Source organism: Ahaetulla prasina, chromosome 6 (assembly GCF_028640845.1).
Source record: "Ahaetulla prasina isolate Xishuangbanna chromosome 6, ASM2864084v1, whole genome shotgun sequence".
NCBI classification, from domain to species: Eukaryota; Metazoa; Chordata; class Lepidosauria; order Squamata; family Colubridae; genus Ahaetulla; species Ahaetulla prasina.
Window position 1 is genome coordinate 45,444,306 of NC_080544.1, and position 72,089 is coordinate 45,516,394.

Sequence of the window (72,089 nt, forward strand, 5' to 3'; positions counted from 1 at the left end):
ACTGTTGCCATTCCCTATATCTGTTGGAGAATTTCTCATTGCCTTGTATACATGTAGCCATACTTTCCATTCCCCTCAAATACAGTGTTTTTATTTTTACCTCAGAGACCATTTACTTGCAATTAAAATTCTAAGATCCAACTATTTCCTCCCTTCCAAACCCAATTATCAATGCACCAAAAAAAAAAAAAAACCCCTCTCATCTCTTAAAATAAAAATTACATATTCTTATGTAATTCTTAATCTGCTAGTTTTAAATACAGTTGTACAGAGTAGTGAAAAGGGGTCTTTTTTAGGTGTGGCAATTTTATTTCATAAATTTGTGCAAAAAAAACCAAAAAAAAAGAATGAACTTGTCCAGCCTTTTTGATGTGGCTCAATGGGCACAAACAGCACACCAGGTACAAATGGAATACCAGCAAGTGAAGGGGATTCAGCATCAGTAGAATTCCACTCTCAAGCCCATTCGAACATAACTCACAAAAGAGGAAAGAAAAGAATCAATAGAAGTCTGAATAATATAACCTTTCATTTTACATTACTCAGTCTGAATGTTATTCTCAAAATTTAGTATTAATAAATTCCGAATGTTTTTTCCGGTTTAAGCATTCCAGTTACTGGAAAGAAATGTCTAACATTGTTCAGGTACACTTGATGGTAGTTTCAGACTTAAACGCTTCTTTTTTCATACATTGTTTTTAACATAAATACTTTCATCCCCAAACACAATGAACGCATAGAACTGTCTGTGTGGAATCTGTGCAAACGTTTTGATCCAGTTCTGAGCGCTGACAAAGAAGTCCTGTATAACATTTCTGTATACACCTCTTGAAGCTGTCGGTCAGGGCTTCAGGACCAGACAGAACACAATGTTCACAATGACTCTTATTGTGAATAAGATTACATTCTAGACCGCCAGCAGTCTGTAGTTAGCCAGTGTACTTACAGACTCACATTAATGCAAAACACTTTAGGTATTTTTTTTCACAGTCAGAAAACCACAGAAATATGGAAACAATTTAGGTGAAATGTGACACAGCTTCCTCTCTTGTGGGAGGTCAGTGTATCACACAATTGAGAAAGACCAGAAGGAAAGACTATACCTGTCCACCAATAGACACATGCAGATTGCAGAATATATTATCTCATATAATGGTGGTGGTTCTCAACCACTGAGATGGTGGGCCATGAAAGCTTCTATAGCTTTGACTGAAAATAGTGAAGCAGTGTAGTTAATACTTGAAATCTGCATAATATCCCATTTTGATATGTGAAAATGTTTTAGTGTGTAAGGGGCATGAGCATCACTTTAAAGATATGAACAGAGTCCTGGTCCAATAATAATACCTTTCTTGTATTTGCACATAACGAAAGCAATACCTCAAACTAAGAATTTATAGATGAGATACCCTAATTCTCACCCAACAGGTTTATGTGCAATTAAGTATGACCTCATATGGCCATATCTTAGGAAGAATAGTTATGTCTGTATTGAATAGATCATGTAGTTTATGTAATCACATTTTAGCAGGTGTCAATTTGCTGTCATATATCAAAAGTGTCACAAGGTTGTCCAGTGTTTTGATGCTTCAAAGGGATGGTAGGTACGTAAGCACCATCCTTTACTATAATCCATACCAAATCCATGTTTAAATAAAGACAAGATTATGTCTTTGTGGATATGGATGGACATACTTCATGAAGCTGAAGGAGATCTGAATAGGCTATATTGTATATCAGAATTAAAAGGCATCCAACTTTGATTTAAAATTAATTACCTAAATTGCTGAACACTTAACAGGCAGGCTTTCCAAAACATTGTCAGCTGATGATCCCAGAGATGCCCACCTATCATTCCTCAGCTTTTGTCCATCAGCATTATGCTACATTTCCAAAATAGTTCTTGCTTCTTCATTCGTTCCCTTGCAAAAAATTTCGACTTTGTGATTCACTTGTGAGACCTGATGAATTTATTGAGCCTCTTTTCAGCATCTTATTTATTATGTCTTTCCATGTTTTCTTGTACTGGTGTCGTAACAAAGAATACACAAAAGGATCTGAAACAGCTTTACTATAGGCCAGACACTTGGAAATAACTCCCCAGTGAGCATTGATGGGAACTATTGATGACAATTCTACTAATCTGCCAAAAAAAAACAGAGAGAAAGAAAAATTAGTGCCATATAAACATCAAGCGTTTGAATGATCTATATTAAAATATCATTCAATATTCAATCTTTGCCAAATTTATAATCTCTGGGAAATTAATATGCATAACAAAGAAAGAAACTATTACTGGAAATAAATAAAACTTGGTTTATGCGTGTTCTCCAGCAATATGCATACATCTCTAAGAAATACACCACATGTTTTATATCAAAATGAGGTGGGTACCTCATTCTTGAAACTATATTAAATCCATTGAATTTACGCAATTAGTGGAGACAGTTTCAACTGATCTGCAGAGAACTGGTTTGATTGCAGACTTTTTTTCCCAACCGACATTTTTTAATAGCCATAATTTTTTTTTTTTTGTCAACATTGTTGGGCAAAGAAGCAGGCTATATCTCCCTACTGTAACCTTCTTAGTGCTAACTGGGTGATCAGCAAGAGAATGAAAAGGCCACAAGTACCTCTTTTTTTTTCATTGAATAAATGATGAGGTCTGAGGACAATAGACAAACATAAACATAGATTTCTCAGCATAAATCAAGACAAAAAAACCCAAGGTGATTTTTTTTGTGGTGACCATCAGACCGATTGTAGAATATCTACACTGCGGATAGAATTATAGTAGAGAAATAAAGGCTTGTTAAAGATTGTGCAGGGAGTGTGTGTGTGTGTGTGTGTATAGGAGGTTAGGGCAGTGATCAATGAATGATCAATTAATTATTCCAGTAATATTCCAGAATTTTAAGCTTTATTATTATCTTAAGCAAACAGGTTTAAAAGCATAGCATAAAAAGCATACATACCAAGCAATATAATACCCATATCTCTTACAAGCTGCCAGGAGCTCCTTAATAAAAACAGCAGAGATACCCCAAGGGTAGCCACTTTCTACAGTACCTCTCCTAGGTTCTTTGCAGAAGCTCTGCACAAACAACCCAAGATTTTTATTAAAACCTGGCACCATGATCCCATGGCCCTGTTATGTTCATGAGGTTGCAAGACCTGACCTTGATTGATTTGCACATGATTCTGGAATGGGAGTTGAAAGTCTGAGACCTTTTTTTTTTAGTAAGAAAAGCTTTGTAGCAATGAGAAGATCCCTGATTCCTGACTCCGTTATTCAGTAAAGAAGAATGAAAAACAAGCTAGTTAACTCAGAATTAGGTCTAAACTTCTAGACTTTTCTTAATATGAAGCAGAAATCAAAACTATGTCACTAAACTCCTTGAAATAACAAGAATCTTCTGCGTTTCTACTATAAGTCCCACAGAATCTTCTGTGGGAAATTATACTGATCAGAAAATATGTTGAATTCTCCAGTTGTGGACAGATTATTTGCACAATTTCAATTAGCAATGACGAATGCGCACAATGCTGCATATTATCTGTACTAATAAATGCTAAATTTTGTTAGATTTGGCCAAATGTTTTCCAGCATAAATTCTTTAATATATATACCTTTTAGGTACTGTACTGTCCTGGTGCATTTCCTGAGTATAATTTCGAATGAAAATGGATGTGAGGGGAAGAGAGATCAAACAGGACCCTGAGTTCACCAAAATCTTTTTTTGCCTTACTCACAGACTATACCATGTGCTAAGGATATGTCTGCATCAACATAGCATCCATCTTGCTACTGGACCATTCATGAGGCAGGTTGAAGCCAAGCCAAGTGGATCTAATATGAAACTGGTATATTTCATCACAAAATGCAAACATTCTATGCAAACATTCCATGTTGCACACAGACAAAATCTGTGGAAGGTCAATGATCTGTGCCTCTCCTACCCACAGAGCACTGTTTTGGCTAACAGAATGAACATAAACTTGTTAAACAACTGTTCCCTTTTGAGAGGGGCAGGAAGAAAAATATTGATCTCCTAGCGACCTTTCATTTAAATTTTAATATGAGCTCTCTCCTTCTCTTTCTCCTCTAGCTGAACTGAAGACATTGTCTCTAGCTTAATCCTAAGAGGAAATGCAGGAAAAAAATACAAGGAGCTAGTGGAAGAAAGTATGCTGGGAATGGTAAGCAAATTCCTCCCTACTCCATTTAGGCATTTGGTATGAGTTTCCATCCAGATGGAACCTCATTATTTCCTCTTTTTTGGTTGATGTTCACAAATGCACTTTCTGGTTTAATGTGCACAGTAAATTTATGAGTTGGGGAGTCTGGTTTTTGAAAGAGGAAAAGTTCTCAAGCTCCCATGCCTCACTCCCACTGCACTCTGTAATCAAAATTGAATGATACTATTAGCAGGAACAGAAATCTGTTGCCCTTAAGTCAGTGATGGGCTGCAACCAGTTTAACAACCAGTTCTGTGAGCGCACGCTTCGGACTTGCCTACGGGATGCGTGTGCACGCACACCTATCATGCTTGCGTGCAGTGTTCAAGATACACCAATTTGTTGCTCTGCTGGTTATCTTCTAAGGCAGCCCCAGTAAGTAGAACAGCGGAGGCGTGGAAATTAGCTGTGCTGTGTGAATCAGCTGAGCCAGAAAGAAGAAAATATAGGACAGGATAAAGCAGGGGCAAGTGGGCAAGGCCAGCTGATCATTGGAACTAGCGGTTCACCTGAACCAGTCCAAACCGGTAGGAGCCCACCACTGCCTTACCTGAAGATCATACTCTACTGGCCTCACACCCGAGATCAACATACTTTTTTCCCATCTCAAGTACCAAAATAAAGTGCATTGTTCTGTGTCTCTCTGTTTCTCTCCCCTTATTCTGTGTATGTCTAAGGAGATTCTCAGTCATCCAGGTCATGCTTTTTCAAGAGGCAACTGGACTTTCTGGTTTTTCTTTGAAAATGTTTCATTCTTCATCCAAGAAGCTTCTTCAGGTCTGACTGGAAGGTGGGAAAGGATTTATAGCTCTTTCAGACAGCTGGTCATTTGTATTCTTTTAGAGAGTCATTGAAGCCACCTGGAGGTTTATCTGTATGGCCTTTATCACTCTGCATTTAAAAGACAAAGGCCACTCTTTTGAAGACAGCAAAGTCCACATTTTGGACAGAGAGAACCCCTAGTTTGAAAGAGGGATCAAAAAGGCCATCTATGGCAAAACTGAAGAGCTCTCTCTCGACAGAGAGGGAGGGATGCAACATCATCTATCTCCAGTCTACAACACAGTCCTTTCAACAGTTCCAAAAAGGCTCTGCACCCATTTGCCAGAGGCAAATGACCCTGATGACACAGATAAATCTGCAGGTAGCCTCAGCAACTCTCTAAAAGAATGCAAATGACCAGCTATCTGCAAGAAGTATAAATCCTTCCATTCCCTACCATCTAGCCAGGGCTGAAGGAGTTTCTTGGATGAGAAGTGAAAAATCTACAAAGAAAAACCAGAAAGTCCAGTTGCCTCTTGAAAAAGCACCTTTGGGTGGGTGTGTAGGAGCTCATTAAGTCTTTTGGAAATTTACCTTCATAGATAACTTTACCTGTGCAGTCAAGAATATGCTCACAATTGCATCAGCAGAAGTAAATTATAATGAACCAATACACCAAGAATATTTATGAGTAGTACAATATAATGCTAGCACTGGAAAGCTGTAGCATATATTACTTTCAAGTGAGCAATTAGTTCTACTTTCTTATAATTAATTTCTGTCAAACTGTCAGTTTTAGGATTTTCTATCATATGTAGTAAGTCCAACTCTTATCTGTAAGATCTCCATTAAAAATATTTAAATGTACCATTTTGGATTTCCCAGTATTCTGAAGGCTTTACAGTATTGTTGTCAAAGAGAAGAAACAAGAGAATTTAGAGTAAAAGCTAAAGTAGTTCACTATAGGAAAAATATAACTCATACACTAATGTCAATTGATTGATCTTTAAGTTGTCAATCTATATGTAGCTTTGAAAAAATAGATATGAGCCACTGGGATTCGTTCCATGCACACTGAAATAAATCTTTCAATGCATATTGAAAATAATGAATTATGACCTTTACACAGCTTGGCAATTTTTTCTGTTAGGAAATCAAGCAAGTGTTTTAGATGCAATTATGACTTGAACTTTAAAAGATTGGATGTAACTCCCTCCTCCTTTTTTGGGTAGGAGTAATAAAAGACTATTTTAACTACATCAAGAAGACCGCAAAAGATAACTTTATGCCATTATTCTAAGAGATAAATTATAGGCAGTAGCTATTATCATTTTGTGATTGCGCCTTTCCAAGTCTAGATCAGAGTGTCTCAACTTTAGCAATTTTAAGATGTGTGGACTTCAACTTTCCAGAATGCTGGGAGTTGAATCCAAGCATTCTAGGAATTCTTAAAGTTTTCAAAGTTGAGATACACTGGTCTAGATCATTTCTTGATCCAGGCATGGGATTACAAATTTGACTGGTTTCAGTATTTTCAAAAAAATCTTTGCATCTGGAATTCATCAGAGCCAGAGAAAAGCTTAATTCCTTCACATTCTTGATTTCTAAAAAAGAGAAAGTATTTTAGCAAATTTAGAAACTAGTAACCATAATTAGTTATATAGAGAGACAATCTGGTGGTCTCCCTCCCTCCCTCCCTCCCTCCCTCCCTCCCTCCCTCTCTCTCTTTTTATTTCATCCTTCCAACCATCCATCCATCCATCCATCTATCATCTACCTATCAATCAATCAATGAATCTATCTATCTGTCATCTAGCTCTATCTGTCTGTCTGTCTGTCTGTCTGTCTGTCTGTCTATCTATCTATCTATCTTGTCTGTCTGTCTGTCTGTCTGTCTGCCTGTCTGTCTATCATCTCCCTTCTTTATTATTTTCATAAATAACTAAAGGCAGAAAACATACTTAATACTTCTTCTTCCTCTTATTTTCCCCATAACAACCACCCTGTAAGCTGAATTGGGCTGAGAGAGTGTGACTGGCCCAAGGTCACCTAGCCTGCTTTCATGTCTAAAGTGGGATTAGACCAGTTTCCTGTTTCTAGCCCAGTGCCTAATCACTAGTCCAAACTGTAACTGTATTAATCATACTCTCATTTATCATATAAATATTAATATATTCATAGAACTGGTACAAAAAAGTCTATACCACATGAATTTGTAGAATATATTGTTTAAATCAATGAAAGACTCAAGCTTCATTATATCCTTCTTGTTGAGTCTTTAAAAGAACAAATCAATGTTTACCACTATGACATTAAAAAACTATAAAAAAATTTTTTTGCAATACTTGATCCAATTATTTTTCCAATTGTTTTTCTAATGATTTTTTGAAACCATAATCTGCTTTTTTGTTTGCTGAGTGTTTAAACTACTAAGCAATTTTGGATAAATTAGCCATTGATTTCTATGCTATGAAAAAGATGCCCTAATAAATCCTGCTTTTTTTCTTCTTTTTGCTACATTGTTAAGTACTAGATACTGGTGTGGGGCAATATTGAAGAAAATATTCTCAGTGGTCTTCTAAGTGGGTCCATGTCTTTTTTTTTTCTTTGTTTGAGCATCAGAAGAAGACAGAGTGGTAGATCTGTTCCACCTTTGGCCATGTTTATCTTATTTAGAGAGGAGCAATAATTAGGAATCATCTCCAAGAAAGGAAAGAGAAGCATCTGTAGAAGCTCTGCTGCTATGTAAACTTGACACATGCTTGATGTTGCTGTTGATTTTCTCTATGACAGTGCTACATCGTTTTTATCCTTAAGAAACATCAATTCTAATCTGTCAGTTCTGCTGTGCATTCCAAAATAAGATCATTCAAATGTACTCTCCTCCTCCTCCTCCTCCTCCTCCTCCTCCTCCTCCTCCTCCTCCTCCTCCTCCTCCTCCTCCTCCTCCTCCTCCTCCTCCTCCTCCTCCTCCTCCTCTTCTTCTTCTTCTTCTTCTTCTTCTTCTTCTTCTTCTTCTTCTTCTTCTTCTTCTTCTTCTCCCTTCTCCCTTCTCCCTTCTCCCTTTACTACTATTAGTACTATTAGTACCACTAGTAACATATATCTAGTGGCTTTTGAACACCAAAAAGGTCCATAGGTTGTTTTTAAAAAAGACTATTGATTGCTATCTTTCCTCAGCATACATTCTATTGTGTCCTTTCTAATTTTACATTAGATAGTTATTTCTAATACTTTTGCATTATATTTATGTTTTTACAACCAGCATTAGGTATCTTGGTCTCTTTATAGAAAGGAGTGCTTGTACTTACTGTCAGATCAATTGCTATCAATCTCGCCTTCTAAAAAAACATTTAAACAGTCAGCATATATCTGTTATATTCTCCATCCATTGGATACAACATAAAACAGAAGACAAAAATAAGACTAGCAAAATATTGCAATATGGTATTAACAGACACTCAAATGAATGAATATTGTATAAATAAATTTGTTTGTTTATATATTTTCAGAAATTGGAGATCGCTCCAGTCAGGAAATTCTGGATGGCGTGCAACTTCCCAATGCATAATTAGGATTAAAAGAATACAAATCAATTTTTTTAAAAAATGTACAGTAAACATATAGTAAATCTTGTAGAAAATCTATGTTGCTACTAAGAATTGATAGTAATGTAATGGCACATCAACACTACATCAATAAGATAAAACAGAGACATATATTTAGAAGAATTAAACTAATTCTCCCTCAGAAAAATAGTTGCGGTGAACCATCTCCCAATACTAGTAGCCTAAATGTTATTTAAATTTAATTATATTTGATAAAGTTAAGCACACTAAGTACAGTAACTGATCAGTACTATCAGATAATAGGTTGATTCAAGTATTAGCCTATTACAAGTTACATGCCTACAGAAAAGAACTAAGCATGAAACAACAAATGTTAGTTACTAATTAAAATAGGTAATAGTCAACCCCTGCAAGACACTTTTGGCTACGGCTGATTTAGAAGAGTTTCAGAACATATTTGGGGCACAAGCAGACCACTGGTTTAAAGCAGCTGCTTTTTGGTTTCAGATTCTCATCTGAGTCTTAAGTGGTTCTTAATTATAAGAACAGAAAGCTGCCTTATACTTATTCAGTTGTTACATAGAAATCACAAAAATCAAGCATTTTGCTTGACTGCAAAACACTAATTCATGGATGGATTTATATATGTATTCATTGGATATGCATAGCTATTTATTTTAGACAGTATTAAATTATATTTGACATTTAGAATCTATTATCTATCTATCTATCTGTCTGTCTATCTATCTATCTATCTAGGAGGCTACAGTTAGTCCAGAATGCGGCTGCGCGAGTAGTAACGGGAGCCGCTCGCGGCTCCCATGTAACATCACTGCTGCATAGTCTGCACTGGCTTCCTGTGGTCTTTCGGGTGCGCTTCAAGATTCTGGTTACCACCTTTAAAGCACTCCATGGCTTAGGACCCGGGTACTTACGAGACCGCCTGCTGTTACCCTATGCCTCCCACCGACCCGTACGCTCTCACAGAGAAGGTCTCCTCAGGGTGCCATCCGCCAAACAGTGTCGGCTGGCGGTCCCCAGGAGTAGGGCCTTCTCTGTTGGAGCATCGACACTCTGGAATGAACTTCCCCCTGGCCTACGTCAAGTGCCTGACCTTCGGACCTTCCGTCGTGAGCTAAAAACATATTTATTTATTCAAGCGGGACTGGCATAATGGTTTTAATAGTTTTAATTTTAAACTGGGGTTTTTATTGGGTTTTTTAAAATCTTTTATAATTTTAAATTTAAACTTTTAATTATCAGCCTTTTGTAATTTGCTAGGTTTTAATTGTATATGTATTGTGTTTTATCTTTGGCTGTACACCGCCCTAAGTCCTTCGGGAGAAGGGCGGTATAAAAATTTAATAAATAAATAAATAAATAAATAAATAAATAAATAAATAAATAAATAAATATCTATCAGAATCTATTATCATCTATCATCTACCTTCTATCTTTATCTGTCTGTCATCTATCTATCTATCTATCTATCTATCTATCCATCCATCCATCCATCCATCCATCCATCCATCCATCCAGTGGTGTATTAACCATTAAGCAAACTAAGCATGTGCTTAGGGCACAGGCCCAAAGGGGGCACCACAAAATTGAGAAAGAAAAAAAACCCCAATGAAGATTGGTTCTTCAGTGAAAGGAGGAGGGCACCAAGATTTGTCAGTGTTTAGGGCACCACTGAGCCTTAATCCACCACTGTATCTATCTATCATCTACCAGTATCTATCTATCTATATCTGTTGATCTCTATTATCTCTCTCTTTCTCTTTCTCTCTCTCTGCCATCTATCTATACTTTATAAACACACTTTATAATGATCCAGCAGAATATATTTTTGTCTTTCAGAGCTGTTCTTAACCATCTTACTTTGTCATATAAGCCCAGCTACATAATGGTATATCCATCCATCCATCCTAATCTAATTTATCAACTCATGGGTCATCTATTTATCTTTACCTGATGCCCCAAACTAACCACTATGGGCATGAATCCAAGCTGTAATGGAAGAATATTTTACAATCAAATTAGCAAACAAAAAAAAAATCAAGTGGTACAATGAAAAATAGTCATTCCGCATTATTATGTCTTTTGAGCCAGTCACCATATAAATGAAAAATCTGATTATATAGCTACTCTCCAGAGAAGAATCTAAAAGAAGCTATTTCTCATTCCAATACTTTGTAACACTAATCCATTATCTTTCTTCTCCCCAATGTATTGCTCTGTCTCAACACATTGTTTTCTCCAAGCAGTGATCTAATAGTAGGACAAATTAATCTTATATTGATGGAAAAAAGAGAAAACCAGCTAGCTATTTCCAACATGCTATTCTTAAATCACCTAGTACAGTGATAGCTAACCATTTTGCCATCAGGTGTCAAAAGTGGGAGGAGCGTGGAGGGAGATATCATGTGTGCATGTGCCCACACCCATAATTATATGCACCCCGCCCCTGTGCATGTGCATGTGCTCCCCCTGACTTCCCCACTTTTGGCACGTGATGACATGGTAGGCTTGGTAGGCCCGTTTTTTGCTTTTTCCAGGCTCCAGAACCTCTCTAGGAGCCTGGGGAGAGAAAAAACAGATCTTCCCTTCCCACTGGAAGTTGGCAAGAGGGCCATTTCCAGCCTCGAGAGGGCCTACGGGGGGAGGGGAGACCATTTTCACCCTCCCTGGGCTCCAAAGTATCTCTAGAGCAAAAAACAGACCTTCCACACCCTCCACCCCCCGGCCCTCCAGAGGCAGGAAACAGCCTGTTTCCCTACTTCTGGTGGGCCCAGAAGGTCCGAAAATCAACCGGCTTGCATGCCATAGGTTCAGCATCATGGGTCTAGTAAGTCCTTTAATTTCATGCAAATATGAAATATTTTTAAGGCAAAGTACTGGGGCTTCACAGCACAACTGCCAAGGTCTAAGCAATGTTACATCACTGTTAGTCTCTGGAGTTGATTGGGGATGGTAAGAGGAATTATTTTAATATAATGTCTCAGATAAATCTGGATGATGTAATGCAGGGATCTCCAACCTCTGGTCCATGGTCCGGCATTGCATTGTGGCATGCAAGCACCTGGGCCATGACATGACACTGTGCAAACAAGCAAACCCCATCCACGGGATGCAGGCAGCATGCAAAACCATGACCCCTTCAGTCCACATAAAAAAATTTTTCCATGGAAATGGTTCCTGGTGCCCAAAAGGTTGGGGGCCACTGATTATCTATCAGGGCAAAAGCTGTTTTCTTTTCAAATTTGGAGTTTGAATTAATATCTTTTAATCAGCCTACGTGATCTCCAAATGTATCTATAATACAACATTCAGAATTCTCAATAGGTATAATAACCACAGACTTTTATATCTGAACATTTTTGACACTAAAAATATTTGAAATCTATCAATATGGAGATAGCAAGGCTGGATAAATAATTTATTCTAAGAACACTTGTAGCTGGATAAGGGCTGCTACATGTATCAGATAAACATTCTGATGTGTGAGTTAAAATATAGAAGCAGAAGATAAGAACTGTATTTGATAAACTCCCATATGTACATGAAATATTAGCACCAGGAAACTAACATCAGTACGCATATTGCTTTAAGTTTCATATGTGTGCCAAGATCTTCTCATTTTTTCCATCAACTGTTCTGTTAAAAATAAATCTACACATTCCAAATGTTCATAAAAGCTAACATAATCTTTCAGATTTTTTCCTTCTTATGCTTTTTCTGAAGTACCGCAATCAACATTTCAATAATTTAGTTCTACTCGAACAATTATAAGTTATGTCTTTGAATACAGTTTTCCCCTCAGTCTCTATTTTGCAGTAACATTGAACTGTTTTGACAATCGTGGTAGAACTGAGATTTTTGCGATCTTGTGTTAGTTAAACTATACACTCTTATACATTAATAATTCCATCACCAGCAGTCCTTGCTTACAGATTGCCTGATCTAGTGATTGTTTAAAGTTACAACACTATAAAAAAATAACTTCGCAACCAATCGATACATTTACAAACTTTGAAGCATCCTGAAATCACATAGTTGCCATTTGTGTGTTTTCAACCAACTTGTGATAAGCAGACTTAATGGAGAATGCAGAAGTAAAATAACAAGTCACAGACACATGATTTGATTAACTATGGTGACTTGTTTAGTGACCAAATAGGAAGTTAGGTCATAAGTCTGTCACAGTCATGTGATTTTCCATTTAGTGACCATCAAGCTTAGTGACATAGTTGTCAGTACCAACTGTGGTCACTAAGCAAAGATCATATCTTCCTAACAAACAGGAAGTAGCAGGTGAAGCTAAGCAAGATCACATCAAATACCTGTACAATTAGCACAGGGGCCCCCCAAGGCTGTGTGCTCTCCCCACTTCTCTTCTCTCTGTATACCAATGACTGCATCTCCAATGATCCATTTGTTAAGCTACTGAAGTTCGCAGATGACACAACAGTGATTGGTCTCATTCGAGACAATGACGAATCCACATATAGACGAGAGGTCGAACGACTAGCCTTGTGGTGCAACCAAAACAATCTGGAACTGAACACACTCAAAACCGTAGAAATGGTGGTAGATTTTAGGAAAAACCCTTCCATACTTCCACCTCTCACAATACTTGACAACACAGTATCAACAGTAGAAACCTTCAAATTTCTGGGTTCTATCATATCGCAAGATCTCAAATGGACAGCTAACATCAAAACATCATTAAAAAGGACAACAAAGAATGTTCTTTCTGCCAACTCAGTAAGCTCAAACTGCCCAAGGAGCTGCTGATCCAAGTTCTACAGAGGAATTATTGAGTCTGTCATTTGCACCTCTATAACTGTCTGGTTCGGTTCTGCAACCCAACAAGAAAAACACAGACTTCAGAGGATAATTAGAACTGCAGAAAAATAATTGCTACCAACTTGCCTTCCATTGAGGACCTGTATACTGCACGAATCAAGAAGAGAGCCGTGAAAATATTTGCAGATCCCTCGCATCCTGGACATAAACTGTTTCAACTCCTACCCTCAAAACGACGCTATAGTGCACTGCACACCAGAACAACTAGACACAAGAACAGGTTTTTCCCGAAGGCCATCACTCTGCTAAACAAATAATTCCCTCAACACTGTCAGACTATTTACTGAATCTGCACTACTATTAATCGTTTCATAGTTCCCACCACCAATCTCTTTCCACTTATGACTGTATGACTATAACTTGTTGCTGGCAATCCTTATGATTTATATTGATATATTGATCATCAATTGTGTTGTAAATGTTGTACCTTGATGAACGTATCTTTTCTTTTATGTACACTGAGAGCATATGCACCAAGACAAATTCCTTGTGTGTCCAATCACACTTGGCCAATAAAATTCTATTCTATTCTATTCTATTCTATATACCTATAATATAGACCTATTTGGACCATATACTCCCTCTCTGTTATGTTACTATTACTAGGGGCATTTTTCTAAACTTCTTTAATATATTTAGCAGCGATAAATTGTGTTTGAGGTTCCACAGCGATAAAGCTGGGCTATCACTAATCATCACGATCTGCAGAGCACTTGAAATATTCTTTTACAGTGATATATTTGTAAAGCATGGCACAGAGAAGAGATGTCACTAGTAAAAGCTGAAGGGAGCAAAGAAAGATGATAGAGTGTCAGGAAAATATCCAAGGTTATATGGCCCAAATGCTGTTTTATTAGATAAGAACATCATAAAATACAGGTCTATAAACAAATGGAAATATATGACATGACATCTTCCTCAAATTGTTTGCTATGGCTTGAAATATCTGTACACAAATAAATGTGTACTCATATTTATGTATTATAGAGCATAAAAGAGCTGTTGTATTTTATGGTCAACATTCTAAAATCTTTCTGATCTTCTTCAGTGAGAATCTGATTCCAGTCTTCACAGCATTTATTGGAATATTTGTAATGCAAGAAACAAAATGCAAGCCATAGATGGCAACAATTGTCAGTGCAGAGAAAAATAAAAATCTTGAGCAGAATGTTGCCAAGTGAATATTGGGTATATCTTTGTTTGACAGGACTGAAGTGGAATAAACCTTACCTTGTGATTACATACGGTGCAAAACAAAGTATAAAAGTGCCAATAAATGTACTGATCTTCTTGGTTGCTCGTTGTCTCCGTCTCTTTTGCTCTTCTAGACATCGCTCTCTTACACTGTGCAGCATTGGACACAAACAGGAAAATCATAAATTATAAACTGAGGTTGCATTTCCACATTTTTCTAGCCATTTCAATATGCATTTTTCCAAGAGGCATTCAAATTATATAGAATTATTTTTTTGGATCATAATATTTCTTGCCAAAAGGTTATGTAAATAAAATATTTCCTTTGCAACAAATCATATTATTTGTAGATTTTAATTAGTAGACATAAGTTAATTTATCGCATGTTGCTTATATTCATGTTGGAAACATTATGTGTGTGTATTTATGTGTGTTTATACATATACTATAAAATCTATATATGGTTGCACACTTTTAACTTTCAGGACCTTGCAGATTTACAGAAAAGAATTGTCAATAAACAATCTGCAAAATATCTGAAGGCCAACATACAGTTGTGTTCTTAAATGTTTTCTCATTTCTGGAGTGAAATGAGAAAAAACCCAAGGTAGATGACAATAAAGAATGAAGGAACTAACAAAATATTCAGAAGAGACTATAACAAGAGTTGGAAGGGACCTTGGAAGTCTTCTAGTCCAACCCTTTGCTCAAGCAGGAGACCCTATACCCATGATGGCGAACCTATGGCATGCATGCCACGGTGGCACACGAAGCAATATCGGTGGGCATGCGGCCAGGTGATTTTGGGAGCTTCTGTGCCCACCAGAAGTAGGGAAACAGGCTGTGTCCTGCTTCCAGAGGGCCTGTGGGGGGTAGGGAAGGCCTGTTTTTTGCTCTAGAGAGGCTCTGGAACCTGGGGAGGGCAAAAACAATCTCCTCCCCCAGAGGACCTCTGGAGGCTGGAAGGACCATTTGCCGACTTCTGGTGGGAACGGAAGGCCCGTTTTTTCCTCTCCCCAGACTTCAGAGTCTCCCCAGGCTCCTAGAGAAGCTCTGGAGCCTGAGGAAAGCAAAAAATGGGCTTACTGAGCCCACCGTGCCATCACGTGCCAAAAGCAGGGGAGCGCGCGTGCATGTATGGGGGCGGGGTGCATATAATTATGGATGTGGGCACACGCACGTGTGACACACACACACCCGTGCTTCCCCCGCTTTTGGCATGCAATGGCAAAAAGGTTAGCCATCACTGCCCTATACAATTCTGGACAAATGTCTACCCAATCTCTTCTTGAAATCTCCACTGATAGAACACCCACACTGTTCCATTGATGAATTGTTCTTGCCCTCAGGAGAGTTCTCCTTAGTACTAGGTTGCATCTCTCTTTAATGATAGTCTACCCATTACCTCTTTTCGTGCAATCAAGTGCTTTGGGGAATAGCTTGAGCCTTTCTTTTTTGTGATAACCCCTCACATACTGGAAGACTGTTAATCATATCTCCCCTAGTCCTTCTCTTTGTTACACTAGACATGGACCTAGTTATTTTATTTATTTTTATTTTATTTATCAAACTTCTATACCGCCCTTCTCCCGAAGGACTCAGGGCGGTGTACAGCCTTCATTTAAAACAATTAATATACATATTAAAATAACAATTAAAAAACTTATTCAATAAAAGGCCAAATTAAAACCGTCGATTGACCATAAAAATACCCAATAAAATTACCATTAAAAGTTTAAAATTTAAATTTAAAATTTAAAAATCAGGCCAGTCCCGCTTGTATAAATAAATAAGTTTTCAGTTCCCGGCGGAAGGTCCGAAGGTCAGGCAATTGGCGTAAACCGGGGGGAAGTCCGTCCCAGAGAGTAGGTGCTCCCACAGAGAAGGACCTTCCCCTGGGGGCCGCCAGCCGACATTGCTTGGCGGACGGCACCCTGAGAAGACCCTCTCTGTGAGAGCGTACGGGTCGGTGGGAGGCATGTGGAAACAGCAGGCGGTCCCGTAAGTACCCGGGCCCTAAGCCATGGAGCGCTTTGAAGGTGGTAACCAAAACCTTGAAGCGCACCCGGAAGACCACAGGTAGCCAGTGCAGACTGCGCAGGAGTGGTGTTACCCGGGAGCAACGCGGTGCTCCCTCAATCACCCGCGCAGCTGCATTCTGGACTAACTGCAGTCTCCGGGTACACTTCAGGGGTAGCCCCATGTAGAGAGCATTGCAATAATCCAGTCGAGAAGTGATGAGAGCATGAGTGACCGTGCATAAGGCATCCCGGTCAAGAAAGGGGCGCAACTGGTGGACCAGGCGGACCTGGTAAAAAGCTCTCCTGGAGACGGCCGTCAAGTGATCTTCAAATGACAGCCGTTCATCCAGGAGAACGCCCAAGTTGCACACCCTTTCCGTTGGGGCCAGTGACTCGCCCCCAACAGTCAGCCGCGGTTGCAGCTGACTGTACCGGGATGCCGGCATCCACAGCCACTCCGTCTTGGATGGATTGAGTCTGAGTCTGTTTCTCCCCATCCAGACCCGTACGGCCTCCAAACAATGGGACAGCACTTCGACAGCTTTGCTGGGGTGGCCTGGGGTGGAAAAGTACAGCTGGGTATCATCAGCGTACAGATGATAACTCACCCCGAAGCCACTGATGACCTCGCCCAACGGCTTCATGTAGATGTTGAACAGGAGAGGCGAGAGAATCGACCCCTGCGGCACCCCACAAGTGTGGCGCCTTGCAGCCAATCTCTGCCCCCCTGTCAACACCGTCTGTGACCGGTCGGAGAGGTAGGAGGAGAACCACCGATAAACGGTGCCTCCAACTCCCAACCCCTCCAACCGGCGCAGCAGGATACCATGGTCGATGGTATCAAAAGCCGATGAGAGATCCAACAGGACCAGGGCAGAGGAACGACCCCTATCCCTGGCCCTCCAGAGGTCATCCACCAACGCGACCAAAGCTGTCTCCGTGCTATACCCGGGCTGGAAGCCGGACTGGAACGGGTCTAGATAGACGGCTTCCTCCAGGTACTGAGGGAACTGCCGTGCCACCACACTCTCTACAACCTTTGCCACAAAGCGAAGGTTGGAGACTGGACGATAATTACCCAAAATAGCTGGGTCCAGGGAAGGCTTCTTGAGTAGGGGTCTCACCACCGCCTCTTTCAAGGTGGCGGGGAAGACCCCTTCCATCAAAGAAGCATTTATAATACCCCGGAGCCAGCCTCGTGTCACATCCTGAGTGGCCAGCACCAGCCAGGAGGGGCACGGGTCCAGTAAACATGTAGTGGCATGCAGCCTCCCCAGCAACCTGTCCATGTCCTCGGGAGCCACAGAATCAAACTCATCCCAAACCACATCAACAAGACGAGCCTCAGTCATCTCATCTGGATCATCGCAATCTTGGTCCAAGCTATCCCGAAGCTGAGCGATTTTATCGTATAGATAACCGCTAAACTCCTCGGCACGTCCCTGTAAGGGGTCATCCCGTCCCCCCTGATGAAGAAGGGAACGGGTCACCCGAAACAGGGCGGCCGGGCGGTTATCTGCCAACGCAATGAGGGAGGAGGCGTAAGAACGCCTCGCCACCCTCAGTGCCACTAGGTAGGTCTTTGAAAAAGACCTAACTAGTGTCCGATCAGCTTCGGAGCGGCTGGACCTCCAGGCACTCTCTAGGCGTCTTCTCCGGCGTTTCATCTCTCTCAGCTCCTCAGAGAACCAAGGAGCTAATCGAGATCTGCGCCGGGTCAGAGGCCACAAAGGCACGACACGGTCCAAAGCCCCAGCCGCGGCCTGTTCCCAGGCCGCGACTAGTTCTTCGGTCGTGCCGTGGGTAAGATCCTCAGGGAACGGCCCAAGCTCCGTCTGGAACCTCTCAGAGTCCATCAGGCGCCTGGGACAGAACCAACGCATTGGTTCCGTCTCCCTGCAGTGGTGAGTAGCGGTCTGAAAGTCTAGGCGGAGGAGAAAATGATCTGACCATGACACCGGTATTGTCACTAAATCTCTTACTACCAGATCATTAAACCACTGACCAGAGATATAAATCAGGTCCAGCGCGGATCCCCCCGTGTGGGTAGGACCATCAGTTACTTGAATCAGGTCCAAGGCCGTCATGGAAGCCTGGAACTCCTGAACCACTGTTGATGACAAGCCAGCTGATGGCAGATTGAAATCACCCATGACCAAAAGTCTGGGGATCTCAACAGCCACCCCGGCAAGCACCTCCAGTAGCTCAGGCAGGGCTGTAGTCACGTAGCAAGGAGCCAGGTACGCGATCAACAAACCCATCTGATTCTTATGGCCCCACTTCACAAGAAGGGATTCACAGCCGGCTATCTGAGGAACAGTGGTCTCTCTCGGCTCCAGACCCTCTTTCATTACAACTGCCACCCCTCCACCCCTACCCTGGGCCCTCGGTTGATGGAATGCTCGGAAACCTGGCGGGCACAGTTCAACTAGGGGCACCCCCCCTTCTGCACCCAACCAGGTCTCCATAATGCCCATAAAGTCCGTGGATTCCCCCTGGATAAGATCGCAAATCAGGGGGGCCTTGTTAACCATGGACCGGGCATTGCATAACATCAACCGGAGGCCCAGGCTCTGAGGATCCTGACCTTCCGGGGAACGGGGAAAGACTGGGGGGCCGGAGCACGCGATCGCTTTTAAACAGCGAACACGTGCTCCCAACGAACGATACGGCCCCTTGCTTCCGCCATATCTGCCCCTCCCACTTACCGTACAGATGGAGCCAACTTCCAATTCTGGAACGTACCCCTCACCCCCCTCCCTCGGACCAGATGAAAAAACGCCGTGAACTGGGACTGGGACTGAACCAACCCTCCCCGACGGGATCTCCCCCCCTCCCGTCACTTCCCTCCCCCCCTTTAAAAAACCCTTATTAAAAAACCTATGTACAAAACCCCATAAATTCTTCTTCCTCGCATGCCACCTCTCTGGGTCCCAAGACCCCTCGTTAAGGCCGGCCCTCGATAACCCAGGTGGCCATTCCTGAGAGGCGGGGGAACCTCGCAGTTGAAGAAGTTTGGCAGCCGTATATTTCATGCATAAAGATCTAAATAACAGCGGGGAGAGGAAAAGTTCCCAGTCAGTAGATGGTATCGCGGACAATGGGTGAAACCGGAACAGTCACAGACAACGGCCAGGAGGCCGGTAGGGCAACAATTAGATGAAATAAAAGTTGGGCTGATAGATTCTGCCCATAATGTCGCCCATCGACTAAAGTCAGAGTTCCACCTGCCAGAGCTGTCCGTATCCAAGCCGGTAACACTGCCATTCAAAAAATGCGGCAAACCGTCCAGGCATCCGCAAAGATGACAAATGCGGTCAATGATGGTGAATCGTTGGGTTGTTGGTATCCGTGCTGCTAAGCAGAGCTGCCAAAAAATCAGCGGCCCACACTCAGTCGTCGATGTCCTGACGACCGGCTGCAGCAACCCTCGGTCCAGCCAGGCCATTTCTAGTGCGCGCCAATCCGCGCCCTTCCAAAATGGCCGCCGTCGTTCATCATCGTTAGTAGTGGCCTCCGATGGTATCAAGGCCGCTGTTGGTATCATTGCCGCTGGACGCTTCCGCCGGTGACACCCATGCCGGGTAATCGGCCGCTGATGACCTATGCGGCCGCCTGGCAGCGAACCACAATCCGGCCCGGCTCTTCTCAGCGGGTGCTGCTCTGCTCCGCCTGGCCAAGATGGCCGCCGCCATCCGCCGACCGCTGCCCGCCCGGCACCTCAGCCCCGTTCCTGGCAGCCGGGGGTCCAACAGGGCCCGCAGGTCTTCATCCGGCTATCGGGAGAATGGTCCACAGGGCGATAAGTCCAGGCAGCTCAGCAACAGCTCTCCGATCTTCCCAGCGGGCGCTGCCCCATGCCACGCCCAACGAAAATGGCCGCCGCCATCCGCCGTCCGCTGCTCGCTCGGCACTTTAGCCCCATTTCTGGTAGCCGGGGGTCCAACAGGGCCCACAGGTCTCTATCCGGCTGTCAGGAGGATGGTCCACAGGGCGGTAAGCCCAGGCAGCTCGACCACAGCTCTCCGTTCTTCCCGGCGGGTGTAGCCCCATGCCGCGCCCACCCAAGATGGCCGCCGCCATCCGCCATCCGCCGCCCGCCCGGCACCTCAGCCCCGTTCCTGGCAGCCGGGGGTCCAACAGGGCCCGCAGGTCTTCATCCGGCTATCGGGAGAATGGTCCACAGGGCGATAAGTCCAGGCAGCTCAGCAACAGCTCTCCGATCTTCCCAGCGGGCGCTGCCCCATGCCACGCCCAACGAAAATGGCCGCCGCCATCCGCCGTCCGCTGCTCGCTCGGCACTTTAGCCCCATTTCTGGTAGCCGGGGGTCCAACAGGGCCCACAGGTCTCTATCCGGCTGTCAGGAGGATGGTCCACAGGGCGGTAAGCCCAGGCAGCTCGACCACAGCTCTCCGTTCTTCCCGGCGGGTGCAGCCCCATGCCGCGCCCACCCAAGATGGCCGCCGCCATCCGCCATCCGCCGCCCGACACTTCAGCCCCGTTCCCCGGCAACCGGGGATCTAGCGAGACCCAAAGATCTCTGTCCGGGTGTCGGGGAGGTAATCTGCGGGGCGGTGGGTCCGGGCAGCCTAGCAGCCACCTCCGCGGCTTCCCGGCCGGGAAAAAACCCGACCCGCTGTCGGCATGTATTCTACAATGCCGCCATCCTGCACATGCGCAGAAGAAGAAGTCTCCAACAATTGTTCATTGTTCATCTTAATATCTTTGTTGCTCTTCTCTGCATTCTATCTAGAGTTTCAACATTTTTTTATATCATGGTGACAAGAACTGGATGCAGCATTCCAAGTGTAGTCTCTTAAATCAATCAATCAATAATTCAAGACTATGTAATTATGTGCATATCTGCAATGACCATCTAAGCTTTTCTGCCTGTAAACCAATTCAAGAAAACCCCATTCAGACCAAGAAACTTTTACAACAGCTCCCAGAAGATTCAAATACATCCTCCCATTGGACAATTCCTCTGCAGTTGTGCCCTCTTACCTTTTCTCCAGGAAAACAATTGCCTACATTTTACTTCAGGTCGATGGGTCTTCCTGGACATATTTTTCACAAGTCTGACTGTTTATCTGCCTCTCCCTCTATGCTAAGTTTATATATTTATATATTCAGGTTAAAGCCTCAACAGAAATGAAATCAGCTGGATGTACAAACAGGCACATCAATCACTATTAAATAAAAATTTATTTCCAGTCACCCTGTTGCTCTTTAATAGTTCCAATTCCTCACTTTTTAGGTATTGCTGAAGTAACATAATGATTATAACCTTTGCCTCAAATGTAGAAATTTATCAATTCAGAATTTAGTAGGAATATATTGTTATTTAAATTACACTTTAAAAACATTTTCTAAGTCAGCATGTTTGTCCTTTAAAAAATATATATTCTTAAGAAACAATGAAATGCCGCAACTCTGGAGTTATTTTTAAGGAGACTGGTGAGAAGAAAACCTAGTTAGGTCAACAAAAGTAAAACAGCAATTTCAAAAGAATTCTGCTGACTTTTTGAAACATGGAAGCAGTTCAGCAAGAACGTAGCCACTGTGCAACACCATAGTTAAAAGAAAATTCTAGAAAATCATTAAAAACCAGAGTACTTATTGACTCATTCAAGCACATATTTCTTTCTCTTAGAGTTAGCCTGAAAGGTACTTAATGTTGTACTAAAGCACCATAGTTAAAACAGAATGAACTGTTCAGAACAACATTAAGGAAAAATGGTTTTTTAAAAGCTTGGCAAGAAAATGCACCTGAAAATCATTTTTACGATAAGTAGAATACAGGGTGATGTTTTTCATTTCTACCTTCCAGTAACTGTTGCTGGTGTAATCTGGCAACAAGGCAACAAGCAGTGTGGATAAGCATGTGCACGGAAATAAAAAGTGCTAGAATCTACTCCAGCATTTCAAATCCCAATGGGTTAAACTGCTTCAGAAATATTAGACAAAACTTGTTGAAAGCATAGCTTTTCTTCAGAAAACGAACAAGACTGCAGGTTTCTAGACGGATAATATACAGAAATCAAAACATGGATATATTAAAATAAACCTTTAATCTACTTCAAATTATAACATTTTCCTTGCAATAGTTTCATCTGTAACTTCACTCAACCATCAAGGCAGTGGATAGATTCCTTCAAAGATGTCAGTTTGTTGATGGAAGCTTCTATCTGTCTATATCTATATCTTGTGGTGTTTATGGTGGTGATAGAAAATAAGGGATGTTTTCAAAGTATAGCACATCAGATGGATGGATGGATGGATTGATGGATGGATGGATGGATGGATAGGCTAGGGAAGGAAGGAAGGAAGGAAGGAAGGAAGGAAGGAAGGAAGGAAGGAAGGAAGGAAGGAAGGAAGGAAGGAAGGAAGGAAATTTAATAGGAATAAGAAAATATTTCTCTCTGCCCATTTCAGTTCTAAGCACCAAGATCCAAATGATCTTTCTATGCAGCTTTCATTTCCATAGAATTTCTCCCTTTGGTTTGACATTTTAAATAATATTAACAGATTCAATCTGTTAAAAAACATTTTGTTAACAAAAAGCAATCTGACAATGACCTGCAAAGCTGAAATAAATGATAGAACATATTTTGTTGTAGTTAGTTGCGAAGTCGTGTCCTACCCATTGCAACCCCATGGACAACATTCCTCCAGGCCTTCCTGTCCTCTACCATCCTCTGGAATCCATTTAAACTCATGCCTACTGCTTCAGTGACTCCATCCAGCCACCTCGTTCTCTGTCGTCCCCTTCTTCTTTTGCCCTCAATCTTTCCCAGCATTAGGCTCTTCTCCAGTGAGTCCTTCTTTCTCATTAGGTGGCCAAAGTATTTCAGTTTTATCTTCAGGATCTGGCCTTCTAAAGAGCAGTCAGGGTTGATCTCCTCTAGAACTGACTTATTTGTTCGCCTTGCAGTCCAAAGGACTCACAGGAGTCTTCTCCAGCACCAGAGTTCAAAGGCCTCAATTCTTTGGCGCTCAGCCTTTCTTATGGTCCAAACTTCACAGCCATACATTGCAACTGGGAAAACCATAGCCTTGACTATACGCACTTTTGTTGGCAGGGTGATGTCTCTGCTGAGCACTTATTGATTCAGGCCAATACCAAAAATTTAACTAAGGTTAATGTGTTGATTTTTGAATATTCATCGTAATAATTCTAATATACAAGTAAGATTGCAGACTAGGAGAGCACAATATTTAGAAAGAGGGATTCCACAAGGAGAGGACTCTTTAAAAATTGACTTTACTTTATGGAAAAGACAGCTTCTCTTAAATGCGGCTCTAGTGACAGCTCTGGAAACCTTCTTTTTGGGCTAACAGTTTCAGGTCAGAAAACTTTAGATGAACCATGATTCTGCAATCCAGTCTGGATCTTCCCTATTTCACTAGTACTACTGAAAGCGGAAAACTTCACACGAAATGCAAACGAACTTTTAGCATCAATCCTTCAGCCAAAAATTCAGTATAATAACATAGTTAGTTGTTCCTGTTGTGTTATCTGACAAAATCTGAAATACTATCCTGGTCTGGGAGTCCAGATAAGCTGCAAGCATTTATATCAAATTATTGTGCAATATCATAAATAACTTGTAAGCTAAGAGCCAGCTGGTGAACTATAAATTGCTCAGACTCGATATAATTATAACTGATTTTGCCTTGAGCGCAATGTATTTTGAATTTGCCCATACAATCATAATATGCATTTAATGTTAATACATTCAAATAAGCTGTTCTGCAGTTATTTAAAAAATTCTTTTGTTAAATATATATGATAACAATTGTTAATCAAAGCAACAAGTACAAATAGTCCTTGTTAGTTACAAGGACTCCAATATATCTAATCACTTCCAATACTGAAAAAAATAAATTATTAATGTTATCAATCAAACTACAGATAGATGTAATCTAGTCAATCAGACTTGATAGAACTTTAAAAGTACAATTAAATCACTGTGATCAACGCCCTTTTTATTCTAATACATTACATATGATGAGAAGCATGACCAATGATATTCTTTAAAATATAAATTTGTTGAATAAATAAATATATAGTAACTTTATTGGTTTTAAAGAAATATCCTGAATATTTGCTCCTTTCCTAAAATATTAAACATTTACTTGACAAAACAATAGAATAATAGAGTTGGAAGGGACTGCAACTGCAGCACATTGTTGGCTCATATTTAAGTGGTTGTCCACTAAGACTCTTAGATCCCTCTCACAGTCACTGCTATTGAACCAAGTGCCACCTATTCTATACCAGTACTTCTGGTTTTTCTTGCCTAAATGTAAAACCTTACTTTTTCTACCACTGGACTGCATTTTGTTGGATAGGGCCTGTGTTCAAGTCTGTCAAGATCCTTCTGGATCTTGAGCCTAGCTTCTAAAATGTTGACTATTGCTGCCAGATGACAGATTTTCCTGTCATCTGCAAATTTGATGAGTTCCCCTTTTATACACCTATTTTGTCAATCTGCTATAAATAATTAAGTGAAACTAACATTGCTATTGCTTTCAAAATATCGTATATAGCAGTCTGGATACAATGTTCCTGATGTAATATTGTTCATATTACCAGAAAATCATTATTCTTTGAGAAGAAATCAACAAACTTGTGAATGTTGGCTGGTAAAAGAACAGGGAACTTAGATTGGGAAAGGAAAAAATGAAGGATAGAGATAAAGAGAAGGAAGGAAAGAAGGAAGGAAGGAAAAGGTACATTAGAGCTATCCAAAGCATTTCAAATTCAAAATATTTGAATCTTTGAAGATTTTGCCCATTCTGGAAATGTTTGAGCTCCAAGTTATGGTTTAAGTTGAAGAAATTTATACACCCGTAAGCTATTCAAATACTGAATGATCGGAACAAAGATATTGAAGAGCCTCAATAGAATCCATTTTGATTATAAGGTATTGTTGATTTATTTTAAGACCAATTTGAATAATTAATCTATTCATTAAATCAATACATACAGTTTTAATTCAATAGCTATTTTTAAACGGAGTTTTTATGTATTTTAAGTCCTTTGAATGGAGTACTGTAAATTTTGCTGTGTCAATGGGAAGAATTAATGGAAAGGCTTAAAGTAGATTAAAATAGGGATAGTGAAAGTTGGGGTTTCAACATTCTAAAAATTCACACAAGAGAAGAATAAATAAGACATTTTATCACAAAGATAAAATCTTTGTAGAGGCTACATGTGGATGCTATGTCTTTAGCTAGTGTGCTTATAAAACATCATTCCCTTCTAATCTACGATGCCTTGGCATTTAGCCATCAGGGAGACCAAATTAGTACACCCTGATATAAAGGGCCTTTGGGAATTATTTTTTTGGAAATTCTCCCAGTCATAAATTTGCAATATACAATCAGTACAGTACTGTAAAAAATATGAGCACCAAAATCAAAAGGCTGGATGTAACCAATGCTGAATTTTCCAGGCTGTACCAATCTTACCAGAATGGTAAATTATATTAGGCTATAGTATTTCTTAACATTTTCTGTCAGACTGTGATACAAATTTCAGAGGAATAGTAGTTATAGCTAGGCTATTTAATTCTTTTCAACGAAGGACTGAACCAGCCCTTAAAGGGTAGATGGAACAACGGCAAAAAGAGGAGAAAAGCAAATATGATCATTAAATGGGTTCAGTTTAAATATAACATCTTGAGTTCAATCACAACTGATACTTTTTTTATTTTTGTATTTTGTCACAACAGTATACACAAACAATTGTCATAGATAAAACAACATGAATTGAAGAAAATATATAAGTAAAAATATGCATCAATAATATTAATTTGATATAATGAAGGGAACAATAGGACAGGAACAGTAGGCACTATTGTGCTCTTATGCACACCCCTTAGCACCATTATTGTGCTCTTATGCATGCCCCTTTCCTGCATCTTCATCTCTTTTTGTCTCACTAAAAAGTTATATAATTTGATGGCACCTAGTAGTTTTGGAGTCACATACTGCCATTTTGAGCATCTATGGATTTATTCTATAATGAAATGTATCTCCTACCTTTATGTTTGAATAAACAATCAGGGCAAGTTACAACAGTTTAAGAATGTCAAATATAAGTATATAATAAAAATCAAAAATTATGATCAAGGTCAATAAAATACAATAAAATAATTAACATAAAGAGCTTGGTGACAGATACAATTTTGCAATCGTTCTAAATATTTAAGAGAGAAGAAGATGCATCTCTTTGGAAGAACATCCTCTCCCACAGAGTAAGAAGCTAAAAGCTGTGTCAGGCCTGGAAGCCATCTTTTGCATTGGACCTTCAGGCCTGCTGTATTTAGTGCTGTGGGAAACTGGGAGGGGGGATTATATGGAGCTGGTGAGATATATAGTCATAATTACATTCCTTTCTCTGGGAGTCAAGGACATCCTGCCCTGCACCTGGAGCGGTGTGACGAGGAGGCGTCTCCAGTTGGGATGGTGCATTGATTGGTGCACATGATGGACAAGTGGATGCTGGGCAGAGATTTGAATTTTCATGTGGGTGGAAAAACCTGGAGGTTTTCAGATTTGGGTTTTCCCAGATGTGCCAGTATGACATCTCTAATAAAATGGAACTTTGAGGAACTTCAAGCCTCAGAATCTTCTTTTGTTGGGGATGTTACTTAGAACCCTGACATTCTGAGCTCCTGACAGTGGAGGCATCTTCAGATGGTCTTCTAAGTTACCAGGCAGGTCCATACCACAAAAGGCAATCTCTCAATACAAGGTAGACCTTGACTTACAACCACTCATTTAATGACTGTTTGAATGACACTGAACAAAGTGACTTACGACCATTTTTCATACTTAGACTGTGCAGCAACCCCATGGTCATGAGATCAAAATTGGCATTTGGCTTATATTTATGAAGGCGATAGTGTTTTGGTCATATAATTCTAACTTTCTGACAAGCAAAGTCAATGGGGAAGCCAGATTCACTTAATGACAGTGTTAATAACTTAACCGCCACAGTAATTCACTTAACAGCTATGGCAACAAAGGTTGTAAAATGTAGCAAAACTCATTTAGCAATTGTCTTGCTTAGTAATCGCAATTCGGGCTCAATTGTGGTTGTACATCAAGGACTATCTGTATTCAAGTCAAAAGGGGTTTATCACTTAAAGTTGTGTTCAGCAGAATAGGTGGAAGCATTGAGCATATATATGTTGCTTTGAGTTCTTAAAAAATAAAGGAAGGATAAGTGAAGTAAATGTCATTAAAAAAATAAATTTATTTATTTATTTGCATTTATTTATTTGCATTTATATCCCACCCTTCTCCGAAGACTCAGGGCAGCTTACACTATGTCAAGCAATAGTCTTCATCCATTTGTATATTATATACAAAGTCAACTTATAAATAAATGATTGGGACGCAGAACAGATCTTTCACTAACATCATTGCTGTAGAAACATGCTTCTTATCATACCACTACAAATCCAATGACAACTAGGTATTTAGGAGCGCTCCCAAAATGGATATTCTATTTTAATTATAATGATATTTTTTACTCTTCATGGCCCAGAGTCCATTAGAAGTGGGAAAACCTAGAAATGTCATTTTAAAAAGCAGATAAAGGGCAGAAAGCACAAGGGAACATCACAATTGGCTCTGAGATTAGATAGGTAAAGGTAAAGGTTCCCCTCGCACATACGTGCTAGTCGTTCCCGATTCTAGGGGGCGGTGCTCATCTCCGTTTCAAAGTCGAAGAGCCAGCGCTGTCCGAGGACGTCTCTATGGTCATGTGATCGGCATGACTCAACACCAAAGGCACATGGAACACTGTTACCTTCCCACCAAAGGTGGTCCCTATTTTTTCTATTTTCATTTTTTTTTACATGCTTTCAAAACTGCTAGGTTGGCAGAAGCTGGGACAAATAATGGGAGCTCATCCCGTTACACAGCAGCACTAGGGATTCGAACTGCTGAACTGCCAACCTTTTGATTGACAAGCTCAGTGTCCTAACCCCTGAGCCACCATGTCTCCTTTGAGATTAGATAGAGATTAGATTAAATTATTCTATTGTGGAATATCACATATCTAAGCTGTCTCAAATACCAGCAAAACCTGTTTACAAAAAGGAAAAATGTTGATTTTGATGAGTTGAAGTGAAGTTGGCAGATGGAAGGATAAAGCGGAAGGATTTTAAGAAATGTAGTCATATTCTTGAAGGGATAAAAGACAGTAAGAAATATAGAGGACACAAAATTCTAAAATACTATACTAACAAAATAGGGTATTTGTGTGATCGAAGAATGAGAGTATTTATGTACAGATAATGGTATTAAGGGTGAAGCAAAACATAGCTACTACTTGGTAAAAAAAATTCTGGTGATTTCAAGAACACTTTTCTTTAGCAGCCATAGGAAAGAGATTTGTCATAGTCTTCTTTCAGTATGCAAAATTAAATAAAATATTGAACTTTGCTTTGCCAAGGCTCAAGTATCTCAGTTTTAAAAGACTTTCTTCCTTTATTTGGTTACAGTATTAATCAAATACTTTGCTCTGAAGAAACAAATACTGGTTACCAAGATGAGATGGTTGGCATTTTAGCTCAAGCTTATTAAATATCACAGTATTAATACTTAGGCTTTCACTGGTTATATAGCTCAGTTAATGGATTTACACAGCAGTTTTCTACGTTCAGTAGAATTTATTCCCAGGATATGTTACTCAGAATGTTTATAAAACTCCAAGATTAATGCATTTTGTTATATAAATAAAGCAGCCTTCCTATTATTAGATCAAAGAGAAACAGAATATGAGACGTCATGCTGCATCATTTATATATTTGTTCTACTAGTTACATTATATATGTACATAAGTCTCTTTATGTGTGAATTCTGGTAATATGCAGTTCTCTTATTTAGAGTAATTTTGAATATCTCCTCTTGTTTATCTAAGTAATGATTCAAACTTTTTGACACATCTATTTTTATAAACTGCTTTCTGCTTTATCAGTTTTCCCACTAATAGTTTTTGTTATCACATTGCTTGCAATTAGGAATTTAAATGTGCTTAAGAAATGTAGACATTCCATGGAAAATGAAATCTATGCCAGCATATAGCTAGCAGAAATAATCTTCTTGTTTAGCTTTGATTAAGATTTCCCAGCCAGCTAGGAGTGTGGGAAAGCCAGGAACACACTGCTCAGGCCAACTTGTAGTTTGTTAGTTAGCACTGGAAAACAAAATAATGCTAATGGTAGAGCAGCCTTTCAAAATCAACTCATATAATTTTATGTAAAATTGAGCTTTTGCTTTGAATTTGGAGTGCATTTTTATATCCATACAATTTAGGAATGCAATTATATACACATAAAGCAAATCACCTGTTTGTCTGCCATCCTTAACATGAAGTTCAAAAAAAGCGGTGATGGAGGAAGTTAATTCAAACAATAATGCCTTAAGTCAGAGGCATCTAAGGTTACAAGACTGTGTTTATGTGGAGGTAGACAATCTATAATTAAAATCATGTTCAGTACTGTATAGTTACATTAAAAAACAAATGAGATAAAGAAAATGAAGAATGAGCAGAAAGGGCAAATGAATAGGATTAGAGTAAAGAATCCCGAGTGTAATTTTTCATGTAATTAATTCATATATAATTATTAAAATTATCAATATAAGTTACATGCTTAAGCTTCACAGATGAAATACACAGATAATAACTATTCTTCTTGTAACCATAGCCAATGAAGTATCCTCAAGACACTTAAAACTTCAGCTGATACTGCAACCTCATGTGAACATTATTCAATATTGTGTTTTCTTTAAAATTCTATCTAGAAGGCCAAGATGTCATCAAAGTTAAGTTTCGTTCTCAGCAATAATTGCAATGGTACAATTTTCCAATACTGTTATTTATTTTCTATTTCACAGCCTTCATCCAAGTAGTGATCAGGGATGGCCCTGCTTAGGTTATGAAATTAATTAATGTCAGCTAAGTACTGTCAGTTGTTGAGATAAATTAAAATTTAACTTTTTTAAAATAAGCTCTATGTGAAGACAACACATAGGAATTTGTACACTTTTGCTTCAGCATAGGGGTCTCAAACTCACATCGTCGTGGCGGTGTCGTGATGTATCGGGGCTTTTTTCCCTTCGCTAAACTGGGCGTGGGTGTGGCCAGCACGACCCATCCGGCCCATGGGCCAGAAGTTTAACAGTCCTGCTTTAGAGGGTTTCAATTTCTATGTAAGCCCTTCAACAAAACTTAACCAATTAGAAGTTTTAAAGCATTCTCAAAAGATACATGGGTGTTTCACTTTTTTTTACAACTAGTGGAAGATCTTCTTTGATCATTCTAGTGTAAAACACCAGAGATTCTCCCTTTCTACTTAAAATATGTATATCAACTTTTTATCTTTGGCTGTACGCCGCCCTGAGTCCTTCGGGAGAAGGGCGGTATAAAAATTTAATAAATAAAATAAATAAATAAAATAAATAGTACAGCTGCCATTCTGACATCTTTTAGTCACTAATAGAAAACCTGTAGGTGACTTTATAATGTGCTATACAGCAAATCCAGAAGTTTTGATTTGGTTACTTAGCACTATTTCTTCAAATGCCCAAATAATCCATATTTCTGTAATAAACATCACATTCAGGAGGAAGCTTTATCTCATGAATTGTAAAGTATGAAGGAAAAAAGAAATACAAAGGAATGCAATTGATAATAGTTATTGGAATTAGCTGTGGTCCCTGGAAGTCATCTTAGTTATATATACTGTAACTTTGAAATCAATTGACTGACACTGACATTTAAGTATATATATTTTCTAGAATGTGGTTCTTTCTCCTCTGAATGATTCACTTATATTTAAATGTTGATTAATCACAAACAACCCAGACATGTTTTCAAATAGAATCAAATATTACATATTGCATACTAAACTTTCTCTCAACTTAATTAACAGCCAAATCCTCTTTAAGGGCACATAGGAAAAAAATTAATTTAATGGGAAAATCTGGTTTCCCTTTTGATGACAAGGATTGATTGATGGAGTATTTGAAATTTGTTTTTCTTGTCTAAGAGTTGAGTTATGGATATAAGAGAGATTGTGAAGAAGATAATTGTACCTGGTTACCCTTACTGAACTTTTGCTATAAACATTGACTGACATACAATTTTGTTTTTGTTTTCCTTACCTAATAAATATGCTATGGGGAGAAGAGATATTAATTTTTATTTAGAGATGTTTATAAGCTATTAAAATTGCTTTTACCAGCTGGGATGAAGGAGAAAATTACTACTCTTTCTTTGTCTTTCCATTTCTTTCTGTTTTCCTTTTTTCATCTTTCCTTTTTCTTTCTTTTTAAAATTCCCTTGTTTGTATTTTTTTTAGCTTGCATTGATTTTTATCACTGACGTGCATCATTCTTAATAAGAAGTTAATTGAAAACAAAAGAAATCTGGTTTCCAATCTGATTTGATACATTAAGATGAATATAAGGTGAACTTCAATATCAAATTTCAACCTAAAAAGAAAAATTCCTGGAAAGAAAATGAAGACATAAAACCATATCATTCTTAGTTGTTACTCCTAAGTAATTGTATCATTTAATGAATAAGAGAACTCCAGCTGGTGTTTAAAGCTGCGGTCTTTGTATATGATCATTATGTCTGTGAAAATAAGGGATTAAATCAGTGTAATGATCTTCATAGTTAGGGGTTCCTTCTTATCTTCTCAAACCTCTAGCAATATTAGAAGAAGTTTCAAAGAGTTCTGTTTCGTTATAGTTTAAGCCCACTGAAATATGACATCACACTTACATTGCCTATGATCAATTAAAACAAACCAAATCCAAGCTATTGCTTTTGAACTGGTTTGGTTCAACTCTGTTGTGATCTATCACTACAGGGCGTTGTTGACTTACAACTGTTTTGTGACTGAAGTTACTACGGCACTGAAAAAAGTGACTTATGACCTTTTTTTGCAGTTATGACTTTACAGCATCCCCATGGTCAGGTGATCAAAATTCAGATGCTTGACGACTGACTCATATTTATGACCATTGCTGTGCCCTAGGGTCATGTGATCCTCTTTTGTGACCTAACAAGCAAAGTCAATGGGAAAGCCAGTTTCACTTAACAATTATCTTACTAACGTAACATCTGCCGTGATTCACTTAAAAACTGTGACAAGAAAGATCATAAATTGGGACAAAATTCTCAAATGTCTTACATAAATTTTGGGCTCAATGGTGGTCGTAAGTTGAGCACTACCATATTTAGCATTTGGATGCAACTTTCAGCAGCATGTCAGGAAGAAATGGAAAAGTATGTATGAATCCAAGATTTATGTACATATTTGTTATTTCTGAATGAAGCCAATATGGTATTCTTATATTCTGACCCAATTTTTTTTATTCTAACTATAATAATAAAAGGGACCTTTGGTGTTTATGTAATTGGTTTCAAATCTTGTTTTGTACTGGATTCATAATATTCTGCTTTATAATTTGTCCAAAATCACATTATCACTTTGGAAATGAAAGAAATACCCCCACTTTCAAATTAATGGTGTCTGATGATGAGACTGCATCTATTAAAGAATATGTCCCATAATACTTTGACCTCATAGAAACACATGTTCCTTTTGTAACCAAATGGAATTTTTAGCATTACTTGTGTTTCAAAATGTCTATTATATGTTTCATATTGTGTTAGAATTCTTCTATAAAATAGAGTCCTTGTTTCCAATTCACATAATCTTCATTCCATTTTAATGGAAATTCCATTTTATTCTGAAAACACATTCAAAATAATTTACCTTGAAATGGTTCAACTTTGAGCTTGTTGTGATATATGAGACTTCTTAAAGTTGTCTCAGGAATCTAGGTTAGATTGGAAGCAATATTGAAAGAAAGAAATTTAAATGTGTTCCAATTAAGCTATATTTCTAATTTAAATTGTACCGCAGTTGATACTGAATTATAGTGATTTATAGAATGCTGCCATTGGAATGGGTGCACTTCCATGAATGCTTCAACTCTCTGCAAAAATAATACAGGATTGTCTAAATTACAGTCCTGTGTTATTTTTAAATATAAAAGTGTATATTGGGACATCTAATCACAACTTTCTAGTAGCTTGTGTACCTTGATCTTAAGTGGTTCTAAGATGTCAAGCAATGGGTCAGGGACATTAGTCTGAACCTCATTTCTCACCAACTCCCATAGTAATCTTATATCCTTACTTCCTGTCTTATGCTAGCCTATGGGCTGGGTTTTTTGGGAGGGGAGGAGGCACTTTAATTAATTAATTTATATACCACACATCTCCCCTATAAGGCGACTTACATTGGCAACCCTCCAAGTCCATAGTATGGACCCTCTAGATCGATACATTATTTTTTTATTTTTTTAGTAAATTTAAAAAAAAATTAAAAATGGGATTCTGGACTAATAATAAAGAACTTCAGCATAGTTTTCTTTACGAATAGATCTCATCGATTTTATCTTAGACAATAAGAAAGAATAGCAACTTTGACTCTACGTTCTAAGTATTCCCAGCTGCCCAACAAAAGAGCAAGGCCTTTAGGAACATTGTAAGAAAGGGGATTAGGATGATTGATATTCTAATAAATTAGTGTTTTCTGATTGGTTATTTATTTGTGTTATTTCATTTATTAGATCTATATTTCACCAAAGGTGACTCAGGGTAGTGAATAACAATACAATAATATAATGCCTGTACAACAAACATAATATAATCATATAAAGTTTGGGTTTAAAAATTAGTACTATTAAAACTAAGAGTGAAATATACAAATGCCCCGATGACAACCATTTTGTGAGTAGAAAAATACCCAAGGAGCCATTTTGTGAGAACACCCACAGCATGGTCTCAGAATTCAAAATCTGCTTACCATTACCTGAAAGTAGAGACCATTGTAAAAATGTGATTTACTCATTATTCTTTTTCTTATCTATCTTTTCTTTGTGTTCCATATTATTAATATCAATATAGTTTCAATAATCCTAACTTAATTTTTTCTTATTAGAGATGACAAGCTACTAGAGTTTTGCTTTTGCTTCTACTTCATTTATACATGTATGATAAATGCATATTGGGACAGTATATTCATCTTTATTTCTTCCAGTGACATCTTTACAGTCAATTTTTATATTATCCATCATAATGTTTCTTGTTTTCTGTTGATCCCTCCCCCACACACACATCTACACATAATACACAAATACTTTGAAGTCTCAGTAAATGAAACAGATTGCTCTGTGACTTTGCCCCTTGAAATGTTTCTTCATCTCCTTTGAACAAAACCTAGCTAAGATAGTTAGATCAGTTTTCCCATTGAACCTTCTCACTTCTCCTTTCTATTTTACAGATCTTCTAATTATATTTCCTCATTCTCGATTCTCCTGTTTCTATCTTCCTACTATTTATGCTTTCTTAACATAATGATTCTTCTTTCACCTCTAGCTTGAGATTCATCTTACTATGCATAGAAAATATGGGTTGATTTAAGGACTCTTGAGTACACTTATCTCTACTTTCTTTCCTTGTCAGTATGAATTTGAATCTTAATGCTATTTTTGATGTATTTGTACTAGTTCATTGCTTGTGTTTATTTTTGGATAAATATTTCTCTGGGCATCCTTCCTTCAAGGAAAGTTATTGACTTTACAGTGACATTCCAAAATGCACAAAAAACCAGAATGGCATTTAGTATGCTATTTTCCCCACTGATATATCCTAAGGGATATCAGAAATTTCAATTTGATTTTATTCATACAGTATGTATGAATAACACTGATCAACATTAATGAACAGACATGGATCTATTCACTCACTAGCAAAATTGTCAAAATGCACTACCCTAAAGGAAATGTGTCCATGTGTAAACTTTTAGATTCCAGTACAGCCTTCAAAATACATTCCTACATGACTTTTCTTTGCCTGCCACATGCCCCTAACACATTTTCAAAATATTATTAGCAATAAATGGTATAGATTTCTGGGAATAGAAACCTGAAGAAGAAAAGCAAGGAAGAGCTACATTTTAAAATAGAGACAGACAATAGTTTTGTCTAATAGGAATTTTTAGTAGTGTGTGATCTTGTTAGTAAAAGATGAAGGCATCTCCTTACCTGGGATGGATGTCCACAAGGAGCACAAGGGTCTGCATAGTAATCACATCAATCCTTTTACAGTGAAAGCGTGCCACCTTCAGCACTTTCAGATATGTGAAACACAAGACTATGAGAGAGAGGAGAAAGCTAAAGGAATGAAAGATTCCTGTGAAAATCATAAACTGGGTCCTGTCCTCCAGTCTCTTGTTGTACAGGGTGCAAGAGGCATAAAGGTGGTGGAATCCTACCCAAGAAAGAGAAGTTGCCACAATTGGAAAAGATACTGAGTGTAACCACGTGTAGCTCAGAATGAGGGCAGCATCTTTGTAACGCATCTTGGAATGGTAGTTTAGAGGAAATACCACTGCTATCCACCGGTCAATGCTGAGAGCTGCCATGCTCAGCATGGAATTGGTAGTCAAGAAAGTCTCTAAAAACCCCACTATGTGGCAAAGCTGTTCTCCTCCAGGTGGTTTCTTGTAAATGATCCCAGCCAGAGTGAGAGGCATGTTCAAAGCAGTCATCAACAAGTTGCAGAAGGTCAGGTTGAGGATAAACAATCCCGGGACTTGCTTGCGGATATCTGCACTATACAGAAAGCAGATCAGCACCAACACATTGGACAGCAACGATACAAGGATGAGCACCACAATCAAGAAAGCCAGGATCACTTCCCAAATGTTCATGGTGCCTCCATTCACAGGAGGAACATTTCCAAAACTGCACCCAGCTGGCAACCAGAAAACATGGTGTGAGGCACTCTCACACCCTCCTCCTCCTCCTCCCCAGCCTGCTCGCACTCCTGCATGCCCTCCGTATTTTTAGAAGAGCTGCAGTCCCTCCACCCCCTGCTGCTGCTTCTTTCCACGTCAATGCTTTTTAGAGAGAGGCACAAAAAGCAATGGAAATGCCCATTAAACTACAAAGGGGGTGATTTTTTTAAAAAAACGAACCATGTGGATCATCCAGAATCAAGGCACAACTCTTCTAAAGAAAGCAGAATACTCTGAGCGGCAGGTCTTCTGAGATCTCTCATTATTGGTCCTAATGCTTCTCAGCAGTTCAGCCAGTATATTTATTTTCTTTTACTCCCTGCTTCCGTCTCTCTCTTTCTCTCTCTCTCTCTCCTCCCCTTGCTCTCTCTCTCTCTCTCTCCCCCCGCCCACCTATAAGCTTTCAGGCTGACTCTAACCTGCTTTTATGATCACGGATATATCTCCCATTAATGGATTAAAGTGTGCACACTGCTGGTGATTTGCTGGCATGATTGATTCTCCATCATTTTCTTTTTATTTTCCTCCAGTGCACATTTCCTATATCAGTTTCATCCCTTAGAGATTTTGAAACTACGAATCCCAAAGTTCCACCACCCCCTTTTCACCCACTTCTGCTGTCCCGTGCGAAATTAATTTACTCTTCTTTTATTTATGTCGGGTAACTTGATTCCAGCAATGCTAAAGACTGATATGTATTTTTCTTCACTGTTCGAATCATTTTCACAAAAATATATAATCTGGAATAAATTTCAAAGTTCTTTAATGTAAAAGAAAATCCTTTCATCACAGAAGTCGGGGGGGGGAGGGGACATTATCTTGATTGTCCCAGAGTTTTTGTTTAAGAAAAAGACTTTCAGTTGCTTAACTCATGCAGAAGAAGATGTATTTTACACCTATGGGTGTTCTCAAAAAAATTGGAATCTTTTGTATAAGCATGATTGTAGGGAGACAAAGGATAGATGATACATGAAAGAAATGAGGAGAAAAGGAACATAAAATGGAAGGAAAAGTGAGAAGGAGAGGGAGTGGAACAGGGAGAGGGGAAGGAAGGAAGGAAGGAAGGAAGGAAGGAAGGAAGGAAGGAAGGAAGGAAGGAAGGAAGGAAGGAAGGAAAAAGAGAGAGAGACTTAGATGGCTCCTGTTGATTCAGACTCTAAGTGGTGATTGATTGGCCCTATAATTTTCTACAATGATGAGGAACTGGTGGCATGATTTTAAATTTTGGAAATTCACATTTTCAAGGACTAAACATGTTAAGTAAAGGCACTCCATCATTTAGAATTCCAAAGGCATAGGTCTATTCCCCATCCTAATTTCTAGGCTACTCCTTTCCCACAGTTTTCAGCATTGACTTTAAAAGTTTTAAGCTCCTCCCGTGAAAGAAATGTTTTGGAAGTTATCTATTCCCCTATCATACTAATGCTAAAGCACCATTTTGGAGAGAAAAATCCACCTGAATCTATTTTGCCTTTTAGAATTACTGATAAATGTCATGGCCAGGGATATCAAGAAGATTTTTTTTTAACAAAAAATGATTATGTAAGAGACAGAAATATAGCAAATGCTGATATGGATAAATGAGACTTGCATCTAGGTGATAGACTTATTTGCCAAAAAGAGAGCTTGTGTACTGGTATTTTTATAACAAGAAAGACTGTTAATAAATCTTACATTGGGGAATATAGGAAAAATATTTCTCAAGCTTCCCTCTCTCTCCCTCTCTCTCCCCCTCCCTCCCTTCTTCTGTGTGTATGTGTGTGTGTGTGTGTGAGAGAGAGAGAGAGAGAGACAGAGACAGAGACAGAGACAGAGAGACAGATAGAAAGACAGAGACAGAGACAGAGAGACAGATAGAAAGACAGAGACAGAGAGACTGACCACAATGGAGAAATGCATCAAGGCTCTGTATATACACAAACAAAAAGTAGATGAGGCTGTGGTCAGAAAAAAGCAGGTAAAGGGAAAATGACTGATCTGAGAGTGGAGGGCAAAGAACTTTCTTATGATTATGATAGAAACTCTCCTATCGTTCAGCACCAGTCTGCCATGAACCCTGGGGGGGAAGGTAAAATGGAGGAGGAATGTTTGGGGGAAAATGAAAGTAATAGACATAAATATGCCTCTCAGGGACAGTGCTTCAAGGTCACTCCTTGGGAGAAGAATGCAGTTGCAAGACAGCCTACACTGAGAGTGATGGTTTCTTTGGAATTGATTGGACAATGGGGCAGGGGGGTACCAGCAATAGGATGTGTCTTAGAGGGGGAAATTAGATCTAGGGATTTGGCTGCTAACTTCAGTTCTGGCTTTGCTTTACTATAATCCACCTGACCTTTAGTAAACTATACCTTTGCCAACAAATGGAGTCAAGGATCATTCTTGCTTAAAAGTTCAAATTGAGACAGGAGTGACAAAAAGATATGAGGCTCCCTACAAATGTTTTTTATGATGAAAATGAATTAGAGCCCTATGGGTTTCCATTGTGTATCATGAAAATTGCTTTCTTCCAACATTTTTTCCAACCTACATTATTTGAAGATTGAACCATTTTAGAAATGTTAGTTAAAATGCAGGCTAGAGAGCCTTCTCCAGGCACAACAACAACAGCAATATTGTAATGCTTTCCTTGAAATTTCAGCTCTTATTTTGAAAGCAGAAACAATAACGGCTCACTTCAACTAAGAGCCTTCAATATTAGTGATCTGTTTGCTGGACTATAAGGTTTTCAGAGCACCGGATCAGTGCTATATGTTTTCTACACTATCTTTTGTCCTTGTGAATTAGTAATAACTGCTTATCATTTAGATTTTGGTGGGGTGTTAATGCAAGGAATGGTTGGAGATGTTTTGCCTTCTGTTTGTTTGTTTTTTGTCCTTGACTGACGGCTTTTATGAAAGACTTGAAAATCAAATTAATCCAACAACAGCAGCTGCCCACACAAACCTTTGACAAGGAAATGTTCCGTGGATAGATTCTGTGGGGGTGGAAAGCAGAGCTGTTTCCTGTGGACAGTTTCTGAGCATTGTTGGAGCTTTAGTCCATATAATTAATGAGGTACTGAAAGGTGTTCATTTCCAGTTGTGCGATTTATGAATGTAGACTTTCTAAATATAGTCATTGAATAGACATGGGCATAAAACCTAGCTCTATCAACACAGTAGAGGTATTGGGTTTTCTCTTAAGGGACTAGTATTTAAATGAGAAATTATCTTCTTCACTGTCAAACAGGGGAACATGTACAGTTTTATTGGAAAAGGAAATATGATACTTCCCATGTGGTACAGTATTTTTTTTCTTTCTTCTGAAAGCAGTTGTTCAATTTCATACTGTTGTTGTTGTTGTGGTGGAGGAGGAGGAGGAGGAGGAGGAGGAGGAGGAGGAGGAGGAGGAGGAGGAGGAGGAGGAGGAGGAGGAGGAGGAGGAGGATAGAAACTGTCCTAAAAAGCCTTCAGAAAAGCAACTTTCTAAAGGCTGCCATCTACAGGTTGTGCTGATGTGCAGTAAAGGCAGGCCATGGCCAATTTACCTCCACACACTTCCTGATTGAAGGATAGGGCAAAGCTATCATTTAGGACACAAAAGGGTCAGGCTGTAAGATTTGGCAAAAAATAATAATTATTTGACTGACCAAATGATAAGAAGACAGCATGCCATCTGGAAGAGGAGAGGATCTGGGTAGGGCAAAGGCAGCAGCTCAAATGGTGGCAGAAGTTAGAAGAGGGTTTAGAGGACAGGTGTGTACACATGCCATTTGTTTGATGTTTGGCCACATTTTCAGAGAACTGAGCAACATTTTATTCCATGCACCCTTACAAGAGGCTTGATAAGAGGCTTGAAAACTCTCTTTAATTTAAAAATTAATTTAGTTTTAAATTTAGCTTTTTAAATTTAGTTTTTTAAAATTTAGTTGTAGCATCAATAATGCTGGGTTTTTTGAAAACAGAGGATTCTTTCTCAGTACTGTCTGGAAAGTCCTTTTGATCATACAATAGTAAAAATATATAGAAGGGTGGGAGTAGTTTACACAATTTTGGCTTCCTTCTAAAAGCAAGGTAACCAAGTATGTCTTTTTCTTTTCAGTACCCACAAACCTGGGAACCTCAGTGAATATGCCCTGCATAGGAGCAAAGAAAATTCACAAGATGTGAAGTATCTGCTTTTCTGGCCTCTTCCTCTTGGCTATGATAATGTGGTTTCCCTCATACTTCAATCAGGAAGTGTGTTGGAGTTGAATTGTGCCTGGGCCATAGCCTACCTTTTCCTGGACCTCAGTAACAATCTGTAGATGGCACCTTCAGGAAATTGCTTTGTAAGGCTTTCTAGGGAGAGTTGACAAGCCAAACATCTGTCAAGCAACTCCCTCCCTTCCCGTTTTACACACACACACAGAGAGAGAGAGAGAGAGAGAGAGAAAGAGAGAGGCCTGCCTGAGTAATCTGAAGAGCTGCTTTGAAATATGGCCTGAACCACGAAGCTCTCAGTGCTTCGTGCCTCTGAATCTTTTTGTCTTTTCTTCCTCTTGAAGCAAATTTCCCCCTTGAATCCTTTGTTCCAACAAAAACAAACAAACCCAAAAACCACCTTTTCTGTCTCCCACTATATTTCACATTTGGGTGTATTTGATGCTTTCCATATTTCACTTCTTCAGCTCACATGTATGTGCACATGGACACACACACTCTCACACCCTGTACCCAAACATCAAATAGTAGAAACCCTTGATTGATATCTCTATCAAACTCCTGGCCGTTCCATATTCCAAAATAGAAAGAAAAAGGCCAAGTGTTCAGTCTCTCTTGCAATCAAAGCCAAAACAGGCATGAATGAGCAATACCCAGCCATTTCCTAGAGTGGGGGGCATTTCCATCGCAGACTTGCTGGGACAGTTGGAGTTGAACAGATTGCTGAACTTGACTGTGTCATCCATAGGTTTCTCACCAGGGTGTCCTTGAATGTCTGCAGGGAACTTCAGAAGAAGAAAGAAAGTGGTGTCCAATAAGAGCTATAAATAATCAGTTGCTGAATTAATAGAATACAAAGTTTGTGTTCTGTCCCTTACTAGTTTTGACATCAAATGCTTGATGGATCATCTTTGCAAATAAAGACCTATCAAAATGAAGACAATTAAAGGAAGACCTGCTGTATATTCTTTGATTGTCAAGGTATCATAATATGGTCAATCAGTGGGAGATCATTTTATAATTCTCTTGTATGGGTAGAGGCCTTTTTTTGTGTCCCATTGCTTCCTGAAACCACTTTCCCCATTTCCTCTCCTGACCCCTTCCTGTTGAGCCAGACTAGTGAGAGATTCCTGATGAATGTTTGTGAAAGACTTTAGCGAAATTCATGCTGTCCCAGTGAGAAGGACAAAAAGGAAGATGAACAGCAGCCCCCTGATAAGGAAATCCTGAAACAGAGTAATTTGGAGAAGAATGGAGAAGAAGGACAGGACACCTGTTTGGGGGGAAGTCAGTGGTGGGATTCAAATTTTTTTACTATGGTTCTGTGGGTGTGGTTTGGTGGGCATGGCAGGGGAAGGTTACTGCAAAATCCACATTTCCTCCCCATCAGCTGAGACTTGGGAGGCAGAGAATAGATGGGGGTGGGGCCAGTCAGAGGTGGTATTTACCAGTTCTCTGAACTACTCAAAATTTCCGCAACTGGTTCTCCAGAACTGGTCAGAACCTGCTGAATACCACTTCTGGGAAAGGTGTGACCAGAAGGCATGCCTTCCGAGGAAAAGGATCACTTAAGTGAATTAAACAAGTGAAGTTCTGATTTCAGAGGGTGAAATGTTATAAAATGTGAGGGTTGCTTCTAGAAAGCCTGTACCCTATAACTTTCCGGAGGTAGAAATCCATGACATTTTATTTCAACTTGCAAATCTTAGCAGTGGAGTTGATAATTCTGGAGGAAGAGAAATCGTAAGATATAAAGAGCTTTATAGTAAATTGACACCTTGAATTAAGCCTGCAGGACCACCAACAGCCAATGCACTTTCTAGAGTATTGGTGCTTTACACTGTTATGTGAGTTTCTTCTGGCCAGTGCATTCTGATCCCCAAACACCAAAACAAGTTGTCCAAGGGAAGCTAAGCAAATGACCCAAAATATAACACTGTTCAGGTAGTCCTCGACTTACGACAGTTCATTTAGTGACCAAAGTTACAATAGCACTGAAAAAGTAGCTTCTGACCATTTTTCACACTTACGACCGTTGCAGTCTCCCCACAGTCACATGATCAAAATTCAGATGCTTGGTAACTGACTCATATTTATGACAGTTGCACTGTCCTGGGGTCATGTGATCACCTTTTGCGACCTTTTAACAGGCAAGGTCAATGGGGAAGTCGGATTCACTTAACAATCATGTTACCGATTCAACAACTGCAGTGATTCATTTAACAACTGTGGCTAGAAAAGTCATAAAATGGGGAAAAAAATCACAAACTTGTCATCTAACAAATATGTCACGAGCAAAACTGAGCAATTTTGGTTCGGTTGTGATCATAAGGAGAGGTCTACTTCTAGATCATGTATTATATGAGTTCTTCTATAGGCTGGGAAGTAGTTGTTCATTTAGGAGATAACCACAAACATCAATTATTCAAATCTGGATAATTTATCCTCTATTTCAGCAGTCACCAACTGGTGGTCCGTGGACCACTGGTGGTCCGTGAGAAAATTTTGGTGGCCCCCAGAAAAATTATTTGCATTTTTTATATTGCACTAAATCAGGGGTCCTCAAACTATGGCCCCTGGACTGGATACATGCAATGATTGCTTGTGTTGCTGCAGAGAGTTTCCCTCTTCAGGGTCTTTTTGTGTGGGTTGGGGTCTGCTTCAGCCTCCTGGTGTGGGGCTTTGGGCGAAGACTGGAGGGAAGTGTGGCAAAGAGCCGGAGGACCTTATTCCAGTGGGACTACATCATGGCCTGGAACTGGCTGACCATCTCAGCCTGCTGAGCCTTGCACTCCTGCAGGTCTTCCCTCTGCTTGGAAAACCTATGCTCCTATCCTCAGTAAGATGCTTCTGCTGAGCCACCTTCTCGGTCAGATCCAATTTGAATTGAGCCAGCTGTTTTGCAGACTCTTTCTCATGGTAGCTGCTTACCTCCAACAACTGCTTTCTGTTGGGGCCCCAAAGAGCTCGAGCAGGCAGGGGAGGAGTGGGTAGGAGGGGAGGGGCGAGTAGAGGCCAGTGAGGCACCCCTCGACGTGACTGACATCAGGTTGGTCATGCCCACCCAGTCACATGCCCACCTAGCCACACCCACCCAGCTGGTCATTAAGCAGATCATATTAGTGGTCCACGAGATTTAAAATTATGAATTTAGTGGTCCCTGAGGTCCGAAAGGTTGGGGACCCCTGTTCTATTTTATTGAGAACAAGCCCTATCCTTACACACAAATATACATACTCATATTTATTTTTATTTTTTATTTTATTTTATTTATTTTGTCACAACATCATACAAAAAGATTATATAGTATATACACATATAAGCATATATAGGAAGAAGAAAAGAAAAACAATAGGACAGGAACGGTAGGCACGTTTGTGCGCTTATGCACGCCCCTTATGGTCCTCTTAGGAATGGGGTGAGGTCAATAGTAGAAAGTTTTTGGTTAAAGCTTTTAGGATTATGGGAAGAGACCACAGAGTCAGGTAAAGTATTCCAAGCACTGATGATTCTGTTGCAGAAGTCATATTTTCTGCAATCTAGATTAAAGCGGTTTACATTAAGTTTAAATCTATTGGTTGCCCTTGTATTATTGCAATTAAAGTTGAAGTAGTCTTTGACAGGAAGGACATTACAATAGATGATTCTGTGAGTCTTGTCGAAGGCGACGGAGTTCCAAGTTTTCTAAGCCTAGGATTTCAAGTCTAGTGGGATAAGGTATTTTGTTGTTTTCAGAGGAATGGAGAACTCTTCTTGTAAAATATTTCTGGACACGTTCAATTGTATTGATGTCAGAGATATGGTGAGGGTTCCAAACAGGTGAGCTGTATTCTAGAATTGGTCTAGCAAATGTTTTATATGCTCTGGTTAGTAGTGTGGTGTTTTTGGAAAAGAAGCTACGCAAAATTAGGTTTACAACTCTTAGAGCTTTTTTTGCTATGTAGTTGCAGTGGGCTTTGGCACTTAGATATACATTTAAACAAATGTGTTTTATTTGTTGTTGACAATATAGTTTCAGCCAGTACCTAAGTGAAGCAGTTTCACTTATTTCTGATTCACATACCTGAATAGGAACTTGGAATTATCACATAAGCTTTCTATAACCCAAAGTTTTGTGCATGGATTAATCAGTGTAAATTTAAGAAGCATAAATAAATATAAATGAGAAGAATAGCAAATCAAAAAGAACAAAAAATGCAATCATGCCTGCAACATCTGGAATGTAACTTTAGTTCCAAGTCCCTTTTTATTAAGACCAAATAACAAACGATAAACAAAACAAAATAAAACTGAAAAGAATCCGTGCTTTCTACTTCAAAGTATTATAAAGAAAGACCAAGGACAAATGCCAGCTGGATGAATAGTTCAGCTTTTAGAGCACTTCAAAGAGTTACAATTACAGTAGAAATGTGGAATTTTGATCTCCCCAAAAAAAGGCATTTGGGAAAGCTGTTTCTCTAAAAGCTTGAATAGCAATTTATAAATATCTATAAATACACATATCAAGAAACTTACATGAAAATAAAGCCCGGTAAATTAGACTGACCCAATGAAAACTGTGGCAAGGACTATAGTTAATTTTTTTTTTCTAAACAAACAGACTTTCTTAAAATAGCCATAATGGGAGAAAATGACTAATCTGTGTTTTTGCTCTTTCTTTTTCTTCGTGCTGCTATATTTATCACTTGCATTACATGGTTACTTCCTTTGTGATGAACAGAGAAAGATGGAATGAGTGGGGGAGAGAAATACAGCAGTAGAAATAAATGAGACATCCTTTTACACATTCAGATGAAATGTATATTGAGTCCATTTTAATTCATTTTTAACAATTCAGTTTAAAACAGCAGAGGTAGTCCCCGACCTATGACAGTTTGTTTAGTGACCATTCAAAGTTACAATGACATTAAAAAAAGTGAAAGGACCATTTTTTTCACATTTCTGACCATTGCAGCATTCCCAAGGTGATGTGATTTACATTTGGATGCTTGACAACTGGTTCATATTTATGACGGTTGCAGTGTCCCAGGGTCATGTGATGGGAAAGCCAGACTCATTTAACAACTGTGTTACTAATTTAACGATAGGAGTGGTTGACTTAACAAATGTGGCAAGAAAAGTCATAAAATGAGCCAAAATTCACTTAACAAATTTCTCATTTAGCAACATAGCCACCCCTATCTATTGGACCAGATGGACTATGTGCATACTTCTTAAAAAAGATTTCCACTAATATAGCAGAACCCCTAAGCATAATTTTTAAAAAAGCTTTCACGACCAGTTCCCTTCCCAAACTTTGGTCACTTGCCACGGTCATCCCTATCTTCAAAAAAGGAGACCTCAGCCTAGTTGAAAATTACAGACCTATCTCTCTTAATTGTGTCACCTGCAAAGTAATGGAATCTATCATCAACCAATCCATTACCCTCCATCTAGAAACAAACAACCTACTCTCTAATAAACAATTTGGTTTCAGAAAAAAATTATCATGTAATTTACAACTTCTTCACTGCAAAAACATATGGACTACAAATCTTGATCAGGGAAAAGCAATAGATGCAATCTACATAGACTTCTGTAAAGCCTTCGACTCAGTAGTACATGATAAACTTCTCCTAAAACTAAAATCCTACGGCATCTCAGGACCCCTCCACAATTGGATAACAGCTTTTCTATCAAACAGATAACAAATGGTCAAAATTGGCAATGCTCTATCAAACCCTGTTCCTGTTAAAAGTGGAGTTCCCCAAGGCAGCATTCTTGGACCAACACTCTTCATATTATACATTAATGATCTCTGTGACCATATTACAAGTAATTGTGTTCTCTTTGCTGACGATGTCAAACTATTTAACACCACCAACGATACAGCTATCCTCCAAAAAGACCTGGACTTCTTATCTGAATGGTCTAAAACTTGACAACTCCAAATCTCAATCAGCAAATGTTCAGTTTTACATATTGGAAAAAAGAATCTAAACACTAAGTAGAAGCTTGATGGACATTACCTTACTGATGACCCTACCCTGTTAAAGATCTTGGAGTTTTCATATCAAATGATCTAAGTACCAAAGCCCACTGTAACTACATCACAAAAAAGGCTTTAAAAGTTGTAAACCTAATCTTGCGTAGCTTCTTCTCCAGAAACACTACACTACTAACTAGAGCATATAAAACATTTGCTAGACCAATTCTTGAATACAGCTCGACTTTTTGGAACCCATACTACATTTCTGACAACAATACAATTGAACGTGTCCAGAAATATTTTACAAGAAGAGTACTCCACTCCTCCGAATACAACAAAATACCTTATGCCACCAGACTTGAAATCCTGGGTTTAGAAAATTTGGAACTGCGCCGCCTTCGACATGACCTGAGTTTAACTCATAGAATCATCTATTGCAATGTCCTTCCTGTCAAGGACTACTTCAGCTTCAATTGCAACAATACACGACCACACAATAGATTTAAGCTTAATGTTAACGGCTTCAATCTTGATTGCAGAAAATATGATTCAGTAACAGAGTTGTTAATGCTTGGAATACACTACCTGACTCTGTGGTCTCTTCCCAAAATCTCAAAAGCTTCAACCAAAAACTATCTACCATTGACCTCACCCCATTCCTAAGAGGTCTGTAAGGGTCGTGCATAAGAGCACAAACATGTCTACTGTTCCTGTCCTATTGTTTTATTTATTTAATTAATTAATTAATTAATTTTGTCATAACAATATACACAAGCATAACAAGCATAACACAAAAGATTATATAATATATAAACATATATATGAGGAGAAACAAGGTAGTATAAGCATATATATATATATAGGGGAAAAAACAATAGGACAGGAACGGTAGGCACATTTGTGCTCTTATGCACGCCCCTTAGAGTCCTCTTAGGAATGTGGTGAGGTCAACAGTGGATAGATTTTTAATAAAACTTTTAGGGTTATGAGAAGAGACCACAAAATCAGGTAATGCATTCCAAGCATAGATAATTCTGTTACAGAAATCGTGTTTTCTGCAATCTAAACTGGTGCAGTTGACATTAAGTTTAAATCTGTTGGTAGCTCTTGTGTTATTGTAGTTGAAACTGAAGTAGTCATTGGCAGGAAGGACATTATAATGGATGATTCTATGAGCGAAACCCAGGTCCTGTTGAAGGCGACAAAGTTCCAAGTTTTCTAGACCCAGGATATCAAGTCTGGTGGAATAAGGTATTTTATTGGTTACGGAGGAGTGGAGAACTCTTCTCGTAAAATACCTTTGGACACGCTCAGCTGTATTGATATCAGATATATGGTATGAGTTCCAGACAGGTGAGCAGTAATCAAGAATTGGCCTAGCAAAAGTTTTATATGTTCTGGTCAGTAGCGTGTTTTTAGAAAAGAAGCTATGTAGAATTAAGTTAACAACTTTTAGAGCCTTTTTTGCTATATAGTTGCAGTGGGCTTTGGCACTTAGATCGTTAGATATAAAATCTCCAAGGTCTTTGACTGGGTGGGGGTCATCTGTGAGGTAATGTCCATCAAGCATGTACTTAGTGATTGGGTTCTTTCTTCCAATATGTAGGACTGAGAATTTGCTGGTTGAGATTCGTAGTTGCCAAATTTTAGACCAAGCGGTTAGATGATCAAGGTCTTTTTGAATTGTAGATGTATTGTCAGTGGTGTTAAAAACTTTGACATCATCAGCAAAGAGAACACAGTCACTTGAGATGTGATCACAAATATCATTTATGAATACTATAAAGAGAGTTGGTCCAAGAATGCTACCTTGAGGAACACCACTCTTGACAGGAACAGGATTTGATATAGCACTACCAACCTTAACCACTTGTTGTCTGTTCGACAGAAAAGCAGATATCCAGTTGTGTAAGGGTCCGAAAATGCCATAGGATTTTAATTTTAGGAGAAGTTTATCATGTACTACTGAGTCAAAAGCTTTACAGAAGTCTATGTATATTGCATCTTTTGTTTTACCTAGATCAAGATTTGTAGTCCATAGGTTTTTACAGTGGAGAAGTTGTAAATTGCATGATAATTTTTTTCTGAAGCCAAATTGTTTATTTGAGAGTAAGTTGTGTAATTCTAAGTGCAAGGTAATGGATTGGTTGATGATGGATTCCATTACTTTGCAGGCGACGCAGCATAGGGAGATTGGTCTATAATTTTCAACTAAGCTGGGGTCACCTTTTTTGAAAATTGGAATGACTGTGGCTAGTGACCAGAGATTGGGAAGGGAACTGGTTGTGAAAGTTTTATTAAAGATTATACTTAGGGGTTCTGCTAAATTACTAGAAAGTTTTTTTAAGAAGTAGGCACAAAGTCCATCAGGTCCAATGGATAGAGATGGTTTCAAGTTGCGAAGAGCTTTTCCAACATTATCTTCAGTAAAATCTATATTTGTTAAGTCGTCATACTCATTTCTTGTACGATTTGGGAATGTCGGATATGTGTCATCACTGTTGACAAAAACTGAGCCAAAGAATTTGTTAAAGAGGTTTGCTTTAGTTGTTTCGTTATTGTATTCTTTGCCATTAGAATCTTTTAGTGGTGGGATGGATCTAAAGTCTTTAAGCTTATTGTTAACAAAATTATAGAAGGCACGACTGGAATTTGTGCGTAGAAGATCCTCTTCTTGCTTGGTGTGGTAATTTGTGCATTTGGTTTTTATTTGGTTGCATATAGTTCTGTAGCGATTTTTAAAATTTGCTACATAGCCCTTTTTGTTTCTTTTCCAGAGGGATTTTTTTTTAGACTGAAGCTTTTTTATTGATATGGGTAGTTTGCTTTTCCTGATCTTGGTGGTAGTTTGTGGTATGTATAGTTTGATGACTCTATTGATTTCAAGTAGGAAAACTCTATCGTGGTCTTCAGCAGTTATACAGGTTGAGAACAGATTTTGCCAGTCCAGAGATGAAAGATCATTGTTTATAAGGTCATAGTTGGCTTTTTTGAAGTTGTAGTTAGGAATGCCATTGATATGACGATTTAAGTCATGACGTATATTAAGACGAAAGTCAATCATGCAATGATCACTGTTGGAAAAGGGTTCTTTTATTTGTAGTCCATAAATGGTATTGGTGTTGTTGCAGAAGATGAGGTCAAGGCAGTTGTTGAGTCTTGTACTGTTAGTTACAAGTTGTTCAAGACCTAGGTTTGTAACAGCGTTGTATATTGTAGTATGGATTGGATCAGTTGTACATTCATTTGTTGTCCAGTTAATGAGAGGTAAATTTAGGTCACCCAGGAAAATGAGGGGATATGGGCAAGAGGTAGCCCATGTTAGTAGTGAGGTTAAAATATTAGCATGAGTAATGTCGTAGTCAGGGGCTCTGTAGCATAGTATGAATCGAAGTGTGGTGTTAGATGATAGGTCGCATACAATAGTTTCAGGAAGAGAAAGTTTGTGTGCAACTTGAATGTTTTTTCGTTTCAGTGACTTTTTGTAAAAAATAGCCACTCCACCACCTCTTCGGTTTTCACGATCTGATCAGTGAACTTGATATTCTTTGTTTGAAATGATGGAGTCAGGGAGGGATGAGATTAGCCATGTTTCACAAATAAATATAATATCAAATGTACCACTGTTTAGCAGGAGGATAAGTTCAGGTAATTTGTTAACAATACTTCTTGCATTCATCAGTTTACATTTAAAATCTGTAGAGAGTGGTGTTAAAGAGGTAAGGGGCATGCATACCTAGTTTTGAATATTAGTTGGTTGAGGGATATGTATAACTGGTGGTTGTATAGGAGGTTGGATGGGTGGATGGAAGTTTTGGGTGGTGAGTGTTTGGATGTTGGGTACTTGACTGTTTGTTGATATGGTTGGTTGGATGGATGGTTGAAAGGCTGGTTGGATGGTTGGTTGGAAGGTTGGTTGGATGTATGTTCAGATGGCTGGCTGGATGGTTTGTTGGATAGCTGTTTGGATGGCTGGTTGAATGGTTTTCTTTCGTTATATCCAATTAATATAGTTATTACATACTCATACTCATATATATGTTTATGTGTTGTGTAGTTGTTTCATGCTTATGCTTATATATACTGTGTGACAAAAATAAATAAATAAATAAAATTCTGGGCTCAGTTGTGGTGGTACATTGACGACTACCTATATTAACTGAAACTGATGGATGCAAAGTTGTTGCTACTATTTTATTAATTTGCTTTCTCTGGAAAATTGTTTTCTGCAAATTCAAAATAAGGTAGATTATATTTTCCCCATAAATATATTACAGCGTCCCTTTGTCTTTTATTTGACAGATTATATCTTCTATGTCTTCTATTACATTTCAGTAATGTAATAGGATTTTAGCATATGATGTCATTTATACGAGTATTTTAATCTTATATTTCAATATTAAGTCATATTGCTCAGAAGCAAACTCAAATGAGGTCACCTGGCATCACCTTCTTGTAAAACAGCTTAACATCCATCACAGCCATGTTTTATTCTCTTATACCTTCCAATCACAAAGTTTACCTTCAATTATTTTTATTTCTACTAGCCTTCCCACACTGAGACAGGCCGCTGTTCAATTTTCTCTCCAGCTGACCAATTCAAGTGACAGAACTCACTGCTTGAGTTACTACAACTTCTGAAAATAAAAACAAAAATGTTTCCCCACTCTAAGAAGCAAAGTAAATAGTTAGCATACATCAGGGGTGTCAAACTGGTAGCCTGAAAGCCAGATGTGTCACGTGCAGGCCACACCCACCCCATCTCCGTGAGGAGAAAAAAATGTCACAAAATGTCACATAATGGCAATGTGATGCTGCCAGTTTGACACCGGTGACACACATGTTTAACTATCTGAATAATTGTCTCCTGTTTCCAGGACTATACTTATTGAAGAACCGGTATTCTGTTTCCCCCTCCCACCACTCCCAACAAAAAGTCAGTCAAAGGCCTTTTCCCTGTTTATTTACACTTGGCTGGATTCCTTCTGGCACAGAGATGTTCTGGACACGTCTCCCCACACACCTGCCAAAATCCCTGGAGATAACCAGAAAATTATAGATAAAGCATGATTCACTCACAAACAGATTCTTCTATCCATGACACAGTTTGCCCGTGCAAATTCATTGCTTTGTCCAAGACAAAAAGCCAGGAAGCTTCACCTCCTGCTTTATAGCCCCTGTGGGTGTCACTCTGTGACTCATCATTCTCTGACCCTGTCCCAACGCCTCCTCTGCTGCACGTGCCGGTCACGTCTGCGCAGTCTCGCATCAAGCCAAGATTGTTCTTGGGGCGTTGCCAAATCAGAAGAAGGCCCGGGGGAATCAGGCCTTGCCAGCCCCTCCTCCTCCTCCTGGGTCGGTGCCAGGGAGGGAGAGGGCCCAGGGGAAGCAGGCCTTGCCAGGTCCTCCTCCTCACTCTCTGAATCCTCCTCCTCCAGGAGTCCGAGTCCGGTAACCTGGGTCACAACAGTCGGTCTGTCTGCCTCTTTCTCTAACAAATGATAACTAGTGTTTTGTTTTAGGTCCACATTTATGAAAAAAGAAGTCAGTTGTTACCTCCATATTTCAAACCCATATCTGAATTTATTACAAAGGCTGGCATTTAGAGCAATTTATAGGACTGCACAGAATGAGCATGCTATAAATAATTTAAAGAGAATATGCTGATAACCCATATCAAATTGATCACAAAGCTGATGTCAAGAAGCCAGCTATCTGTATTGTGAAGGTTCGTTTAAAAATAATTTTAATTAATACTCTTAGGTGGATAGAATGAAAGTACCCTATTTACTTCTTCTATCCATTTTTCCAAGTCTTTCTTTCTTTCTTTCTTTCTTTCTTTCTTTCTTTCTTCCTTCCTTCCTTCCTTCCTTCCTTCCTTCCTTCCTTCCTTTCTTCCTTCCTTCCTCCCTCCCTCCCTCCCCCCCCTTCTCGGGTGGGTTCTACTTATCTTTACTACTGGTTCGCATCGTGCCTGTGCGTGCACTCTTCTGCGCATGCGCAGAAGCTTCCGTGCATGCGCAGATGAGTTTTGATGACATTTGGGTCAGTGGGCAGAGCCTTCCACCAGTTTTACTACTGGTTCTATAGAACCAGTCTGAAATGGGGGCAACTACCACTGCACTGACAAATCCATTGGAAGTGTCTATTTTGCTATCCAAATTCATGGAAACTTAACCCTAAGTCTTAACCCAAGGCTCTGTTTTAGGCCCAGTACTCTTCAACATCTTCATCAATGATTTGGATGAGGAGATAGATGGGGAACTCATCAAATTTGCAGAAGACACCAAGCTATCAGGAACAGCCAATATTCCAGGAGATAGGCTGGAGGTTCTTGACAGACTTGAACATTGAGCGCTATTTAACAAAATGAAATTCAATGGTGAAAAAGGTAAGGTTCTACATTTAGGCAATAAAAACCAAATGCATAGGTACCGTATAGGTGGTATCTCACTCAATAGTAGTAACTGTGTGAGAGATCTTGGAGTCCTAGTGGACAATAACTTAAATATGAGCCAGCAGTGTGCAACAGCTGCCAAAAAAGGCAATACAGTTCTAGGCTGCATTAACAGAGGGATAGAATCACATGAAGTGTTAATACCACTTTATAATGCCTTGGTAAGGCCACACTTGGGATACTGCATCCAGTTCTGGTCACTTAAAAAAGATGTTGAGATTCTAGAAAGAGTGCAAAGAGAAAAGCAACACAGATGATTAGGGGACTGGAGGCTAAAACATATAAAAAACACTTGCTGGAATTGGGTATGTCTAGTTTAAAGAAGGACTAGGGGATGACATGATAGCAGTGTTTCAATATTGCAGGGGTTTCCACAAAGAAGAGGGAATCAAGCTATTCTCCGAAGCACCTGAGGGCAGGACAAGAAGCAATGGATGGAAACTGATCAAGGAGAGAAGTAACCTAGAACTACAAAGAAATTTCCTGACAGTTAGAACAATTAACCAGTGGAACAACTTGCCTCAAAAAGTTGTGAATTCTCCAACACTGGAAGTATTTAAGTAGAGATTGGACAACCATTTGTATGAAATGGTACAGGATTTCCTGTCTGAGCAGGAGGGTTGGACTAGAAGACCTCCAAGGTCCATTCCAACTCTGTTATTCTATTTCATTCCTAACCCTTGCTGTATTCTTAGCCATGTGCCTCTTGTTTTGAATGGCAATTAATGGCAGTTGACCTCATGTTCTGACAAAAACTTGTCCCTGCTGAATACTGAAAGGAATTATTGTAATCTGTATCTACTGTCATTTCCAAGCTTTTATTACATACTTAAATGATATGGTATCATAGACCTTAGAATTGTAGCTGACATGATTTTAAAATATAAACTTTAATAGTTATTGGTTATAGACAAAAAAAACCCATCATATATATGTGTTGCAATGCTTTTAGTTTAGCCAAAAAAACCTTTGCTTTTTGGAATGAAACTTCTTGGTCTAACCATAAAAATGGGGAATTGAGGCAAAGGATAGCAGAAGGTAGACATCTGTTTACTTCCTCTTATAAATGTTTCTGATCATGAAGTCGTGATCAAAGAAGATGAATAGTTTAGGATATTCTTTCAATTAAGTGATCCTATTTAACTAAAATTATTCTGCAGAATCTTAAAGAAAATGTAATTCTAGAAATAGCTTTCTTCCATTAGTGGTAAGGAGATCCAAGATAAACATTTTTCAGAAACTCAGAATTCTGGCTGGGTTCATATTTTTCCACTGGATTTTGAAGTAACCTAAATCAATGTTTTGACTTGAGTGACATTTTAAAATGCACAATGCTTCACACACAGGGGGAGAAAAATCTGTGCATTGTGTTGACTCCCAGAAAACAATGTTAAAACTAGATAAATATTCTAAAAGTGATGCTCATCCTGTCTGATGAATAATAAATTATTTTTCTTCTGACTACCAGAGAACTACGGGAGAGAAGATAATTGAAATGAAGGTTTGACTTTAGAGTAAATTACATTATAGTGTACAATCCTGTATAGACAGGATATGAAAGAATACACACTATTCCATGAAATGTATTATAATCCAACAGGTAGTAAATTAATTTTCCTGACTTTGGAGCTTATCTTTAATGCTAACTTATTAAAAGAAGAGAAAGAGAAGGGTGCATATGCAAATGTAGACAATGAATGCAAAATTTTTCAGACAAACTAGCTTTTATATAGCTTGATTTGCTGTTTGTATTTTGGGCTGCATCAGATGTTTTCTGGATTGCAGAGTTCCTTCTTCAAGTCAAACCAACACATGGCTTCCATGTCCACCTATGGAAGGGGAAAAAATTGAACTTGTTTGCACAACAGCTTTACTGGGTTGGGGTGAGGTTGGAGCAGTAGGTCCTATGAACATCATAACATAACCAGCAGCAAACTAGAAGGGATTAGTTTTAGTCTTAAGCACCCTCAAGGCTCCCTTCATTAACTATATTGTCCAAACAAGGATAAGAAAGAAATATCAGAAACCTTCCAAACACCTCAGGTTGACCCCATACAGAGGTCTTTTTCAGCTAGTAAAATTGTCATACAGGAACTTAAAATAATGTGAAGTTTCTCAGTAAGAATTAAATCCATGTGATTCACCTCCATGGCCCCGAGGGACCATGTCAAGGCAAGATACTTCCATCTTTTAGAGGCCTAATAATTTCTGCAGACCAAAACCTTGGGAATGATGATATTCATGCCAACTTGTTCTTCCTCCACAATAAATAAATTTTCTTTCTTGGCAGTAAAGAAAACTGGCAAAAAAGAAAAGAAAAAATCATAGCTCAGTGAATGCCTTGCATACAAAAAACTTAGATTTAATCCAGTATTGGAAAAGGTAAGCTTTTATGACAGTATTAGCTACCTTCTTGTGACTTATCTCCTCTGTCAGGTTTCCCCATGGCTAGTATGGTACCAGGGACAAAATGGCATCCAGGTATGTATTCCTATTTTGCTTTCCTGCTTTTGTCGCTTAAAAGGCTACTGCTAATTTTGCTTCCATTGGATATTTTCTTTTTCTAGGCTAGTCCCTGCACTCTGATTGGCTGTTTTGCAGAGAGAGGAATGTCTTCTCAACCACATTAGTGGCTATCATTAAGTCTAATATTTTCTGAAGGTACCACCTTTGCCAATAGACTTACAATAGTGCAATTATTTAACAATTGTCTAGCACAAGAATCTTTACTGGTTCAAAATACAGGGCCTCTAGTGGCCCAACAGACTAATGCAGTCTGTTATTAACAGCAGCTGCTTGTAATTATTGCAGGTTCAAGTCCCACCAGGCCCAAGGTTAACTCAGCCTTCCATCCTTTATAAGGTAGGTAAAATGAGGACCCAGATTGTTGGGGGCAATAAGTTGACTTTGTATATAATATAAATGGATGAAGACTATTGCTTGACATAGTGTAAGCCGCCCTGAGTCTTCGGAGAAGGGCGGGATATAAATGCAAAAAAAAAAAATGTGGCAAAACCTGTTTTGAACTGTTATTTTTCTTTTCTAGGCTAGTCCCTGCACTTTGATTGGCTGTTTTGCAGAGAGAGGAATGTCTTCTCAACCACATTAGTGGCTATCATTAAGTCTAATATTTTCTGAAGGTACCACCTTTGCCAATAGACTTACAATAGTGCAATTATTTAACAATTGTCTAGCACAAGAATCTTTACTGGTTCAAAATACAGGGCCTCTAGTGGCCCAACAGACTAATGCAGTCTGTTATTAACAGCAGCTGCTTGTAATTATTGCAGGTTCAAGTCCCACCAGGCCCAAGGTTAACTCAGCCTTCCATCCTTTATAAGGTAGGTAAAATGAGGACCCAGATTGTTGGGGGCAATAAGTTGACTTTGTATATAATATAAATGGATGAAGACTATTGCTTGACATAGTGTAAGCCACCCTGAGTCTTCGGAGAAGGGCGGGATATAAATGCAAAAAAAAAAAAAATGTGGCAAAACCTGTTTTGAACTGTTATTTTTCTTTTTCTGAGGTACCCACTTCTGTTGTTGTTGTTGTTTTCTAATAAGACCAGAAATATAGTTCAATCACATCCAGTCATTTGAAAAAGTTCCCTCCCCCTTTTTTAAAAAACAAAAGCAGGCTCAACAAAAACATTTTTAAAAAAACCTTGTCCTCTGAAAATTCAACAGTTAAGGTAACACTGAGAGCAAAAGAAAAGCAACACAAGAAAGCTCAAAAAAACCTTCTTAGTGCTACCTGGTTGCTCAGCAACACAAAGTTTGGCTTAGACAACCATCTTAGATTACTTCTGCATTTATATGAACTAAGACTATAAGAAGAAATTAATTCTCTTTCTACACTTGAACAAATTTATGCACAAACAACAAGAAATGTTTCTATATCTGAAACAGCATTGAGCAATAATATGAAATGTTATGTGTCCTTACGCATGCATTAGATATCCTTGCTGAACTTTGATAGAGAGAGGGCATATTAATATAGTAATTGAACAGTCACAATTTCTAACACCAACATTAGTAAACAACATTGTGTTTCCTTCCAGTTCCTTGCCCTAAAAGCAATAGCAATATCATTTCCAATTGTGCTTTATCTCCCATTGTGCTTTAGAGCACTTTGTGGGCAGTTTACAAAATTTTTTCTCATATTGCCCCCAACAATCTGGGTCCTTGTTTCCATTATCTCGGAAGATTGGAAGGCCAAGTCAACTTGAGCCAGTCAAGATCGAACTGTTGGCAGTCAGCAGAATTAGCCTGCAATACTGCACTCTTAACACTGTGTCACCACGGCTCCCAATACTACATTCTTAGGTGTAGAATTGCTTAAATTAGATTTCCCCTACTGTCCTGTTTATCCTAAACAGTCTCTACATCTCTTTCCATTTTTGTAAAATGGGAAGACAAACCAAGTGCATAATAGGCACATTTCATCTTTTGGCAGACAAGGATTTCTGGCACTGGGGCCTCTCCTTTTGATCTTAGTAAATGGCTGGATTGATAGCAGATAATCAAGTATTAAGCCATTTACAGCTTTAAAGGTCAGTATCAGAACCTGGTAGGCAGGCTGTGCAGATAAATTATCCCAGACAAAAGCCTAATTATATCAATTACATTTTCCAGACACTTTTGAAAGGAAGTTTCACTTAAAGTATATTGCATCAGTCAAGATGGATTTTAACCAAGACATGGATAACTGTTGCTTAAGTCTGACTGACTCAGGATTAAAAACAGTTGCTCTTTTTTGACAATTATGTAACACACTCCTTACTATACCCATCACTCTGCTAAACAAATAATTCCATCAACACTGTCAGACTATTTACTGAATCTGCACTACTATTAATCTTCTCATCGTTCCCATCACCAATCTCTTTCCACTTATGACTGTATGACTGTAACTTTGTTGCTGGCAATCCTTATGATTTATATTGATATATTGACCATCAATTGTGTTGTAAATGTTGTACCTTGATGAACGTATCTTTTCTTTTATGTACACTGAGAGCATATGCACCAAGACAAATTCCTTGTGTGTCCAATCACACTTGGCCAATAAAATTCTATTCTATTCTATTCTATTCTGTTCTGTTCTGTTCTGTTCTGTTCTGTTCTGTTCTGTTCTATTCTATTCTATTCTATTCTATTCTATTCTATATAGTATAGTATAGTGATGGGACCTCAAGGAATAATTCTCAAGCTGCTAACTTGTTCTTTCCAGTGAAACATCTGGAATAGATTACACCTAAATTCCAGATTTTTCATTATCAATAATATTTCAATCTTGTCTGGATTTACTTTCAGCTTGTTATCACCCATGAAGTCCATTCTTGAGAATAAGCAGCATTCTGGAATACAGCTTCTTTGGAGTTGGGAGGTGAAGAACAGTAAAATTGGGCACAATCAGCATTCTGATGGTATCCCCCACCTTCCCTAGATGTTAAGCAACAGAGAATACGAGGCCTTGTGGAACACCACCAATAGTGAATTGGTGGTCTCCCAGTACCACCTTCTGGGCATATCCCAATAGGAAGAATTCAAACCATTGCAAAATAGTGCTTTCAAATTCAAATCTTGGGAAACAGCTGAAAAGAATACCCTAATCAACAGTACAGAAGATAACTGAGAACCATCAGGGTTGTGTCCCACACATCTAGGTCTTCTACTCAAGCCACTGAATCTACATTAGTAATTAACCCGGGCTGAAATTGGTGAAGAAAATCAGTTTCATATAGATACATCTAGAACTGAGAATAACACCTTATCAATTACCTCTTGGAGGAAAGGAACATTTGAGACTAGGCTGTAAATGGAAAAATGATCTAGAAAGGAGGGTGTTTTTTTCAACAATGGTTTTATTACTTTTCTAGGGAACATACAATTCTAGGGAAACAATCATTAAGTTTGTATGCTAAAACAAGGGATAGAAAAATCTGTCTTAAACATGAAACCAGGCCCAACTTAGCTATTTGAATCAATCGGGAAAGGCAAAAGTCAACATTAGAAGTAGAACATCTTTGTCTACATATTCAAAATGTCAGAGCAAGAAGAATATTGCTATTGTTAAGGAAAAATTGTGCCCTGTTGAAGCCCAAGTGGGACCAAGTTTCGCTTCTGACCATTTATCTTCTAACAACAGCTTACAATATGTTCATATGATCATCCAGCCATAATTGTTATCAGTACTATTATTTTAAGCCAAAAATGAGCAGATGAGTCTTCAAGTCACTAATGGAGAGATAATTCATCTCCTTTCTCACCATTGTTTTGTTATTATTTTATTGCCATTTTAAATTTGACTTTGTTTCCAAGAAGAAAAATGTATTAAAATATATTTCTAAAATACATTTCTAGTCAACGAGGAAGAAAATTGCAACATTTTTAGGTCAGCTGTATACTTTTTTTTTCTTGCTCTATTAAAAAGATACCAGGTGCCCTCTATTTTAGAAGTGTCTCATACATCAAAGTGTGAAATACAATATAATGGATTGTTTTATTACAGACGTTACAGCTTTGAAGTTTTGCTTTTCTTTGAAATAGATTTGCCAGGTGTCATCAGAGATCAAATCTGTACTTTAAAGGATCTCGCCTTCTCCCATGCTAACTTCTAAACAGTAAGAAAACCCATCTTGGTTGGTGGAATGAAGATGTGGAAATAATGGGGATGGAAGAAGGAATATTCCTTAAAACAAGAAGGCCCGATGTTTTTTTCAACCTCTTGCAGGATATTTAAAAGTATATTAGTCACCTGTCAACTTCAAGCTTTGCAGCACTAACTTGAACCTGCCAAACTAGGACATTATCTGCTGCTTCTGTATAAGAACAGTAGGGCAGATGTAGGCTGAAGAAGGGATAGAACACCAGTTTTACACCTGAGACTAATTCATATCACCATTCATATTTGCTCTTCCAACTATACTGAAGTACTTCAGTATAGTTCATCAATATCATTTATAGGGTCATAAAATCAAAGACTATTTTATTTTTAATCAGAGAACATTGTGCAAAGCATAACATCTCCCTCTGATTTTATTTATATTGGTGTTCAGTTGTGCTCTAACATCTGTACTCATGAAAACCTTTGAAAGGTTAGTGCTGTCCCACTTGAAAATCATCATGGATTCGCTGTTAGACCCCTTGCAATTTGCATACCAAGCAAATAGATCAACAGATGATGCTGTTAATATGGCTCTGCACTACATTCAACATATTGAATCTCCAAAGACCTATACAAGGTTCTTCTTTGTAGACTTTAGTTCAGCATTCAATACCATCATTCCAGACACTCTTCTAACTAAGCTAAACCAGCTACAGGTACCTGAACACACTTATAAGTGGATCATAAGCTTCCTAACAAACAGGAAATAGCAGATGAAGCTAAGCATAATCACATCAGATACCTGTACAATTAGCACAGGGCCCCCCCAAGGCTGTGTGTTCTCCCCACTTCTCTCTGTATACCAATGACTGCATCTCTAACGATCCATCTGTTAAACTACTTGAAGTTCGCAAATGATACAACAGTGATTGGTCTCATTCGAGACAATGATGAATCCGCATACAGACAGGATGTTGAACAACTAGCCTCATGCTGCGACCAGAACAATCCGGAACTGAACACACTCAAAACCATAGAAATGGCAGTAGACTTTAGAAGAAACTCTTCCATACTTCCACCTCTTACAATACTAGACAACACAATATTAACAGTAGAGACCTTCAAATTTCTAGGTTCTACCATATCGCAAGATCTAAAATGGACAGCTAGCATCAAAAATGTCATCACAACAAAGAATGTTTTTTCTGTGCCAACTCAGAAAGCTCAAACTGCCCAAGGAGCTGCTGATCAAGTTCTACAGAGGAATTATTGATTCTGTCATCTGCACCTCTATAACTGTCTGGTTTAGGTCTGAAACTCAACAAGACAGACACAGACTTCAGAGGATAATTAGAACAGCAGAAAAAACAATTGCTCCCAACCTGCCTTCCATTGAGGACCTATATACTGCATGAGTCAAAACAAGGCCATGAAAATATTTACAGACCCATCACATCCTGGACATAAACTGTTTCAACTCCTACCCTCAAAACAATGCTACAGAGCACTGCATACCAGAACAATTAGACATAAAAACAGTTTTTTCCCAAATGCCATCACTCTGCTAACAAATAATTCCCTCAATACTATCAAACTATTTACTAAATTTGCACTACTATTAATCTTCTCATCGTTCCCATCACCCATCTCCTTCCACTTATGACTGTATGACTGTAACTTTGTTGCTTATATCCTTACGATTTATATTGATATTGATAGTTTCCTGATTGCTTCTTTGTACCCTATGACTATCATTAAGTGTTGTACCTTATGATCCTTGATGAACGTATCTTTTCTTTTATGTACACTGAGAGCATGTACACCAAGACAAATTCCTTGTGTTTCCAATCACACTTGGCCTATAAACAAATCTAATCTAATCTATTCTGTTCTGTTCTGTTCTGTTCTGGCATTTTTGCGAAACGTTTTGCAGAAATTCAAATGGGAACATAAGAATCTTATCATTTAGAAATGTTTCCCTAAAAGGGTGTTTAATAAATGTTTGGGTCTTGGGAACACCTGGGAAGGGGTCATGCATTCTATGTCCCCTAAGCATTCCCCAACTGACCACCTCCACCTCCACACACAAACATATATACACACACATACAGAGATTTTACATTCAGTCCCTGAAAAAGTTTGTGACAATAAAGGAAGAATTTTGTCAACCGTTATATAGCTGAAGTTATAATCCCTGATTATATATCAAATAACTCTGCAAGCACATCCAAAGCTTTCACCAAAGATATCAGACTTTAGCCCCATCATAATAATGTCCATCATTAAAGACACTGCAATGGAAATGGAGCACCACCATTAGTGGAAAACTTAAGGAATTTCATTTGCATTGCTATTCTATGACATGAGCACTGTTGCTGAATTAATTAATATAACAATCAACTAAAGCTATCATTTCCAGAACCTCAGTTGGAATCAGCAGTCCAGCAGCTCTGAAAGAAGCCCACAAGGAAGCAAAGCAAATATAATCTGAATAGGTATCTCTTTATTAAAAATAAAAAAATGTTAATTAATGTGCACTTTCAGTGTATTGGTAGATTCAAAGTAACCCATCCTTGAGAGAATAACAATAGGAGCCATTTGGCTCATCCTATTATTGATTCCTCTCCCAAATTGTAATTAATTTTGGATTTATAATAAGACCAAGAGAATTCTTTTTTCTAAATCATGGTAACATAAAGAGTCCCAACTAGCATTCAATTAATTAAAAGCCAATTTTAATGAACTGCTTTTTCATTACAGCAGTTTATATTACACAAATTATATTAATTTAACTTCTTAACAGAAGGCATTTAAATACTAACTCTGCAGTGCAGAGAATGTCTAAGCATCAAGAGATGTAAAATTAATTGATCAATTTATTTGTTTGTTAACAGCACATTTCCTATGCAAAATGCACAGTATTTATCTTTGCAGTTATATATATTTAAAATTAAGGTTTTCTAACTTAGGTTTTTCTAGTGAAATAAAGTTATCCGAAAAAAGTCCGATATGTAACAGATATTAAGATCTGGTTTATTCATGATATTCAATGAATCAGGTAAGCTTAGTGGAACCTTTCTGAGTGGGTTTGTAAATCATTCAAAGCTTTAGAGACTGATTTTGAAATAATTAACATTTTTAACATCAACCTGAGAAAGCCATTCTCCTCGACTTTTCTATAAATTGTTCTCTAAATTTAAATTGATCAACAGTTTTCTCATTAGAAGATTATTAAAATTGGACATGCCGCAATTTAAAATATTTGTAATTATTTAAGACCTGACAATTTTTTCCATGGCAGCTAAATAATAAACAGATTATCTTTACTGTAATCCATAATTCACAAATTAAGAGCTACGTATCTGTCCCAGATACCATGCCATACTAGTTGGTGGTAGAAGGAACACCAAGACTTAACATATTACTTTTACTTACATGGTTATTAAAAAGTCAGAACAAATCAGAAGTGACTGTGTTAATACATTTGCAAATGTTATTTTTAGTTATAGGGATGTTAAAGGAGTATAAAAAAATGAAACATGATTTTATCAGGTGATTAATATGTTGTTAGTCATAACATGGTATAAATCCTGGACAAATGCAGCTATATTAACTTGCTTTTAGCAATTTCTTTCTTTTTCATTTTTATCAATAATATCATTTAAACAGATACAATAATATCCTCTTAAACAGATACAATTCTGATTTTCACAATTCAGCAGTCCTATGCTTCTCTGAAACCTGGTTAAATGAATCAATTGACTATAGCAGCCTTCATATCCCAGGGTTTCAGATTGAACGATCAGACAGAATTACAGAAACATCTGGTAAAAAGGAGGGAGGAGGCTTATGCTTATATATTAATAGTTGGTGTCAGGATTTAACTGTAATTTACAAATTCTGTGACAAAAACTTAAAGACATTAATTATCAACTGCAAACCATACTATTTGCCTCGTGACTTTTCCTCAGTTCTTCTAATTGCTGTTTATGTCCCACTACAAACCTGTGTAAACAAGGCATTATGAACACTAGCTGACCAAATTTTGGAGACTGAAGCCAAATACCCCGATTCACTGGCCATTATTTTGGGAGATCTAAACAAGGCAAACTTAAGGAAAGAGCTACCAAAATACTTTCAGCATGTCAATTGTCCCACTAGAGGCAAGAATACTTTAGACCATTGCTATACAACACTAAAAGATGCTTATTGGTCTTTACCACGAGCAGCTGTAGGACACTCTGATCATTGCATGATTCACCTTGTACCTGCTAACAGGCAAAGACTTAAAACCACAAAACCAACAATTAAATCAATGAAGACCTGGACTGAGGAGACAAATTAAAGCTACAGTCCTGCTTTGACAGCACTGATTGGAATATTTTTGAAGATACCTCTGCAGACCTGGATGAACTCAGATATTGTAACATCATATGTCAGCTTGTGAAAACCTATGTGTACCAATAAGGAACTTGCAAATATACAGTAAAAACAAACCTTCAGAGAATAATTAGCACTGCAGAAAAAACAATTGCTACCAACCTGCCTTCCATTGAGGACCTGTATACTGCATGAGTCAAAACAGGGCCGTGAAAATATTTACAGACCCGTCACATCCTGGACATAAACTGTTTCAACTCCTACCCTCAAAACGACTCTATAGAACACTGCATACCAGAACAACTAGACACAAGAACAGTTTCTTCCCGAACGCCATCACTCTGCTAAACAAATAATTCCCTCAACACTGTCAAACTATTTACTAAATCTGCACTATTAATCTTCTCATCATTCCCATCACCCATCTCCTTCCACTTATGACTGTATGACTGTAACTTTGTTGCTTATATCCTTACGATTATATTGATATTGATTGTTTCCTGATTGCTTATTTACACCTTGACTATCATTAAGTGTTGCATCATTAAGTGTTAAATTTGTACCCTATGACTACCATTAAATATTGTAAGTGTTGTAACTTGATGAAAGTATCTTTTCTTTTATGTACACTGAGAGCATATACACCAAGACAAATTCCTTGTGTGTCCAATCACACTTGGCCAATTAAATTCTATTCTATTCTATTCTATTCTATTCTATTCTATTCTATTCTATTCTATTCTATTCTATTTGAGTGGTCTTCTGCCTGAACTTTATTCATCTTAATTTTCACATGTTGAAGTTTCTGACCTTTTTCTGTTTGGCCAATTTTAAAAAAAATATTGGCATAGATTTAAGAGCTGGTGTTGAATGAAGAAGTGATACTGAACTGAAAATCAAAGTCCAACATGTTTGAACAATGTGCCAACAACAAAAGAAAGGAAAGGAGCAGAGGTAACTTGTAGTTAACCTACACACAACTTCCTGAGATATAGTAGTATAAACAGAGCCTGCCTTATTATTGCTGATAAAATCCAGTTGGGAATTGTGAAACATTAATCAAATAGCCACTGAAAATGATTTATTAATCTTATATCTTCTGATACTTACAAGCTTTGAGCAGAAAATATTAATTAGGTGCTGCTGAGATCTTACTAAGAATTCAACCTGCTGGATTTCATTAAAATCAAACACAGAAATGTTTGATGGCTGGAAAAGAATTGGAAAGCATCTTTTTGCTCATTAAATCATTTTGAAATGGTGAGTGGGTGTTCCATTCATCCATGTATATCCTTGAGTTCTCAGATACCTGGCATGACAGCAAATGAATAGCCACAAATGAGAGAGTAGTTCAAGAGGTTTTAACTCTTATGATTGTCCACATGGTATTTTCAAAAGTGTAGCAAGTATTATATCCCTAAAAGGAGTCTTATAATTATAATTATGGCTGAATCTGAAAGGATGTTCTTGTACCAGAAGTTTTGTTTTGCAAGCTTTTGGACTCATGCTGGCACCCATCCTCAATCTACATCTAAAAACCTACACACAACTGCCACCATATAAATGCCACACAGAGAACAGCTCAGAGCACACAGACAAGTTCCCTGAGGATGGACTCCAGCATGAGTCTGAAAACTCAGAACCCAAATCGTCTGACCAATGGTGACCAATCCAGATTGGATTCTGCAGCATTGACTAATGGCAATTTTGTCAGTGCTGATGGTGTTGAAGTGCTGTTCCAGATGGTTTGGAATTGCACTCAAGACACTTATTACTATTGGTATTAATTTTGCTTTATTTTGCCATAGTCATTCTACTTCTATTTGCAGATCTTTATACTTTGTGATTTTCTCCAGTTTGTTCTCTTCTCTTCTCCTGAGTCAAAGTATTTCAATGTCCACTATTCAGACTTTTTTGTCTTTCTTATCAGCAATAATTGTCAAGCCTGTGGTGTTACGGGGCAAATAAAGAAAACTAACTTTTCTTTAAAGAATTCGAGGAAGTATATTAGCTCTCACTGTGTTTTCAACCACAAATTTAATGAGAGAAAGTCCCTGTCTTATTTTTTTTTAAACCCTGAAATAAGAGCTTGGCCTTATTTTTAGAGAGGTCTTATTATTTTGGGCATGTGGAGCAAGATGGGGCTCCATTTGCTGTCTTAACTGATTTCTGGCTCTGTCTCCCTAACCCTAACCAGAGGAAATGGCGGAGACTGGCTGTGCATGTGTTTAAATATTTGGGGGGGGTATTTTCAGGGGAGGGGTTATTTTTTGGGAAACACAGTAGTCTCACTGTGATTCCTTAGCTGACTTTCAGTAATTGGGAATGATAGTCTTTTATAGAATAGAATAGAATAGAATAGAATAGAATAGAATAGAATAGAATAGAATAGAATAGAATAGAATAGAATAGAATAGAATAGAATTTTATTGGCCAAGTGTGATTGGACACACAAGGAATTTGTCTTGGTGCATATGCTCTCAGTGTACATAAAAGAAAAGATACGTTCATCAAGGTACAACATTTACAACACAATTGATGATCAATATATCAATATAAATCATAAGGATTGCCAGCAACAAGTTATAGTCATACAGTCATAAGTGGAAAGAGATTGGTGATGGGAACTATGAAACGATTAATAGTAGTGCAGATTCAGTAAATAGTCTGACAGTGTTGAGGGAATTATTTGTTTAGCAGAGTGATGGCCTTCGGGAAAAAACTGTTCTTGTGTCTAGTTGTTCTGGTGTGCAGTGCTCTATAGCGTCGTTTTGAGGGTAGGAGTTGAAACAGTTTATGTCCAGGATGCGAGGGATCTGCAAATATTTTCACGGCTCTCTTCTTGATTCGTGCAGTATGTTATGTTGTCTTCAATGGTCCTATGCAATGAAAAATTGTACAATATGGTCTGTATTACAGACAGGTGGTAACTTTATCAGGTAATCAACAATGTGTAAACAAAAACACTCTGAGTTCAGTCTTGTTTCAAAAGCAACACTGTGTTATATTCTTGCCATTTTAATCTAATAATTAAAACTCTCACACTGCCTCTCACATAAAAGAAATTCATGAAAAAAAATGATATCTGTACCAGTTTCTGATGTAAGTGGTGGGATATATAAAATGTTAATTATAGTACACATGGATTTTTTCCTCCTTGAAAGCAGATGGTCCTGTTAAGGTGTGAAAGAGATTCATTTTGATATAGACAGACGTCAGGAAGAGACTAATAAGCCTCTTGTTATTCTTACAGTCATTTATTACATTTGTTATTTAACACCACCAACAATACAGCTATCCTCCAAAAAGACCTGGACTTCTTATCTGAATGGTCTAAAACTTGACAACTCCAAATCTCAATCAGCAAATGCTCAGTTTTACATATTGGAAAAAAGAACCTAAACACTAAGTACAAGCTTGATGGACATTACCTTACTGATGACCCCACCCTGTTAAAGATCTTGGAGTTTTCATATCAAATGATCTAAGTGCCAAAGCCCACTGTAACTACATCGCAAAAAAGGCTTTAAAAGTTGTAAACCTAATCTTGCGTAGCTTCTTCTCCAAAAACACTATACTACTAACCAGAGCATATAAAACATTTGCTAGACCAATTCTTGAATACAGCTCGACTGTTTGGAACCCATACCACATTTCTGACATCAATACAATTGAACGTGTCCAGAAATATTTTACAAGAAGAGTTCTTCACTCCTCCGAATACAACAAAATACCTTATGCCACCAGACTTGAAATCCTGGGTTTAGAAAATTTGGAACTGCGCTGCCTTCGACATGACCTGAGTTTAACTCATAGAATCATCTATTGCAATGTCCTTCCTGTCAAGGACTACTTCAGCTTTAATTGCAACAATACACGAACACACAATAGATTTAAGCTTAATGTTAACCGCTTCAATCTTGACAGCAGAAAATATGATTCAGTAACAGAGTTGTTAATGCTTGGAATACACTACCTGACTCTGTGGTCTCTTCCCAAAATCCCAAAAGCTTCAACCAAAAACTATCTACCATTGACCTCACCCCATTCCTAAGAGGTCTGTAAGGGGCACAAATGTGCCTACCGTTCCTGTCCTATTGTTTTCCTTTGTTATATCCAATTAATATAGTTATTACATACTCATACCCATATATAATATAATATAACATAACAACAGAGTTGGAAGGGACCTTGGAGGCCTTCTAGTCCAACCTCCTGCCCAGGTCTACACCATCTCAGTCAGATGGTTATCCAACATTTTCTTAAAAATTTCCAGTGTTGGAACATTCACAACTTCTGCAGGCAAGTTGTTCCACTTATTAATTGTTCTAACTGTCAGGAAATTTCTCCTTAGTTTTTCTTTCCTTGATCAGTTTCCATCCATTGCTTCTTGTTCTACCCTCAGGTGCTTTGGAGAACAGACCGACTCCCTCTTCTTTGTGGCAACCCCTGAGATATTGGAACACTGCTATCATGTCTCCCCAGTCCTTCTTTTTATTAAACTAGACATACCGAGTTCCTGCAACCGTTCTTCATATGTTTTAGCCTCCAGTCCCCCAATCATCTTTGTTGCTCTTTGCACTCTTTCTAGAGTCTCAACATTTTTTTTATATCGTGACGACCAAAACTGGATGCAATATTCCAAGTGTGGCCTTACCAAGGCATTATAAAGTGGCACTAACACTTCACGTGATCTTGATTCTATCCCTCTGTTTATGCAGCCCAGAACTGTGTTGGCTTTTTAGCAGCTGCTGCACACTGCTGGCTCATATCTAAATGGTTATCCACTAGGACTCCAAGATCCCTCTCACAGGTACTACTATTGAGCAAGGTACCACATATACAGTACCTGTGCATTTTGGTTTTTTTGCCTAAATGTAGAACCTTGCTTTTTTCACGGTTGAATTTCATTTTGTTAGATAGCGCCCAATGTTCAAGTCTGTCAAGATCCTTCTGTAACTTGAGCCTATCTTCTGGAGTGTTGGCTATTCCTGCCAGCTTGGTGTCATCTGCAAATTTGATGAGTTCCCCATCTATCCCCTCGTCCAAGTCATTGATGAAGATGTTGAAGAGTACTGGGCCTAAAACAGAGCCTTGGGGTACTCCACTGCATACTTCCCTCCATGTGGATGTAGTTCTGTTGAGGACTACATGTTGAGTGCGGTTGGTCAGCCAGTTACGAAGCCATCTGGTGGTGGTGCTGTCTAACCCACATTTTTCTACTTTATCTAGTAGTAGGTTATGGTCTACTTTATCAAATGCTTTACTGAAGTCCAAGTAAATTATATCGACAGCATTCCTCTGGTCTACTAATTTTGCTTATTATATATGCTTATGTGTTGCATAGTTGTTTCATGCTTATGCTTATATATATTGTGCGACAAAAATAAATAAATAAATAAAATATATCTAGACAACCAGTCTCAGTATCCAGCTTTTTCTAGCTAGCAAAGTCAATGTAGCTCACTGCATAGCAAGCTGGTGGGTGTACCTTTTGCTTTTCCATATTTCAAAAAGAAATAACAGTAATTGTACTTGGCCTTTTAAAACAGTTACAGATAGTCCTCAACTTACTATAGTTTGTCCAGTGACAATTCAAAGTTACACTGGCATGGATATAAATGACTTATGACCAGTTGTCACATTTACGATTGTTGCAAAATCTCTATGGTTACATGATCAAAATTCAGACACTTGGCATCTGACAAATATTTTTAACGATTACAGTGTCCTGGGGGGGTCATGTGATCCCCTTTGTAACCTATTGACAAGCAAAATCAATGGGGAGCCAGATTCACTTAACAACTATGTTACTAACTTAACAATTGCAGTGATTCACTCAACAACCGTGACGAGAAAAGTCATAAAATAGGGCAAAACTCACTTAACAACTGCCTTGCTTAACAACAGAAATTTTGGGCTCAATTGTGGTGATAATTTGAGGACTACCTGGAGTTAGTAGGCTTCAGTTCTGTTAGTTGCTGTTTCCATTTCTCTAATTGACAATAAGAATTTGTTATCTTTCTGCCTTACTTCCAACAAAAATTCTCCTGCCAGCTGGAAAAACAGGAGCTTAATTTTCAGTTTCAAAAATAAAACTAGAAAAGAAAAAAAAAGCTGTACTGAGCTTTAGGGACGTTTGCAACATTGGAAAAGAAGATCACCCCAGAATCAAAACTTCCTTTTTATAAAGTATATCTGGATGTGAGATAAGAAGAAAACATCCTTCTCTTATCTATACTGTCATCATTTAGAGTTTTTAACCAATGAGATACGTTGAGTGGGCGATTTGATTTAACAAAACTTCGGTCAAATCATCCCTTGAAGCAAATTTGTGAATTGAAGCAAAGACTGTTTTCAAAGTAGTGAATCAAATCGGCTGACCTCCAAAATCATGAGCAATTATATGTGTTGGAAAAGGGGGCCACCAAATGGCGTCTATTTCACTTCATGACATTGTGAAATAGATACCGCAACGTAGATACTTTTGACAGGCATCAGGGCCAAAGCACATAAGCCAAAATTGGTATATTGTCATTTTTGTTTTAAGCATCATGTCTTGCTGTGGAGACCACTGCTCCTGAATACTTTGGCCATACAATGGCTCTTCTGCTGCTGATGGAATTCTAGCTTGCAATATGCAATGTTACAACTTTAATCCCATATATAGAAAATGCTGAGGTGGTGTTAAATGGTGTGGAAGGCTCTCTGACACTAACATGAAGAGATGGCCAATAGGATTTATCACCTTCTTAAACCTCCTGTCCATCAGAGCTCTTTTGGGATAGCAAGGCTAATGTTGCTTTCTCAGCTTTCCCTTTCCTTATTGTGGTCAGACACAATGTTTATGTTCACTGTGTTTTGTGCTAACAGCCTGTTACACTTCTCCGCTGCTCTTGTCAACACAACTGGGAATTCAATTCCCCTCTTGGCACTTTTTCCATGGAAAAACAGACTAGTCCAGGACCCGAGGCCCAGCAAGTTTGCTTTACTTTTTCTGGAGGAAAAGCAATGAAATAAAAATTTTTCAACCCTCAGTGAGTGAGGATAAACAGGGGAGAATGAGGAGAAAGATGTTGATGGACCCTAATGGTATATTTTCTTTTAAGTAGCCACAATACAGTGGCTATTGTCTCTTCAAGTGTCCAAAGGTTAGATCTGGATCTTATGAAACACATTTTTGAAAAGACAAAAATTGCTGTTTTGGCAATTATTCAGCTAATAATTGGTTTACACCTAGGAATAGGCAGGCAAAGATAATTTAGGCCATCCCTACACATTTGTTTCATTCCCTCTGCAATTAAGGCTAATATTAGGTTAGGCCCTAAAAGTTGGCTTTATTTCTAAGAATAAAGAACCCTAAACAGCCAGATCCTTCTCATCTACTGGCTGCCTCTGTGCCCACTGGGCCATTACTGCTCAATGAATGAATAAATGAAAGTATGTGTCAATTTATATTCCTCCTATGCTAATTTATCAAGCCTGCTGCTCCTGAGGACATTATTTCAACTCTGACAAATCAGCATTGTTTTTATCTTTGCCATATTACCAAAGCCTGCCAGCCTATTAGAAAATCAAGCACCTCTCCGTTTCTTCAGTTCTGCTAGTGAAGATCATCTCAGAAAGGAAACCCTCAAATCACTAATAGAAATTTACCAGCAAACCACAAACTTTGAAGCTAAGTTTATATTAGATTTGTAACTGGACATCCTGTGGAGTTATATGAATAAGAAATGATGCCTGCCAAGCTTAAAAAGGCATGCCTTGTGTCAGACAAGAAAGAAAATATTAAAAAGTAAATGTTAAAGTTAGGAAAATAATAGATGCTTGCCTTTAAAATTCTGATTCTAGAAATTCTAGAAATGCATCTTTGTAGGAGCCATGCTTACTGCCTACCCTGTTGCCCACTACACATATATTGTTGATTTT

The 72,089-nt window shown here is 38.5% G+C and overlaps 1 protein-coding gene across 1 annotated transcript; it reads right to left on the minus strand.

Annotated features, from left to right (window-relative positions):
• Positions 1–1,911: 1,911 nt before the first annotated feature.
• GPR26 (G protein-coupled receptor 26) lies at positions 1,912–36,490 on the minus strand. Its single transcript, XM_058188381.1, has 3 exons — positions 35,808–36,490; positions 14,670–14,783; positions 1,912–2,143 (listed from the first exon to the last, which is right to left on the minus strand). The coding sequence occupies exons 1-3, from the start codon at positions 36,473–36,475 to the stop codon at positions 1,912–1,914; spliced, it is 1,014 nt and encodes a 337-aa protein (XP_058044364.1). The 5' UTR covers positions 36,476–36,490.
• Positions 36,491–72,089: the final 35,599 nt, after the last annotated feature.

Coding starts and splice junctions, on each gene's coding strand:
- GPR26 (XM_058188381.1), bottom strand. CDS start 36,475: ATGAACATTTGGGAAGTGATCCTGGCTTTCTTGATTGTGGTGCTCATC. Junction 14,784..35,807: donor CTTGTGGACATCCATCCCAG/GTAAGGAGATGC, acceptor AATGCTGCACAG/TGTAAGAGAGCGATGTCTAG. Junction 2,144..14,669: donor GCACCGTATGTAATCACAAG/GTAAGGTTTATT, acceptor TTTTTTTGGCAG/ATTAGTAGAATTGTCATCAA.